This window comes from Oryza glaberrima, chromosome 7, assembly GCF_000147395.1.
Source record: "Oryza glaberrima chromosome 7, OglaRS2, whole genome shotgun sequence".
Classification (NCBI taxonomy): Eukaryota; Viridiplantae; Streptophyta; class Magnoliopsida; order Poales; family Poaceae; genus Oryza; species Oryza glaberrima.
In genome coordinates, this window is record NC_068332.1 from 6409728 (window position 1) to 6470675 (window position 60948).

The 60948-nt window shown below is 39.8% G+C and overlaps 1 protein-coding gene across 1 annotated transcript; it reads right to left on the reverse strand.

Annotated features, from left to right (window-relative positions):
• Positions 1-45731: 45731 nt before the first annotated feature.
• On the reverse strand, positions 45732-46386 carry LOC127778242 (17kDa alpha-amylase/trypsin inhibitor 2). The gene has a single exon (XM_052304814.1). The coding sequence runs from the start codon at positions 46288-46290 to the stop codon at positions 45811-45813; it is 480 nt and encodes a 159-aa protein (XP_052160774.1). The 5' UTR covers positions 46291-46386; the 3' UTR covers positions 45732-45810.
• Positions 46387-60948: the final 14562 nt, after the last annotated feature.

Here is a 60948-nt window from a genome sequence, read left to right on the forward strand (position 1 = left end):
GAAAAATCATAAATTTATGCTAGTGATAAAACACCTAAAAATCATATGTGAGGAAAAATCTAGAGAAAATATCACATGAGTTCTAGAGGCTTCCAAAACTATCTTCCCTTTCCAACCACACGAACTTCTACTCCATTGCCTTCTATAAATATACCACGTTTATTCGGTACTACTCATATAACTCTAAAATATATATAGTAAACCCAAAATTATTCAGCAAAAAACAAATCTAAGACAACAAATTTATATTCATTATCCTTTTTTAAATATCCTACGCCTACTTGATACTACTCATACAACTTCTAGAATATATAGTACACCCAAAATTATTATGTAAAAAATAAATCAAAAATAAAGATAAAAGACAACTTTGTTTCCTTATATCACGGAATATGATCATTAATATCTCATCAGTTAAAAAATTGATTCTGTTTTTTTTACACAGGATCTGTTAAAAAAACTTTGAATATACTAAACGATTGATCTTTCAAAAATTTAAATCCACAAGCAAATACATTTGAACCAATTAATTTTGATGAATCTCAAAATTTATTTTACTTGTTTCGATTTCATCAAAATTTATGTATAAAATGACACATTAAATTTGATACTTTTCCTTGACACGACATACAAGTTCTAAATTTTTTATGGCATATATGTTTTTCTTTTCTACACATAATAAATATATCATTTACATATACGTCCATAAATATTTTTTTAATATCATACATCCAATTGTTAAAACTAAAATAGTGGTTCACAATTTTCTTTTTAAAATATTTTATGTAAACTTTAAAATTTCAAATAAAAAAAGAAGTATATACATATTTTAAATTAGTGCTTTAACATGGTGTTATCCAAAGTGCGGTGGCAACTCTCAATGTCATCCTATAGGCGCACCGCTTGAACATGTCTGTTCTTCTCTTCAACTTCATACTTGAACGTGCGCACCGCTTTCTCAAACAAAGTGCTCGTTGTGTATGTGTAGTAGCTGACCATTTCTTCTGCATACTGGAGGAGGCGGTCTTCCCAGATTCAGAGATGGCAGGCACCATTCTAGTGGAAGAAAAAGGGTAGACAAAAATCAGAACAGATATCTCAGGTAACAAAAATCATGAAATGTATGTTAGGACTAACCTTGTTCCATTTGCCACTGGTGTGGAAACGACGATCTAAGTTTCTATCTATGTGGGAGATCTGCAACGTGGTGCGAGGTTGCATGCACACCTAAGCTCTGAGATGGTGGGGTGTTCCATGAAGAAGAACTGCTTGCCATGGGATGGAGGAACAAGAGGATGAGAACTTGAGAAGGAAGGGAGAGAGTTGGGGTGTTGCGTGCTGAAGTCCGCCATGTCCATCAGCCTATATATAAAATACAACACCCCCTGTGCTAAAGCGTGGGACCACATGACTTATATTTTCTCTATTTGGCTCGATGAGCGATGGACGGTGATAGCTGTGGGTGGACATCCTCCTCCTAAGTTTCCCGTGTGAGGTGGGCGAAACTAACGGTAGTATGAGCAGACCGGCTGCCCAGGTTAGGTAGCCTGCGCATCCTCTGAGGCTCTACAACCAAGTACTCACAGTTACCGTGATAATACCGTGGGCGGGCACAAGAGTAAATAAAGATGCAACCGGCTACTCACAGTTACCATGGTAAATTTCGTGGACAGAAGAGGAAAATATCATTTGTAGTAGCTTAGCATGTGGACAACCAATAGCATGCGGACAAGCAACTTACTTTTACGGTGTTTGCAGCTCCTGAATAACAGGTACCATATAAAAAGTATTTGAGTATTGGTATAAGTATTTTAGGTATCAAGGGTAAAATAATAAAATTGCTAGCAGAAAGAACATGGCATGTTTGTCCTTAGGTACTAGTTAAGTCGTTTTTTCCTATTAGCGGTCTGTAGGTTCTCATTTGCGTGTTTTTCTCTAGATTTACGTACGTTGTGTTTCTTTCAAGTTCTTGTTTGTGTGCTTTCTTAATTTTAGATTTACTTTCTGTTCTAAATAACACGTTTACTAGCATAAAGTTCTCGTTCACGTGGTTTTACATGTTTTACCTAGTTTCAAGAAGAGATTTATCAATGTGTTTGAAGAACCTGACTGGTTAAATATCACCAAAGGTTTGAATCGATTTAAGTTATATACTAGAAAATCGGCGCGCCTGTTGGCGCACCTGATTTATTCGCCCATATACATCTATAAATAAAAATATATGTTAATAATAATATTTTTAATTCCTAATTTTTGGTGTTGCCAAATAGTACATGTAGTGTTTTTCTGAAGATTTATAATAGCATAGGTTCAATATTGCTTATTTTCATTAATCCTTTTTCTAAGTTAATCTTATAAGTTATACAAAAGTATACCAATATCTATAACAATAAATAAATACACTATGTAGACATATTTCATGATGAATCTAATTCAATTAGTTTGGTGTTGTAGTTTTATTATTCTTTTTATGAAGATCAGCCAAAGCTATAGAAGTTTAACTTGAGATAAATTTAAATAGTTTACAATGTGAACATGAAATGCTAACAACTTTCTATTTCCTATGTATATTGTTTAGGCCACATTTATCTTTTATCCTTGTGTACTTAATCTTTTCTGAAACACCAAATATGGTAAAATCTGTTATTGGATTTCGCTACTTCATGGTTTAGCTGTAGCGTAAAAGTAAATATTTAGAGAAACACACTGTTAAAATGTGGCTCCTTGCTACTGGACATCGTTCCACTGATGTTCTACGAAAACAAATATCATGTGAAAACAAATAAGTGCTAAAAACTCGTCAAAATCTTGCACCAACTGATGTTCTACGAACGCGGACGGCAACCCTGCCAAACCAACAATAATGCTTTCCCGATGCCACTAATTCTCCAAAACTGTCTCTTGTTATGGAACGTCGCCATTGCATGGACATCCTACATATCACGACAAAGCTGATCAGGGATGGCAATACGAAGAGAGGAGGGGGTTCTCACCATATATGGTGCTGGTGAATGTTGAGTACGTACATCACTACTGGAGAGATGCACATCTCTCCCTATTCATAATCCCTTTTATACCCGGGTAATGTACCGGAAGAAAGAATCCGGGACTAAAGATCGTCATCTTTAGTCCCGGTTGAAATACCTAGGACTAAAATGGATTTTTAATCTCGGTAGGAGTCACCAACCAGGAGTAAAATTAAAAGCGCTTTTATATTGATTTCACATGGAACTCAACAAATTCATCCACAGATTTATTTGCAACTTCATTCTAAAAATCATCCACAAATTTACATCACAAAATCATCCACAAATTCACAAAAACATCTAAAAATCACGCACAAATTTACATCACAAAATTATCCCCAAAATCATCCCACAATCATCACAAAGTTGTCGCCTCCGGATTGCTCGTTGCCTGCCACCTCTCCTCCTTGTACGCCACTGCCGGCCGCCTCCCATCCACGCCGCCTCCTCCGGGGTCACCGCCGCCCGCCACGGCCGCCGCCTGCCGCTGCTCGCCACTTGAGTGCCTGCGGCCGCTCGCCCTGCCGGCCGCCGCTGCACGCGGCCTTGCTGTCGTTGGCCGCCTACCTGCCGCCGCCGGCTGCCAGATGGGAGGGGAGGAGGGGGAGAAGGAAGGGGAGGAGGGGGGAGGAGGAGAGGGAGGGGAGGAGAAGGAAGGGATCTGAGGAGGATGGGGAGGACGGGGAGGAGGAGGAAGGGATATGAGGGGTTGGAGGGCTCTCAGATCCAATCTTATCTAAATATCTCAGTGAGGAGAAAAGTTTAGTTCTGGGACTTAACCGTTTGAGATGAGAGAAAAATATTAACTCCCGGTTAGAGTTACCAACCGAGACTAAAGATGGATTTAATCTTTAATCCCGGTTGACAGTACCAACCGAGACTAAAGTGGTGATCTTTATAGCAACCGAGACTAAAGATCCTCGGCCCCTCGATATGTCTCTGACAAGGGATGAGACTAAAGATCAACAAAATTTTAACGGAACTAAAAACAATCTTTAGTCCCGGTTCTTATTAGAACCAGGACTATTGTGGAAACCAGCCGACCAAGCAAAGATCATTTCTCGAGTAGTGCATGTATTCATGGTTACTCCTTGGTACTACCAACTAAATGAAACTGATGGCAATAAAAGTGACTGACTTAAAAATACCTGTACTCCTTAATTAAACATGTTGGAGAGGAGAGACGGGTAGAGGATGAAAAAATTGAAGTGTGATTTTCTCAACAAAAAATGATGAGTAAGGTTTCCAATTAAAATGCTATACGTAGTCATCATCTGACACCACATAGTATTAGTCTGCTCATTTTTAAAATACATCCACTGCACACAACACTATGGGAAGCTTGCAATTAAACCTTTGCATCAGTGATATCGAATTGCAACATAATGGCCTGTCTGACTCTGATAACACCCAGAGTACCATAGCACGATTAATAGACTGGGAAGTCTCATAAATCAAGTATGTATCCATTTATTTGTCCATCCATATGGTCCATATATGTCCCCGGCCATCGTATGTACAAGGACAAACACCAGTCTGTGTCATGTTTTAGTGCCTAATTTTAATGTCAGTGATGATTGAAACTAATTAAGTTCATGCAACAATCTGCTCAAAATTTATGCATATGTTAGGGTTAGGATGAATCGGGATTGAAGCTCCCAATCTAGCCTAGCATGCATCACAGTGGTCAGTACTGCCAGAACATGCTAATGAGTACTTAACTAGTAACCCGATCTGGATGGCCAGTGATTTTCTACAAGAACTTAATTCGCAGTAGTTAATTAGCTAGAATATTCGTCTCATAATATAACTAATAGAATCTTCATGCAACTATCTTATTTAACTACTCCAAATGTTTAGTGGAGCTTGTATGTAAACACTGAAGGGAGGTAAGTTATTTCTTTTTATAAATTTGTGAAGATTAGAGCGTCCTCAAATTGATGCAGCATTTTTTTCTGACTGTGATCATGGCAAAGAAATCTGTCTCAGATGCTATCCAATAGTTCAATGTTTTTACTGGAACTCAAAATTAAATATATAGCAGCCACATTTGGTTGCATGAAAATTTAATTATTGATATATTTTGAAATAAATTAATAACAGAGGATGATTGTAAATCCAGGCTAGGCATCCATTGTAAAATCAGGGTGGGTCTGGCTTTTCGTAACTGGCCAAAATGCCACATGGCGGGGCACGTTCAAAAATTTAGAGTATGTTTGGCACAGCTCCAGCTCCAGCTCCACCTCTCCTATAGCTGGAGCTCAGCCAAACAGTTTTAGCTCCACCTAATACAGGAGTGGAGTTGGGTGGAGCTTTTTCATAAAATAAACTAGTGAGGTGAAGCTGGATTTAGGCAGCTCCACAACTCCACTCCAGACCCAACTCCTAGATCTAAATTCTGGAGTTGAGCTCTACCAAACAGGCCGTTAGGTGGGTCAAACGCGCAGTCGCACAAATTAGCAACTAAACATTGTTTGCATCATGTAATTCACGCTAAACATTTCATTCATGGAGATATATAGCAACGGAGTGGTTCAGGCATTATATTTAACCAAACAGCGTTTGTGCATTGCAGCAAGTAAAATTTCCATTAATTAAGCGCCACCCATGCCCAGAAAAAAAAAGAAGAAAGAAAGATGGGAAGAGAGCAAGCAAACGCGTGGAGGAAAAGAACAAGGGTAAACCTATCAGTACTATTTGGCAATAACCGGCTGATTAGGAGCCGGGATGCTGCTCCGCCTTAACTTCTCTATCTTGTTCTCCCTCAGTCCCTCTTCCTCCTCCATGGAAGGCGCAGCGGCGCTAGCGCTCTCGGTACGTACCTTGTGAGTTCGAGGAGAAAGAGACGAGAAGATTGGAAAGATACGTAAAACGAGGTGAGCTATTAATGCATGATTAATTGAGTATTAATTATTTTAAATTTTAAAAATAGATTAATATAATTTTTTTAAAGCAACTTTCCTTTCCTACAGATCTGAGCCATCCTTTTACTTGTTTGGCTGAGATCACATTTTCTAATTAATAACCCTTATTATAATCAGTTTTGATCGCAGTGATCACCGGCACCAGTGGCATCACCGCCATGATAATCATGTTCGTGCACTGACATGCATACACGTACGCGCCACGGCTGTGTTGCTCCAGAGAACTGCATGTCCAAAAATGCAGTAACTTTGTCGGCCGCCGTGTACACCCCCCTCTCCTTTCTTTCCTCCCTTCCTATCCTCCATCCAGCCGGTTGTCCATTCCACCCGGCGGCTGAGCCGCTTGTCATGCAAATAGATACGTCAGATTGGTGTGTCTTCCTCCTCGAGCAAATAGATACACCGGCACACCACGCCGAGCGCTCGCTCATGTTCTGCTAGTCAGTGGCGGAGTCAGAAAATTTACACGACTAGGGCTGAACTAATGAGATCTCAAATATTTTCGTAAATTACATAGCATTTTTCAAGATTATAATGGGTATTATGGAGCTAGGCAGGGAACCTAAGCCCTAGCTGCCCCATGCGTGATTCCGCCCCTGCTGCTAGTAGAGCTTAGTTCCCGCTCCCGTGCTCCACTACCACTGCATGGGTGATCCGAGGACCGTGTCTTCTCCACTTTGTAATTGGCCCTAATTGCTGATCGATGGCCTGATGTGTGCTCGAGCTTGATGCGTTGGTTCTTGTTAACAAATCGGGACAGTGTAGCAAATGAGGAAGGTACTACAGAATAGAGACTAAGGAAGAAGAACCCTGAATTAATCTTGACCCTATAAAAAGACAAACGGTTCAGATTAGGTGAAATCCACTCGGTGGAGTTGAGTCCAACTCCAGGGGATCCGCACCCGGTCAGTCGTTGTTTGTTCCCATAAAATCGTGTAACAACCTCCTATACAGAGATGAATAAAGGGAAGAAAATCTCTGGAAAGCTGGAAACAATCCGTAACACCAATTGTCTCTTTGGTTCTGTTCTTTGGTGTCTTTTCTCTGATATTTTTTTGCAAGGTTCAGACTTAGCTAGATAGCGTGTGAGCGCGGGATCCTGAGAATTTCTCATATAGAAAATCAATATAATTTGAGTCCTAATTTTAATCTGGGGGCCTATTATTAGCAGTACTGTATTACCAAAAGAGATTAGAACAAAAGGCAGATTATTCGCTTATGCTTATACTTATCATCCAAAATTTAAATTTTCAACCTTAAATTTGGAGTTGATTTTAAGGTGTTTTTCATCAAAGTTTATTTTCCAGCCTTTGCTAGCTTTTAGATCACTAAGAGAACACGTATATAAAAATTTTATTCACAAATTATTTTTCGTTTGCAAATATGCCATTTGGCTTATTTCGCGAATAAGCGAAATGATGGGTCTTTAGTGTATATATTAATTTCATTGTTTCCAGATGTAGGTTGAATTACGAATCAAACCATTTAATCTTCTAAACAAAAGAAAACTCTGTTTATTTCGCAACCTCACTATATGCAGCAAGATAGGCATATAGACAAGTGGTTAATGCTTGGGGTAACCCCGGGTAATAGCGGACTCCATCGCTGCCGTTGGGGATGAACTAGTTTGTAGACCGCCGGTAAGTGCACGCCAAGGCCTCCATGTTCCCTCCCACTGCCAGGAAACACCAATGTTTGCAGCTGGAAATCTAGCCCAGCCAGTGGCAAAATCCAGCTGGAGCTGTTTGGTTGGATTTGTGGTTATCTAGCAAGTAGTTGAACTTTTTCGAATCCCAACTCTGTAGCTTTTGATGCCATATGTAGTTCTACTTACATAGATATACAAGGTAACAAATTTGTAAACAAACAAAAAATATGTTGATATTTATTTGCTTGGCTTGTATATGCGTCCAATTCGACAAACAAGAAAATTTGCTGACAAGAAATGATCAGGCAGTAAATTCGGAATAATTTATAGAAATGCGATTGCAACACTAGATTAACTCTTAAAAAAGAGAGAAATGGCAACTCTTTTTCCATGGAGTACTTCACCCGATCCTTTTTAGGACACTAATGCCTCACTAAGATGAGGGCCTAGGGATGCAAGCGGGGCTAGCAAGTGGGCTTTTTTAGTCCGCTTATTTCACTTCTAGTTTATTTTTTCTTCTAAATTTTATACTATCATATAAGAAATAAACTAACAATCGGGTCTTTATATGGGTAGCGGTACTATCCACTTGCATCCCGGGCCCCATATGTGCGTTGTGCACTTGCTTGAGCATATAAATTTCTGAAACAGAATTTTCATATGGCTTTGACTACTTTCAGTTAGTGTGTGTTGGTAATATCTCGTAACGATAGTAGTCCATGTGAGCTCCCTGGACAATGGTGGCTCCATCATGATGATTTCTTTTATATTATTTCTATCTGTTTCTGAGAGCTTTTAGATTGTTGTATTAGACTCTCACCATCAAAAACTGAAGTTGATTACTGTTTTGGCGTACATTGAATTTACAAGTTAGGGGTCGCCACCAAACCGATCATCACATCTTATGATATACTCCCAACGGAGCAACTAAAGTCTTACATAGTGAAGCTCGCATTAAAGTCAGACAAGGAACTTAAAGGTGTCCATGTCCATATATATGAACATCACAGTATAAACATGTAGTCATCCTATGTTCAGAACACATTCAGTTGTCTCACATACAACAACTAGAACCAAATGGAGAGCAAGTTGTTTTTGTGAGATCATAGGCTTAGGAGACACCGGAAACCGAGCTTACGCATACCTTAAGTGGGTGCCAGGTGCTATTGCTTCTGTCTCTACCGATGAGTGCTGATCCACGACAGTTGTGTGTCACACCTTTTCTATTTTTTGAACTAGGGCTTGAAAGCCCCCATTTCTATTATCAGAAATGCAACAGTATTAGTCTGCTAAGACAAAAGAGGATATCAAAAAAGAAATTACAGCACGCAGGTTGTGAAGTTTTTTACAGACCATAGCACTGTGTTTTATAAGCAAAATGAGAGGAGCTCCCACAACTTCAACCCAGCTAGATCTGGTGACACAGCAAGCATGATGGAAATACCTTCCTCAGGGACTGCTAACTATGAGAGCTTATACTATGCCAAGCAGGAAACAAAAGATCACAGGGATGATTCTCCAGCAGCATCACGCATCAGTTGGTTGTGTGTCACACTGGCATTGCCATCGGATATAGTTGTGATGTTCTGGCGTCAGTGCACCTCTTGTTAACAAGATACAGTCACAACGGCCTTAGCCGCACATGGAAACTCCTCCTTGTCATTTTGGCATTAGGCCATTCTTGGCTGAGTTCGTTTCGAGGAGATGGGAACCAATCTCCTACGCACGAAAAACGGAGCAATCCATTAGCATGTAATTAATTAAGTATTAGCTAATTTATTTTTCAAAAATAGATCAATATGATTCTTTTAAACAACTTTCTTATAGAAACATTTTGCAAAGCGTGCGCGTGGAAGACGAGAGAGAGGAGTTGGGAACATGTGGTGCTGAACACAGCCTTAGACTATCCAATTAAAGGTTTGTAGAAAAAGGGTTAGCTAGTGGGTAATATAAAAATAACCTTGCTAGTATAGGGTAGCAAGAAACCCACCTTTGGTCGCATATACAATTAAATGTCACTCTTATGTTGCTCGGAGTTTATTTAAGATTTCATTTTTTTTAGCTTGTTTGGAATGCATGGAGCGTGCAATGAAAACCAATATATGTATGGATCGAACAAGTACTGACCTGATCAAGTTTGGATATTGGTCCAAAGGTGAATTCGAATTATCTCTGTATAAGCAAGTCTGATCTGGGAGTGGAAAAAAATGACATATGGGCATTGCTGGTCCTACTGTCACTTTTAAGAGAATTGTAACTTAAGATTCTCATATTCATTTCACTCCTTTCAACATGTATACATATAGCAAGCATTCCACTCATTAATGTGGTCTTAGTTAATCTGCTCATCGATTTCAGGAAAATATTAATTCCCAGTAAAAAAATATATAAGAGTAACCTATTGCCTATAATATAAAAATAAGTTAGACATTTCCATTCACCACTTAATGCTACTGTATTTGTTTAGAAAATACTCCCTCCGTATTTTAATGTATGACGCCGTTGACTTTTTGACAAACGTTTGACCTTTCGTCTTATTCAAAAACTTTATATAATTATCATTTATTTTATTGTGACTTGATTTATCATCAAATATTTTTTAAGAGTGACATAAGTATTTTTATATTTACATAAAAAATTTAAATAAGACGAATAGTCAAACGTTGATTAAAAAGTCAACGGCGTCATATATTAAAATACTGAAGGAGTACCACTGAGAAATGTTTACTGAAATATTTACTGGACATAATGCTTAATTACACAAAGCTTGGTACGGGGAGGGGGCATATATGTAAAAAGTTAATTAATAAGGCATTATTCAAATCACCTTTTTTTGCTAGTTAATATATGGATCGATGAGGCGTAAAGAATATGCATTTCCACAAAGGGAGACGGCTTGGGTATAAGGCCAAGTTTAACTGTTACTACAAATAACTCTCCCGCTCCAAGATTATTTGTCCTCTCTTGTGCCGATATAGTTGATGATTAGTGAAGAGTCTACACATCCACATCAGCTCTGAGTTATGGGCGTGTGTATTTATTGCTGTTGTACATATCTTAATATATACTCCTTCCGTCTCAATCAAAAAAAAAAAAGAAAAAAACTAACCTTGGTAAGGATGGGTCCCAACCTTGGTGAGGATGGAGGTTGGGTTTTTTTTGGACGGAGGAAGTAGTTATAGGCATAAAATTTATAAACGATTGATGCATGTTAAATATTGTTCCCTCCATCTACTTTTAACTTTGATAGTCATATTTTATCTTGGCACAATAACTAAGGATAAGTAATTCTACTAACCATCTATTTAAACATGCTACTAGTTATTTCTCATAAACAAACGATTCATTAATATTTACATTTCTCCATGCCCATGTAGCAAATCTTGTGTTGAAGAATGGAGAATCGTGCGTTAAATCCTAGAAAGTGATTAATAGGATAGGTGGTTGGATTGAAATATGCTTATCAAAAGTAAATTTTTCATATTTGGAAATATGTCTACCAAAAGTAGTTAGAATTCGGCTTTTATGCATATTCCTCGCATCTTATATATATATATATATTAAATTTGTATGTATGGATATATACCTAATAAAAAAAAGTAAGGCTTCCGGTTTTTTCTTTTCGTCCGTTTTTCCTTTTTTTTTCTTCGGTCTTCTTTTTTCTCCTTTTTTCCGTCGCCTTTTTTTTCCTTTTTTTCATCCATTTATTTTTTTTGCTAATTTTTAAGTCATGTATTTTTCACGTAGAAGGGTGTGCGCATGCGGTAAGAATTCTTTTTTTATCTGCCCGGTTTTTTCATCGCTGAGCCAGTAAGGATTCGTTTCTTTATATGCCCAGTTTTTTCGTCGTCGGGCCTAACCCTAACGTAGTTGCCACGTCGATATGCCACCCTATGCGTCCCCTCCTCCAATTAATTGCAAAAATCAAATCCCCACTACTCCCTCATCATTTTCCCCATAAATTTCCCATTCAACTCCGCTTTAATTCACTGGATTTAATCACCATTTAAAGTCATTTTTTTTATCCCGCGGCTCTACTTGTGAGACAAGCCAAGCAGAGGGAGGCAGCGGGCTGGACTGAACTGAAAAGTGTATAGCGGTCAAAAATATTTTTACCCGTTACAAAGCACGGGCATGCATTTTTTCTAGTGTGTCTATGTATATATACACACTAGCAAACATGCCCGTGTGTTGCAACGGGTGAAAAAAACGTAATGATAATATACATTTTTCATGCATAACCATGTCGATGACAATCAGAAAATTAGAAAATTGGAACATCTTAAATGTAATAGCCCAACCTCGATGATGACAACCTTACGATGTTTTCTTTATCTAAAATAATTGGATTATTCATATGACAACATGCATATAATCTAAAATATTCTTTTAATCTCATTTTTGCAACCAATCAAATCTTACATTGCCTCGTATGACCAAGTCTACACAAAATAGAGTCACTGTCCACTCTTCTCTGTATAACAATTAAAATATGTTTATTTTCTAAGATTATTTCATATAATATATTATCAAGAATAGTAGCTATACTTTACAAAAATAGTATGATAATTGCCTACGAAAATGTGCAGGGTCTCCAATACAGGAGAATAGATAACGAAATAAAAGTCGTGTAGGAGATGGAAAAAAAGTAGATGGATCCTATCCGACCAAGTGTCCATCAATTTAGCGCTATTTAATAGTTTTATCCACGTATGCTTTTTTTTTTGCTTTTTTTATAGACGATGGAAATATTTTTTTCTCGTGTGTTTTTTACGGACTACGGAACAATTTTCTAGCGTGTTTTCTTTTGCGCTTTTTTCTGACATTTTTTCCTCACGCATTTTTTAAACCGTTTTTATTTTCTCAGGCATTTATTTCTTTTTTAATATGCGGTAGAAACTTCTCTTTTTAAATAGTTAGATTAGATTAGATTAGAGATAAAGAAGAGATACAAACGGACTACTAAAACGACGAATAGAAATTACACTTTTTTCCACTTTTTATTTTGTAGTGCATTTTTTTTACGAACAGTTTTTTCGTCACTTTCTTATAGTGTCGGACCTTTCTAGATATAAATAAGATTCTTTTTTTTACCGCGTCACATATAATTTCTTTTTATTTGGAATCGGATTTTTTTATATTTTTTTCACCCTTTTGTTACCGAGTTGACGGAGTCAGATTCGTGTGGATTTTTTCCCCTTGCTTTTTTTTATCGTACATATTTGTTTTCCCCCTTTTTTTATTGGACTTTTTTTTATTTTTTTCGTCCGGTTCTTTTTCACCGGTTGATTTTTTTACCGTGTCACATATAATTCCTTTTTGTTTGGAATCGGACAGTTTTTTTAATTTTTTTCGCCCTTTTATTTTACCGATCGTTTCGTTTTTTCTGTTTTTGTGCCCCGTATTTTTTTTGATCGGACAAATTTGTTCTTTTGTTCCGGTTTTTTTGGGATCGGATATTTTTTTCTGCCGGTTTTATTGTTCATTTTTTTTTTGGATCGGACTCTTTTTTCCCTCGGTTTTTTTCCGCTCCATTTTTTTTTGGATCTGGCATTTTTTTCTCCTGGTTTTTTTCTCTTTTTTTGGATCGGACTCCTTTTTTGGCCCAGTTTTTTCGCTCGGTTTTATTTGCCTGGATTTTTTTACTGATGATGGAACCACCTGGATCGGACATTTTTTTCTCCTTTTTTTTTTGATCGGACTCTTTTTTTCGCCCGGTTTTTCTCGCTTGGTTTTTTCGCCTGTTTTTTTTTTACGGACGATGGAAGCACCTCTTATTTTTTTAAAGTATTATATATATAATATATATATATATATATATGACACTCATATGTCATATGGGGCACCATGGTATGAAACACATAAATTCATTCAAAATTTTTAAATTGTGAATATATACCTAGTTATAAGTATTCAATTCATACTTATACCTAGCAACAAAACAACTCAAATTTAAGTTTATTTCACAATCCAATATTACATACCTAACTTAGTATGTTTGGATGCAATATACCTACAATTAAATTCTAATAAAAACATGTTTAAATTCAATTCAAACTTGTTTTGTTTTGAACTAGTTAGTAAAGTAGTTAATATTAATACCTACACATTTAAAAAAATTTCATACTCATTTGAATTGAGTATAGGCCCAGACACCATGGAGCACCAAACAAATTTACTATATATAGGCTTCTCTTCTCTCTCTCTACGCTCAAGCTTCTCTTCTTTTGAGAAAAAGCATGGAGAAATTGACTACCAATAGGCTTCTCCCGATCTCTCTCTCTCTGTTATCTTTGTTCTCTGTCTTTTTTCTTCAGAGAAAAAAAAAGAAAAATTGACAACCAATAGGATTTAAACACTATAACTTTAACTACAATCACCAAAAGTATGGACTACACCTCCCATTTAAGCTCTATGTGTTGGAACCACGACCACATATTCCCTATTGTTTATAAAACTCGTAAATTAATTATTACACCCGCACATCTATCTATATCTATTATATACTAAAAGTCCATTAAACTTCCTACAAACGCTCTTAAGCCGCCACGTGGCACTCCTACAAACTCTCCTAAGTCGTCACATGGCACTATCTAATCTCACCGTCGATTTTCACTTAAATTTATGGACCCGTTATTTTACACCGTTAGATTAGATCTATTATTAAAAAATAATAATATAACATACAAACTGTACTGTTCAGCCATAGAGTTTATATACGATACAAACGTTTCTACTGTTCTTCCCGTACGTACGTATGTATTAAAAATAAAACAATAAAAAGCTTTCCTAATGTTACGGTCTTTTTAAAATATGATTTTCTACAATATAAAGATAAATATATTTACTTCACAAATATAAATATATTTAGTTAAATTAAGATCTATAATAAATATCCAATCTATGTTCTTTAAAACATCTTATAATTATATCTATTATCTATCACTTATATATACTAAAAATACGTTAAATTTACTACGAACGCTCTTATGCCGCTACATGTCTCTCTAATAAAGAAATCCTAGAAATTTATTATATACTAAAAGTACATTAAACGTCCTACATATATTCTTACGCTGTCACGCCGTACCATAATAAATTAGAGAAATCCTAGAAATTCAGAGAAAAAAAGAAAAACATCTTACCCTTTAATTTTTACTTAAATTGGTGGGCCCGTTATTTTAATTATTAGTTTAGATCTATTAAAAATCCTATGATGCTAATCTCTATCTGGAAAAAAAAATAACATGAGTACGTCATACGATTGTCTCCATCCTTAAAAAAATAAAACTTAAATACCTACAACATATACGATAAATAAAAAAGATAAAGCCAAATAAATAAAAGAAAACATGCACACATACATAGAATCGGAAAGAAATACTAATCGTGAGAAACCACAGTGATGTCACTACTGGGGAACCCATCTTTAACGCCAGTTGGGAACCCCCTGTTGTCCCGGTCATGCAACCGGGACGGCGAATCCGGGACTAAATATGAGGTTGGTGTTATCAAACGGGACTAAAGATCAAATCTTCCCGTTAAACTTATAAACCGGGACTAAAAATTGTTTTTAGTCCCGGTTTTTTGGTGAACCAGAACAATTGTGGTTTTCCCCTACTCGGCAAAGATCACTTCTCCAGTAGTGTGTTGTCAACATCCTTTAAACTATGATTTTGTTAAAAATAACACTACATAGATATGCACATTAAACTTAATCTTTGATAGATAAAATGTCAAAGCAACCGTCTAACACAACCTAGCATTGTGTTTTAGGTACATCTGTTTTGGGTTATTTAATTTTTGGAGAAATTGAGATTCTCAAAATATTTGGAATTGTTCAAAACTTTTTTATTCTTATTTGAGGAGCGAGAAGCACAAATAATAGATAGATGAGAAAAAATAAATTAAATTTTAGACAGTCGTTTTGTGATAATAAAACTACAGAATTTAGCTTTGGTTTTTAAATGGGTCATTTTAGGTTTATTTTGGGTGAAATTGAGATTTTAAGTATCTGATTTTTTTTTTCAAAATTTTTTGATTGCTATTTGAGGAGAGAGAAGCATAGATGATAGACAGATGTGAATAAACAAACAAACAAATAAATAAGAATTAGGCAGTTATTTTGCTACAATACAATCACTTAATTCATCATAAGAATTATGATTATTCATGTATGTAATTTCTTTGCCAAGTAGTATTGGCAAACATGAACAATCCAGTAAAACACACATATAACTACTTATGTTATATTTCTGTAGTTGATAGAAATTCTATATATGGGATATAATTGATGGACGAATGTTATACACCACTGACCCAATTTTGTCTATTCTTTATCACAAATCAACTCAAAACTTAAAAATAATATTTTTTTCGTCACCTCCTCCTTTCTGTATCTCTCCGACCTTCAATGTTGGGTGTAGTACTTGCTATGCCAGCCTAAATATACTACAGGGACATGTACATGGTTGAGTTAGGTGGTGTCCAAAAAGGCAATGTAATCATTTGTGAGTGTGCCAATAGTAAATTAAGTGTTAAAATTGGCTACATCGATGCAAGACCTGTGTTTCAAGGCATTACGTAAGAAAACCTTGGTTGGCAGCAACGGTTGACTTCATCTGTTTGAAAATCATTCATGAATATTTTTAAGAGTGTTGTCGCATTATCTGGTAGATATGGTATTTTTAGATTATTTATACATAGATATGAAAATAAGTTATGCACACCAGGTTATGTAGTGTAGATGATATTTTTAGTATACTAATAATGTATTATTTATTTTAGTGGTACAAATACAATTTCCTTTATTAAAAGTGCACCTAACTTTCAAAAACAATGATAATAAATAGTGGTGACAAAAGACAAGTATATATATGACCAGGACAAAGGGATTTATACTTAAATCTGAGAGACATTCTTATCATATTTATCATATTTAGTAATCTATACCGTCTATTTTACAACAAATATATTTCTTTTTTTATTTAGGATAATCTACATCCCCTTACAATGTCTATGTATTAATGTATTAATGTATATACTGATGTATGATTTATTTTAGCATTCATTTTCTTGAAAAACAAAAAAGAAGCCCGTGCATATGTGCGGGCTTCCTTTCCGATTTATATTCCGAAAATATCCTCCAGTTTATATTTTGCCCTTATAGTGTTTAAAACATAGCCTATGTTACATGCATGCCCGCGCATTCGCGTGGGCTACCTTCCTAGTTACTACCAATTCTACTATGCATTACTGCATACCCATAGTAACACTGCGAAACAAATATAGTAAAAATAAATCTATTGCAGTAATAGAGTAAATACATCAACAATAAACCTATTGCACAATAAATCAATTTGCTTATATCCATATTACTGCATGGTTCTTGTGTTACTACAATTCGCAAAGGGTGTTACTTAGTAACAAACTATAGTAATATGAGTGAATATTGTCTTACTACAAAACATAATGCATGTCACTTCATGTACTATTTTTTAAAACCATTTGCACAATGATGCTATGTTCCAGTAGAAACATTATGATATAAGTATAGTAACACTTCCAGCTACTGCAAAAACACATAGGACGCTACTGCACTTTTAACAGTAACATTATGGTGAAATTGTAGTAAACTAGGAAGCAAAACAAAAATATATGGGTTAATGTCTCACATGCTAAATATATTTGTTACTACACAAAAGTGGAGTGTTAGTGCAAGGCTGGTACACGTTACCACATGTTTATGCAGTAACACTATCCAAAAAATTCAGTAAAACATAGTTACTGCAAAAAAATATAATTTTTACTGTACTCTTACAGTAATAGTGCATTGGGACTGTAGTAACGTACAACTGACAGTAGTAACAAGTAATGCTATAGCATTACTACTTGTGGACAGTCAGATTCCAAAAAAGCCAAGATTTGACGAACAATATCTCTCACGTGATGTACTATTTTTTTAAATTGTTTGCACCATGATGCTAGAAAAAAACCGCTTGTCAAAAGTAGATCCATCGTAACTATATTTTAACAATATTTAAGCGTTATTACTATACATAAGATATAGTGTTACTGCACGTTGACCGTCGCGTTACTGCACCGTTCCACGAGACAGAGCTGAGAAGAGGTGGGTGTGGTGGGAGGAGTTAGCAGGTGGTTTGACCGCGGTTTGACTGACGTGGGATGTCTTTGACCGACCTTTGACTGAGGTAGGAGGTAGGTTTTGACTTTTGAGCCCTTAGAAGGGAGGGGAGATGGGTTTGGCCCTTGGAAGAGGGGGACCCTGGGTGTAGAATAGTTTTTCTATATATATATGTGTGTGTGTGTATGTATGTGTGTATAGTGAATCTATTCTACACCCCTCCCCTAGAATAACTATGCTACACCCCCCTCCCATGGGCCAATCCCACCTCCCCCACCCTTCCTAGGGCCCAAATCCCCCCTCCCACCTCAGTCAAAGTCTGGTCAAAGCCCCATCCCGCCGGTCAGACCTCGGTCAAAACCGCCCATTGACTCCCTCCCCCGCCCACCACTTTGATGTTCACGTCTCGCAGGAATTCCGCAGTAACATAACAGTCATCGTGTAGTAACAGGACAACTTTCTCGCAGTAACAACGTCGAAAAATAGTCATGATGGATCTAGTTTTGTTAAGCACTTTTTTACGAACATCATGGTGCAGATGGATTAGAAAAATACTATATAAGGCGAGAGATATTGCTCTCTAAAGATTGGGATTTACTTTTTTTAAGTTCTCGTGTCGCTGGAACGGCGTAGTAACGCGACGATCAATGTGCAGTAATACGACTAATTTCTACAGTAACAACGTTATAAAAGCATTTTTGTGTCGATCATCGTGTAGTAACTTTTAGAACCGTTCTCACAACGCTGTAAAACAACGTTACAACGAGACAATAAAACGGTTCTAAAAAATAATATGCGATGTGAGAGATATTATTGTTTAAAGATTAGAATTCTAAAAGTTTACTTCTACTAAGCTTGCTACTACGTATCTTTGTATGGACAAAGAAAAGTACTTTTAGCACTTGTGTTAACTTGTGACCATGCAGATGCACTTTTTTAGCACTTGTATTTTGCACAAGATGGATATTTTAAATTTAGCTATGGACAAGCAGTGGTACTGTTACTACCATATGTTCTCTGTTACTATAATTTCGTCATGATGTTACTGCAATAAGTGCAGTAACGACCTATACATTGCGCAGTAACGGCCTATAAATTTCGCAGTAACATATCGTGTTACTACAGTTCTGCGATAATGTTACTACCGAATCATAGTAACAACATATGACTTCCTATAGTAATATAACGGGTTTGTGTTTATAAAATTTGAACAGATATATACAGAAAGAAAACAATGATCTCAAATCAAAACGTGTCATAAGATAGATTGGTTAGGGGAGTTTGTTATGAACCATGAGATCATGGGTTATAGTCTTGAATTCACCAATTTATTTTTAATTTTTCTAGAAAATAGAAATGAAAATGAGAGATTGGAGAGAAAAAACGAAGAAAAGAGAAAAAACGAAGAAAAGAAAGAAAAAGAAGGGGGAGAGAGAGAGATCAGGATGGGGAGGAGGAGGAGAAAAGGCGAAAGAAAAAAAGGAGAGAGAGAGAGATCGGGATGGGGAGGAGGAGAAAAAGCGAAGAAAAAAAGGAGAGATATCGCGCTGGGGAGGAGGAGGCGGGGCCGGGCGCACGGGCGCACGATCGCTCGCGCTGGGAGGAGGAGGAGGGGGGCGGGCGCTGGGGAGGCGGGGCCGACGCGGATCAGGAGTGAGGTGGAGCCGCGCGTGATCGGGGGAGGGAGGGATGGGCTTAGGTAGTTGGGCTGATGGGGGGAGGGGGGTGTAGAATAGTTATTCTATGGGAGGGGTGTATATATATATATATATATATACCAGATTTTTAGTTGCACTTTTAATTAGGAGACTTAAACGGACGGTACCTGTTTCAACAACCATTATTGTACATGAACCCTAATTAACTAGTTGAAATTTAATGCAGCATACTTGTACGATTGCGAGTAACTAGCATCATGTGTGGAGCAGTTAATATATACACTGGAAATTAATTAGAATCAGCTAATTAAACTGCTTAAAACTATATATAGGACTAAAGAGCATGAAATTAATGTAGTGTGAAGAGCGTCGTCTTTATAGGTACAAGAACACGGATATAGCACGACACGTTCATGATCCTCCCGAAATCTCTTTGTAGACCGACGTCCTGTCTACAGTACGTAGGATTAGGATGCGTCGGGAATGAACCTCCCACCTTCTGCATTTTCCATTCAGACTCACTACTTTGCTTCGAAACTGTCTGTATCTGTTTTAGTTTATCACAGTGAGTGGAGTGAACGATCAGGTTGAGTACGACGACCATGCAGTGTGCAAAGCAAGTCTAGTGAACTTGTATTTTGGTTTGTTTGATTGCTGGAGCTATGTAAATGAAACTATACTAGATACACGTACATCAACATGATGGAGCGAGGGATGTCGTTATGGGCAAACCGGCCAATTAATTATAGTTTGGGCTCTGAAGGTTTTGATTATGAGTCAATGTTGAGAATCAGTATAATTTGAGTTACCATTTTAATCTGGTGGTCTATTATTATTTGTAGTTTTAGGATCAAAACACAACAACCAAACTTATCAGAGCGGTAAGGATAGGAATACCAAAAACCAAAACTTTTAGAGGAATTAAAAGTTACTATGAAATTCGATGAAGTACCTGACGAAGTCCGATGTGATCGCCAGATGTACACTTGTTAGACTGCACCTATACTACCGGTCTGACCGGGGTGATGTCGTTGGTCCAACTGTCCTCTGAGCCACTATTGTCTGAAGCCGCCACCAGTCTGACTGTCGCTACCTCGCCAATCTAACCGTCGAGATCATGAAAAACATAGATCGAAGAACTCTAAGTGCCACAATAGCACTCGTCTCTCAACTTTTGACTAAACTCGAAATCCAGGCTAAACCCTAACTTTTCTTTCAACTAATCTCTTACAAAATCTATACCTAGAGGCATCAACCCCCTCTTCTATTCATACCCTAATCTCTTACAAAATCCCGCGGCGGCTGCTTGCCGGAGTCCAGGCGGCCCCCGGCAACGGCGCACCACCGCGTGATGTAGTTCCGGCATGACGGGACCGGGTTCTGGGACACAGTCTTCCCCACGCGGCAGTACTCGCCGAGGTCGCCGTAGCCCGCCGCCGACACGGCGGCGAGGACGGCCAGCACGATGGCCGAGAGGACCAGCTTGTCTGATGCCAATGCCATGACTAGTTGATTAGTACCTTGATGAGCTTTGATTTTTGCTAAGTAAATTTTCTTGTTGAACGCTTGGTACTGAAACGTATTTGAAGCAAGAGAAAAGGACGTGAAGACAAACTCTCGATCGATCACTTGCACCATTTTTATTTAATTACCTTGTTTTTCTTGCAAGCTTTGTTATAAATTAAAGCTGGATTGCAATGATCTTTTATCTAAAAATGACTTTTCTTTTTGTCTGGCTCGCACTGGTGACATATATTGTAGAGTTTTGTGAACAAACAGAATTTGGAATAGCCGAAGGATGTGTTTGCTTCTGGTTTATATATTGGATAGTTTTATACGTGGACATATTGTAGTGTTGTGAAATGGCTAGAGTCTAGATCTACTTATTTAATATCGTATTGGAAAAAAAAGGTCCTGAAAAGGTGAAAAGTTACATGATTGTTGCTTGCTAGTCAGGTCAGCTAGTTCATTGGAACCGAATAAATCGTTCACTTAATACCATCAAATCACAGGATATTTAGTTTGATACCACCAATATATTTTTGGATTCACGGCTCGCCCTATTACGATTGAATTGCCCCAAGTTTCAGGTGCATACTACTGCATTCAATTTCACATTTCTTCATTATTTTTTTGCATGTTCACGTCGTTTCAAAAGATATATCAGACACATTAATTGTTCATGGAAAATACGTATGAAAGCTTGGAGTTTATACCCCTCACTATCAGACTTTAGAGCAAACCCTGTGGACTATGATGTTTTCTGACGTACGGGAAAAATGAATTTTTTGTGATGGTTTTTAATAAATGCACAGAGAAATGATATTTCGCAACCTCATATACATATTTTTAGAATTTAAACAGAATTTATTTTTATATCTGATCATAATCTATATACGGCTTCATATGCGGTTTTTATTAGTTTTATAAAGGAAAATAAACTTATGCAAAAAAAGATTTTTTAAAGGTAAGTTGAACTAATAAACCATGTATGGAAGTTCTTAAATGGAACAAAAGTCACGCAAAAGCATGACTATGTGGCTAGTTATATTTGGTGGCTGGAATATATTTTCAACATCATGAGAATCCCAATTGTGCAATGATGTTTTGATAATACAGATCTTACAATTCATGAGAAAGAAGTACGTTATGTATAAAATTTTGGTACCTCATCAAGGACTATAAAATTTCTCATCATAATAACCTCACTGTCACTGATGACCACATTGAAGTTATCAGTGTAGATTGATATTGGCCAGCCATATCAAATAATTGCAATGAAAGATGTACGTAGTTCAAGTCTTCACATATTTGAACAATCAGAAGGTTGGGTGATCAAAGGTAGCCACCAAACAACATAAGTTACATATATATTTCACATGGGAGGAAATAATGCTCCCAAACAAGCAACCTAGCTAAATATTGAAGTGCAGATTCAAGGCAATTAAATGACTTAAAGTGTATATGTCTATATAAATACAAACCACAGAGTGTTTAACCAAGGCTCCTATTTCCAGAATACACTCAAGAGGTCCCTCATAAGTCACAACAAGACGACCAAGAGATAATGCGCTGGCCTATTTAGTGAACGTAACCTGTAGGATTGGAAGGCACTGGGAACCCAGCTTATACAGCACAAGTATCAACCCTATGGGCATATGGATCCTTTGCTAGATGATAATGTCAGTGAACTGCAGACGGATCTTCTCCATGAGTATACCGTGCCAGGTTTACATGCTGCCTGGGTTGTCCTGGATTGGGTAGCTTGCGACAACATCGATTGGGAGGGCTTACTTGTGCTCTAACACAGCAGAAAGTGTAAGGTGGCAGATGATGAATCTCCTGCTCGTTCTCATGCTCATGTAAATGTCCAATGAAGAATCTCTATATGCGTGCAAGTTGGTGGGTTTCCAAAAGAAATATTTAGAGGACCAAGCGTGTTTTGATTCAATAGCTTGCATACAAGGTTGGCTTTTCGGGTACTGTGAAACTGAAATTCGGGGGACGTACATGTATGATGATGTTAAAAGTAATCACTAAATAAGATGATTGGTTGCTATACCAAACAGTTATAGTTCATAGGAAACTGCCATATATATCAATAGTTCATGGTGCACAAAATAAATCAGGTACATACTGCGAATTCAGAGCACCGGAGCGTGACGACACTTCAAGATGTACTGAAGTAAGCATTCTATCCATTTTTAGAATCTTCATTTGTAAGTTATTTTAATCCGCTGGACTTTAATTCCTAGAGAAGCCAGATTAGCACATGGAGCGGGATGAGGTAATATTTAACCCTGCTTGTACTTCACTAGTACAGATCTGGGCATTCTTGATGAGCCATCTGTGTCGGGCTAATGCGACTCCTTTCGGATGACTCATCTCCAACGGTTCAAAAAGTAGCTCATTTAAGATATGACCACAAAGGATGACCTGCCACCAATATAAGGTCATCTTTACCGGGTCGTAGTTCTAACACGTCATGGATGAGCTATAACAGGTCACAACCATGCCCCGCCATGGATAACATGTCATCTGTGGCGAGTGTAATGAGATGACCTGTCAAAGATGAGTGCACTCATCCGTAACCTATCTCTTAATTACCACACTTCACGGATAACGTTATCCGTGAAGGGTGGTAGTTACAAACCATCACAGATGGGGAAAAAATTAAATTTTTAAATTTTTCAAACAATCTCAGATAGAGACATGTCCTATATGAAAGTTATAGATCTCGATGAGATCTACAACTTTAAAACTGTCAAGATTTGAATTTGAGACAGTATACATGCTCAAATATGCATTCTAATTGGTGAGATCTATTTTAAATAACGTAATTTTGAATTTTTCAAATGATCTTGGATGGAGACATGGGATATACCAAAGTCAAAGGGTTTGATGAGATTTACAACTTTCTAATTAACAATATTTTTCATTTAAGGTTGTTTTCATCCCTGGATATGCGTTATAAGTGATGTGATATATTTAATATTTTTTGAATTTTTCAAATGACCTTAGATGGGGACATACCTTACACTAAAAGTTGTAGAGCTCTATGAGTTTGCAATTTTGTAGTTGAAAGTATTCTCATTTGAAGTCATCTATAGTTTCAAATTTATGTTTCATATTTGGACAAGAATAGTTAAGAGAATAACATCTGATGACATATCAACATGTGGTCTACAGCTAAGATGGTAAGAATTGTTTGCATGTGTTGAGAGATCTTCGATTCTAATCCCACGTATGACATGGATGCATATATCACTTGAAATTCACGATTTTTCAAACAACTATCACGGATGATTCATATGTGACAGGTTGCAACTAGCATCCGTCACGTCTTTTATTTAGGCCCGACAAAGATGACTGCTATCGGAGATTGTTGCCAACCCGAGATAGATGAGTTTTCACATCACTGACCAATAATCCGTGACCAAGTTGCTCGTCAATACAGATGAGAGTTCCCACCCGACACAGATAACTAGATCCGCACTAGTGTCTTGTCCGACATGAGTTAAAAATTCTAAGAGAGATACATTGTTGCAGTGGTTAAATTTGTTGTAATTTTCTCCCTTTATTAATATAAAATCTTAACGGTGGGGGCTTCCCCTACCGTGGTTCTTTCAAAAAAATAAAAATAAATATAACCTGGTGTACAAGGCTAGAACACCAAGCCTTGCCATTATAAGATGATCTTCACCAATCTAAACTTCTAAGGTGGTATTGAACCAGCAACTACAACCAATTCGAGGCCACATATACCAGAATTACACCACTACTACATGTTGTGCTATAGGATTGGGTGATACAATCTTCTTCTGTAAGTGGAGGACTAGTACTAGGAGTTCTTTGACTGATAATAAAGGGCTAGCCAGACCAGACCATCCCAAATATGGACAATTCCCATATGAGCTATAACTGACATCAGACTATCATCAGAGTGCAAGTAGATTGAACAACCACCATAGCGGGAGATCGAGTAGACTGTTTAAGTGAGCGTACATATATAGGATTAGGAGGCATTGGAAACCAAAAATACACACATTGTGAAGTGATGGAAATCTGATTGAATTCACATAGGATCAAATTGCATATCCCCATGACCACCCCTCCTCTCCATGCGGCGACGGCGGCAGGGGTGGAGAAGGATGCTGGCTGCCATCGTGTTTTGGATGTTCTAGATGTTACTTGTAGTTCATGTGTTCATGGATGTTCTTGATGTTTACGTGTTCATGTGTTCTTTGATCTTGCATGTGTTCTTTGATTTTTGTCGGGATGAAGTAGAGCTGCTCGATTGATCGGCTCAAATCGAGCCAATACATTGAGCTGCTTTTTTATTTTTGGGTTCCTAGGTAGAACCTCAAAGGTGTCGGCTGCTAAAATGGCACCTTTCAAAACATGTCAAAGGTGCCGACCAATGGGTGCCGGTTGGAAAAACCACACGGGATCTGGCGGAGGGGAGGGCGTGGCTGCCGCCGTTGCCGCCTCCACCGGGCTGCTGCCGCGACAGAGAGAAGCAAGAGAGATAGACAGAGAGAGCCAAGAGAGAGAGAGAGAGACATTGAGATGTGAGATCGAGAGAGATAGTGTGGGAGAGAAGAGAGAGGGCCGTAAGTGCGCGCGGAGTGGATAAGGCTGGCGCTCAGCTCGATTTGTTATAGGTGACGGTTTTTTTAAATAACTGTGTCGGTTTTGAATTAACCAACACCTATAACATATTAAAGGTACTGGTTTCTTTAAAAAGACACCTATAGTATACGTGCATATTTTTCTTTAGAATCGGCATCTATAGTTGCTTGAAGGTGCCTGTTTTATATGTATTTAGCCATTAAGGGTGGTAGTTACGAACCATCACAGATGTGGAAAATTTTAAATTTTTGAATTTTTTCAAACAATCTCAGATAGAGACATACCCTATATGAAAGTTGTAGATCTCGATGAGATCTACAACTTTAAAACTGTCAAAATTTGAATTTGAGACAGTGTGCATGCTCGAATATGCATTATAAGTCAAAGGGTTTGATGGAATTTGAGACGTAATTTTGAAACTTTCAAATGATCTTGGATGGAGACATGGCTTATATCAAAGTCAAAGGGTTTGATGAGATTTACAACTTTCTAATTGACAATATGTATCATTTAAGGCTGTTTTCATCCCCGGATATGTGTTATAAGTTATGTGATCTATTTAATATTTTTTTGAATTTTTCAAATGACCTTTGATGGAGACATACCTTACACTAAAAGTTGTAGAGCTCTATGAATCTGCAACTTTGTAGTTGAAAGTATTCTCATTTGAAGTCATCTAGAGTTTCAAATTTATGTTTCATATTTGGACAAGAATAGTTAAGAGAAAAAGTAACATCTGATGACCTATCAACATGTGGTCTAGAGCTGAGATGGTAAGAATTGTTTGCATGAGTTGAGAGATCTTGGATTCGATTCCCACATATGACATGCATGCATATATCACTTCAAATTCAAGATTTTTCAAACAACTATCACGGATGACTCATATGTGACAGGTCGTAACTAGCATCCGTCACGTCTTTTATTTAGGACTAATAAAGATGACTACTATCGGAGGCGGCTGCTAACCTGACATAGATGAGTTTTCACATCATTGACCAATAATCCGTGACCAAGTTGCTCGTCAGTACAGATGAGAGTTCCCCACCCGACACAGATATCTAGATCCGTACTAGTGCTTTGTCCCTCTGTGAGTAAAATATAAGCTGTTGTACATGGCTAGAACACCAAGCCTTGCCATTATAGGATGATCTTCACTAATTGAAACTTCTAAGGTGGTATTGAACCAGCAACTACAACCAATTCGAGGCCGCATATACCAGAATTACACCACTACTACATGTTGTGCTAAAGGATTGGGTGTTACAATCTTCTTCTATAAGTGGAGGACTAGTACTAGGAGTTCTTTGACTGATAATAAATAGCTAGCCAGACCAGACCATCACAAACATGGACAATTCCCACATGAGCTAACTGACATCAGACTATCAGAGTGCAAGTAAATTGAACAGCCACCATAGCGGGAGATCGAGTAGATAGCTGTTTAAGTGAGCGTACATATATAGGATTAGGAGGCATTGGAAACCAAAAATACACACATTGTGAAGTGATGGAAATCTGATTGAATTCACATAGGATCAAATTACATATCCCCATGACCACCCCTCCTCTCCATGCGGCGACGGTGGCAGGGGTGGAGAAGGACGCTAGCTGCCATCGTGTTTTGGATGTTCTAGATGTTACTTGTAGTTCATGTGTTCATGGATGTTCTTGATGTTTACGTGTTCATGTGTTCTTTGATTTTGCATGTGTTCTTTGATTTTTGTCGGGATGAAGTAGAGCTACTCGATTGATCAGCTCAAATCGAGCCAATACATTGAGATGCTTTTTCTATTTTTGGGTTCCTGGAACCTCAAAGGTGTCGGCTGCTAAATCGGTACTTTTCAGAACACGTCAAAGGTGCCGACTTATGGGTGCCGGTTGAGAAAACCCCGTCGGATCTGGCGGAGGGGAGGGTGTGGCCACTGCCATTGCCGCCTCTGCCGGGCTGCCGCCGCGACAGAGAGAAGCGAGAGAGAGAGAGACTGAGAGAGGAGAGAGAGAGAGAGATTGAGATGTGAGATCGAGAGAGATAGTGTCGGAGAGAAGAGAGAGGGCCGTAAGTGCACGCGAAGTGGATAAGGAAGGCGCTCAACTCGATTTGGTATAGGTGACGGTTTTTTTAAAAAAAACTGTGTCGGTTTTTAATTAACCAACACCTATAATATATTAAAGGTACCGATTTCTTTAAAAAGACACCTATAGTATACGTGCATATTTTTCTTTAGAATCGGCATCTATAGTTGCTTAAAGGTGCTTGTTTTATATGTATTTAGCCCGTGAGGGAGGGAAAAGCACTATATGTGTTGGTTTTAGCTGTTCCGGCACCAATAGTTCTGAACTCTTTGCGCTTTTCCATAGCAGTGATAAGTTAAATGTTTGGCTATAATTATTCCTTAGAATATAGGTTTTCGGCATATCAAATCAACATTATAATATTATATATATAACTCCTTTTTGATTTTTTTTTTGAAATTAAGTGCTCAAAGTTATGTTCTTATATATTAATCTCGTGTAAAAGTCTCAATCGATATTCCTTAGTGAACAGGTTGGGGGTAAAATTGTAATCTATTGAAACTAGAAATTGATAGGAACAAATTACTATGTTATGAATCGACCTTAAGGTTCATGGTTGCAACTTACTTGTTTTGTAAGACATAAGTACCGATTAAGACTGTGTTTAGTTACCTTCAAACTTCCAACTTTTTCGTCACATCAAATATTTGGACATATGCATGGAGCATTAAATATAGACGAAAAAAACCAATTGCACAGTTTGCATGTAAATAGCGAAACGAATCTTTTGAGCCTAATTACGCGATGATTTGACAATGTGGTGCTACAGTAAACATTTACTAATGATAAATTAATTAGTCTTAATAGATTCGTCTCGCAGTTTACTGGTGGAATCTATAATTAGTTATTAGGCTACGTTTAATATTTCAAATTTGTATCGGTATACGTCAAATTTTTTTTTCCTAAGACAACTAAACACGGCCTAGCTATACAGCCGCCACAACTATATACAAATGGCCATTGAATCCGACCCATCATGAATTGCTTCTACCTTTTAGAGCCTGCACTGATGATACTGCATGGATGGTTTCAGACCATGTCACTAGCGGTTTTCTCAAGGAATCATCTGTGAAAAATATATTTTACATGTGGAGGATATAATGTACCTTGAGGCCACCCAGGGCTTAGTCACAGCAGGGTGCATCTTTTATTAATCTACATAAAAGAATAACTCGGGCCTGTAAAAGTAATTGATGTAGTAAAGCTTGTATGTCTAATTAATTTAATTTGGACCATCTTCTTATGATTGAAGCAAGCAGAAAATTAATTAGATTTTGCCTGATATTTAAGCTATCAAGTTCCGTAAATTTTAAACTACATTTTGACTTTGGTCCATTTACAATGTTATGAGAAATTACTGTTTGACTTTTATCAAACTTTTTATATAGATATGTGATTTGTGTTATTATAAAAACTCGCACTGCAAAGCTGGCACAGCCGACGAGAATTTTCTGGCAACACGGTGATTGACACCTTAGGTCAAAACATGGCTCATAACTAATTAAAATGAATTTTCAAAAAGGAAACTCACGTTCTTTTATTTCTTTTATTATTATCATCGCATTCATGGAGAGAGCAGCATCCAAACTTGATAGATGCTACTAGCAAATATCGATAATTACTTATCCAGTAACCAGGATAACTAACTAATTAATTAATTAATTACTACTCCCTACGTATTTTAATGTATGACGCCGTTAACTTTTTTACAAACGTTTGACCTTTTGTCTTATTCAAAATATTTATGTAATTATAATTTATTTTATTGTGACTTGATTTATCATCAAATGTTCTTTAAGCATGACATAAGTATTTTTATATTTCCATAAAATTTTTGAATAAGACAAGTAGTCAAACGTTGGTTAAAAAGTCAACGACGTCATACATTAAAATTTAATATGGAGGGAGTAATAAGGAGGTTAGCTAGTCCATGCACCCCCAAACATGGGGCAGGCAAAGAAACCAGTGTGCTGCAGGTTGCGCCGGGCATAGTCCGTCAGCGCGCTCGCCATCCCGGCGATCGTCGCGGCGTCGCACCCGGGCGCCGCGTGCTGGGAGATCATCCCGGCGACACGGTCGCCCTCCTCCGTGACCACGCCGCGCACCAGCACGCTCAGCGCGTCGCACCGGCACTGCATCGGCACGGCGGCGAGCTCCCGGCAGCACGGCTGCAGGAACTCCCGCGGCGGCTGCTTGCCGGAGTCCAGGCGGCCCCCGGCGACGGCGCACCACCGCGCGATGTAGTTCCGGCACGACGGGACCGGTTTCCGGGACACCGGCCTTCCCCACGCGGCAGTACTCGCCGACGTCGCCGTAGCCCGTCGTCGCCGCCGCCGCCACGGCGGCGAGGACGGCCAGCACGATGGCGGAGAGGACGAGCTTGTCTGAAGCTATGAGTATGAGCTTTGATTTTTGCTAAGTTAATTTTCTTGTTGAACGCTTGGTACTGAAACGTATTTGAAGCAAGAGAAAAGGACGTGAAGACAAACTCTCGATTAAGCCTGCCAGTGGGCTGAGATCCAATTTGAATCCACCCCAGCCCACCTCCTCATGGAATGGCATGCCAAACCAACCCACCCCATTTCCTCTCCTCCAAAATCCAAACCAACCCACCCCGCATCAGATTTCAGTCCAACCCACCCCAAACCATTACACTAAAATGGGTTCAGCCCACTTCACTGGAATGGATTCAATCCATGGATCCCAGCTACACTACAGAGAGCTTGGAGCCAGGAGGCCTCGTTACTTCTTTAGCCATGGATCTCAGCTACAGTATAGAGAGCAGCAGTGTAGACACACGTGCAGACAATTAATTCAAAACAGAAATATTAATCTGAACCCTTTTGAGTACAAAACAAAACATTTGGCCTGAGCAGCCTCATCAAGAGGAGAAATTGAGCGGATTGATCTGAGCTGAGCACATCAAACAGAAAGAAAAGATTCAGAGACAGAGAGTTAGAGCTGAAGATGTTACCTGGCAGAGGATGACAGAGTCCTGGTTGGGGCCTTTTTTGCCCCTCTGGGAGAAGAGAGAGGCCACCTTCCTTGCTTATCCTTCACATACACAATGCTCTCATCTATCTCCTGAACATGCTCTAGCTGCTCAAATAAGAATATATACAAGTAAGGATACAACTAATAGATATAAAAGGCATTGCAAAGTGTTACAAATTCCGCCTAACATTTCACCAACTGATGAACAAAAAACAACATTAAGTTACTGAGCACAGGGACCCCACCATTGTAAAAAAAAACAGCCATCATACCAAACCTTCTTCACAAAACATCATATGGTCAGTACTCAGTACGAACCTAGATCAAAGAAAATTTGGCACAAATATTAGTAATACTGGTGGGCACTCAGACAAATTAATCTAGATTTTGTGACTAATCAAACAATATAAAATGAAAACACATCTACAATTACTATTTGTATGGCACAGACCACAAAGTCTGAGATGAAATACAAGGCGTGAGATATTATACCTTTAATCCCCTTGTTTTTTGGCTCTATGTAGCCAATCTTTTGCACAAACAAGTGCCTCGAGCATCTCTGGTGTCAATGAGCTTCTTGTGTCTCCAAGAATCCTTCCTCCACTGCTGAAAGCGGACTCTGAGGGCACGGTGCTAAGTGGAATTGCAAGAAAGTCTCGAGCCATAATTGCCAACACAGGAAACTTTTTGGAATTTTTCTTCCACCATGCCAAAACATCAAAATCCTCGCTATCATCCTCACATACTTCTTCTAAATATGTATCAATCTCTGACTTCTGAGTACGTGCAACCTTCCGGTTTGACTTGAAGAGGGTGAATTCATGCTCTAGCTTTCTTTTTCCCAAAACAGGTGAGCCTACAACACTAACTCTCTCACTAGACTGTGACATGTAGGATACACCCCTTCTTCTTGCAATTCCTTCATATACATGAAAGTATGATTTCATCTCCTCTATAATAGAGTCCACTTTACTTTCAACATTAGAACCATGGGGAGACACCTTCTCATAAAAGAAATCCAAATAGTCTCTTTTCCTTCTTGGATCTAACACAGTGGTAATGACAAGTGCCAAATTGAAGTTGTTTGCCAATTTTTCATCCCAATATTTTGCAAACTTGGTGTGCATAGGAGCAGCCAATCGTTTTAAAAGATCGCTGGTTTGCCAATCAGGATCACTCAAAGCATGACGGATACAAAGCACATGGGGCAAGAATGTGTGTGCAGTTGGTGTCCTATGAGCTGATACACCTCTAGTAGCCTCTTCAAAAGCCTTAAGAAATTCACAAATTGATTCAGCATGCAACCATTCTTCATCAATTGGTAGAAGTTCACAATTTTCAGAGGCATAGCTATTGAGGACAGCCTTGTAAGGCAATATTTCTCTAATCATCTTGAAGGTCGAGTTCCAACGGGTTGGTACATCAAGAGTGAAACCAGATTTTGGAGGAAGACTTTTACTAGAAGCAATTGAATTAAACGCTTGAATGCGTGAGGGTGAATGCTCAATGTACTTTAGGATCTCACGGATCTTATCTATTGCTGCACGAATCACCCTCATCCCATCTTGAACCAACAAATTGAGGATGTGTGCACAACACCTCACATGAAAATGTTTGCCTTCCAAAACCAACTCATCCTTGAGAGTTTTCACTAATTCTTGACAAGCAGCGGTGTTGTTACTAGCATTGTCTAAAGTTAAGGTGAACAGTTTGCTACTAAAGCCCCACTCAGTCAAACACCTCATCATGGCTTCTTCAATTGCAAAGCTAGTGTGTGGATACTTCACAGGCTTCAAACTTATAATTTTCTTTTTCATTTTGAATTCAGCATCAACATAGTGGGCTGTGACAACCATGTATCCTAGGTTTTGATTTGAGGTCCACATGTCCGATGTTAGGCATACACGCGAATCAAGATTCTCTAATTCAGCATGCAATTCTTGTTTCAGCCTATTGTAATAGTTGTAAATCTTGTCGCGGATTGATTGACGACCCACAAGTTTAAAAGTTGGCTGCATGGATGCCATCCAATCATCCAAGTAGGGATCCTCAATTTTATGGAATGGTATCTCAGCATGGATGAAATATTTTATCATCAACTCTTCAGTCTTTTTAGGATCAAACACAAAATTTTCCACGGGTTGTTTCCTAACTGTTGATATAAACCTATTTCTAACTTCACCATCAACTAGTGGACAAGATTCGCAAATATGGTTTATGAGATGGCTAGTTCCTGATTTTCTAGTCGCTGACAACATTAAGCCACAATATTTGCATTGTGCTTTTGGAAGACCATCTATCATGACAAGCTCCTGCTCAAAATGTTCCCACACTTTTGCTCTCTTACGTGTTTGTGAAGGCAGCTCATGACTAGAACTATTGGCAGATGAACTTTCAGAATTTTGCATAGACATGTTTAATAAACCTGTGTTTGACAAGAATAGAAAATTAATATCTACATTTGCTACTTGTGCAGAATTAATATTTACATTTACTACTTGTGCTAAAAACTAGTGAAATGATAAGCATACCCAACAGCAACCTGTTATACACCGTAATCATGCATCTAGCATTTGGGGGCTGGACATGTTTCTTTTCAAAGAACCGTGCATAAATATTCTTGTGCACTTTTTTTTTCACCTTTTGAAACTCCACTAATAACATAATGAATATCAAATCACATCTTTGAACAAGAAAGACAGGCCTCATGTCATGTCAACATATAAAATAGTTAGCTACTTAATACTACAGTGAAAGACAGCCACCTAAATCAACAGATTAGTAGTTATATGGAACTGAATGAACTGACATTCAAAATGTTTTATCCTTTGACCAACAGCTTAAAAGTTTAAGTGCTGGATTTTCTAGATGTGCTCAACAGTCACCATTAAGCAGCAAAAAAGCTGCATGCTTAATAAACATGACTTAGAGGTTGGGACTTGGGAAAGGGTGCAATTGCACTGATATATTATAAACAACCATCTGACAGAATTAATTGCGAATAACAGAACATTGCTGGCAATCAATTTGTGTAATTCCAATTTGTTCAAATCTCCAACATCTTTTTTTTTTCTTTTTCAGTAGCATTGCAGTATACCAGAGATCTAGATGACTTCTCAAGGTTAGATGAGACATTGGTACTGCTAATTTGGCAATAGCTTCATAAGTCTTTACCTTTCAAGAGTTAAGACCTAATTATTGTGACTAATCCTGATGTCTGATGGCACACATACTACAATCCAGCAGAGTATGTATCACATGAGACAACTAAGATGGGACACCAGCTGCGGCATTAAACCCAACAGAAACCCACCACTCTTCAGCATCTCCAATCGAACCAACCCACATTATCTAAAAATCGAAACAAAGAAAAAGCACAAAAATAGCCAAGGTACCATACCAGGATGCTCCCAAGAACCACTTCCAAGAACAGTCCCCCCAGCTCACCGAGATCCAAGATGGAGGTCACGCAACCGCAGATCTGCCACCTCCCTACCCACAGCAAGAACATATATCAGCGGAGCTCGACCAAGCAGAGAGAGAACGCCACTTCAAGAAACATGAAAGATGAGTCACCTTCTTGAGTGAGTCCGGCGACTGTGGCGGCGAACGGCGGTGACGGCGCTCGGCGGTGGCAGCGAACGGCGGTGACGGCACGCGGCGGTGACGGCGCGCGGTTGTGGCGGCGGCGGCGGCAGTGCGCGGCGGCGCACTGCGCACAGGCGCGTGCGGGGAGTGTAGGGTTTGGAGTGAAGTGGGGATAGTTCGGCTTGTTTTGGAGGCTAACCCATGGGCTGAATCCATGGATAGTCTTCACAGGCCAACCCGCATCCACTCCAGCCCAAACCGCAATTCTTCACAGGCCAACCCGCTCCAATCCAAAATTAATATCAGCCCATTTGAATCCAACCACCACCATCCAAATCAACATCCAATCCATTTCGCCCAATAAAATCCAGCCCACTGGCAGGCTTACTCTCGATCGATCACTTGCACCATTTTTAGTTAATTACCTTGTTTTTCTTGCAAGCTTTGTTATAAATTAAAGCTGGATTGCAATGATCTTTTATCTAAAAATGACTTTTCTTTTTGTCTGGCTCGCACTGGTGACATATATTGTAGAGTTTTGTGAACAAACAGAATTTGGAATAGCCGAAGGATGTGTTTGCTTCTGGTTTATATATTGGATAGTTTTATACGTGGACATATTGTAGTGTTGTGAAATGGCTAGAGTCTAGAGGACTTATTTTATATCGTGTTGGAAAATAAAAAGGTCCTGAAAAGGTGAAAAGTTACACTATTATGTTCCTTGCTAGTCTGGTCAGCAAGTTCAGTGGAAACGAATAAATCGTTCACTTAATACCATCAAATTATAGGATGTTTAGTTTGATATAGGGTTAATTTGATCCATGCCACTGCAAATATGGCATATTAGAAAAAATACCACTACTATTCGCGATATCGGCTAGGTGCCACTATAATTTGTGGAAATTGGATCCATGCCACTCCCATCCAATTTCTCTCAACCTCTGTCTCATCCCACTTGTGAAATGTCACTTTTGCCCCCTACTCCTTCCAGCTCTCTTCTTCCTCTCTCCCGTGGAGAGACGATGGCGGCTGCGGTGGGCGGCGGCGGCGGCGATGTGGTGGATTGGTGGAGCTCGGGTGCGTGGCCATCCATCCTACAGCGGCAAAGCTCGGGTGCGGGGCACGGCGGCGAGTCGCGCGGGCACGAGGAGGATGGATCTCACCGCCGTCGTCGTCTTCGAGTCTTCACCACCACCGGGCATCCTCGCTCTGCTCCATGCCAATCCACGGTTGGACCCGGCGTCCATCGCAAAGACGAGCTCGCCACGGCCTCGCTGCCACCGCCAGATGTGCTCGATTGCCAGACCTGCCACTAGTGGCGGATTTGCTTGAGCCGCCACCGCCGAAACCGTCGCCTCCTGCCGGCCGCCACCACCACACTTCGCGCCCACCTCTCCACCACACCGCCTCCCTCTCCCGCTTCCTCCCCCAAATCACCCCGCTCCGCTTCTCCCACCTCATCCGCCGCCGCCGACACGCGAGCTGCCACTGCCGAATCAAATAATTGCAATTAAAGATTTGCGTAGTTCAAGTCTTCACATATTGGAACAATCCGAAGGTTGGATGATCAAGGTAGCCACCAAACAACATAAGTTACATATATATTTCACATATTGGAAATAATGCTCCCAAACGAGCAACCTAAATATTGAAGTGCAGATTCAAGGCAATTAAATGTCTTAAAGTGTACATGTCCATATACATACGAACCACGTAGTATTTAACCAAGGCATCCTATTAATTTCCAGAATACACTCAAGACGTCCCTCACAACAAGACGACCAAGAGATAAAGCGCATGCTTATTTTAGTGAACGTAACATGTAGAGTTGGGAGGCAGTGGGAACCCAGGTTATACAGCACAATTAGTATCAACCCTATGAGCATATGGATCCTTTGCTAGGTGGTAATATCAGTGAACTGCATCCGGATCTTATCCATGAGTATGCCGTGGCAGGATGACATGCTGCCTAGGGTTGTCCTGGATTGGGTAGCTTGCGACAAGATCGATTGGGGTAGCTTACTAGCCTGGGGCTGGATTCATACTCGTGCTCTGCCACAGCTGAAAGTGTAAGGTGGTAGATGAAGAACCTCGTGCTTGTGCTCATGCTCATGTAAATGTCTGTAATGAAGATTCTCTATATGCGTGCAAGTTGGTAGTTTTCAGTAGAAATATTTAGAGGGCTACAGCATGTTTCGTTTCAATAGCCTGCATACAAGGTCGGCTTTTGGGGTATTGGGAAACTGAAATTCTGGGGACGTACATGTTTGATGATGTTGAAAGTAAGCAAACAACTATAGTTTATTGGAAACTGCCATATATTATTTATACTAGCCGTCAACCCGTGCATTACACAGGTTATTGTGAATGACAAAATATTAAAATTTCACTGGATAATGATAAAATATGTTGTTAAACTCATAAGTAAATTTTGTTTAAAAGAAGTTGATACAAGACACTTTCATTTAAATTATAATGGCCAAAAACATAATTAGTAATTTCTTATATAACCCATTCTAATATTTCTTCTATTACTTTATGTTTTTTTTGAAATTACATAATTTCAAAATTTAGTATTAGAGATATAGATTTATACTCGTTTTGCTGTCTCTTGTGAGCATTTTGCTATAAAATAGTTTAGCAATTTTGAATTAATATGTACAGAAACAAACTTGGTTTGGATTTAACCTTTTTCATGATTTGATGATTCCTATATTCGTAGTTATTAAATATCAAGTTGTATTCCATGTGGAGTAGTCTCAAATATATATAGCATCTTCATAATTTAGTTTTAAAATTCCTAATTAAAAAATATTACACTTGGTTTGAAGTCTTAATTATTGTTTTATCGTGATTAAAAATTATTCCAAATTTTGGAATCAACAATGGTTCTTTCATGATTTGAAAATAAAAAAATTCGAAAGTAATATATATCGTCACACATCTGAAGTATAAGTCATTTCCATGTTTTAATAATTTTGAATTTTGGAATTAATCACTACCTATATTGTCCTTGTGTTGGTCTCCTAATTTGGTACTATGCTCCTGTTTTTAGATACGCGATTTTAATTAGCACTTTTACATCACACATTAAATTAGTATGCTAAATTAAAATTTCGAGAAATCATAGATTCACTTAAACAAATGTATTTGGATGAAGCATGGAGCAGATTTGTTAGCGATATATGTTTAACTTATCTGGAAAAAGGAAATGTCCACTTAAAACTTGTTATTAATTTATAGTGAACTTTCTCATTAGCAATAAAAAAAGATCAGCAACATAATTAATTCTTTATTTCAATTAAAATAAAAAAATCAAGAATATCATATTACATGATGTGGGAGTTTAATTAACAGGATACCTTTGTGCATTGTAGATGTAATGATGAATCATCTTATATGCATCAGTCGATTGTAGATGCGATGGTCACCGATGGATAACCTAGATACAAACAGAACTTTGGATTTATGGATGAATATGTAAACACCTGAATTTAATTATAGGGTCAAATACTCAAATCGCGACATACCCGAGTCAAGATTTATGTTTCAGATGGACACACAATTTACAAACAAAAATTAAGTATAGCACATATGTAGAAGTCCATGATCACGCGCATCATTTACAGATTTCCAGGTAGCTTGAGCTGCTAATTAACTGCTGAGATCATCTGCAGATTTCCAGGTAGCTTGCGTTTCTAATTAAGCGCTAATCTTAAATTAATTTATAGTTAGTTTAGATGAGAAACATGTAAGAAACAACTGAATGAAACCCTAAAAAGATTGAATCAAATCTTGCTCACTTGAGTATTTTAAATAGCCATCGTACCTGCAGAGATCAATATCTTGGATCGATAAAACACTTCCTCGCCAATGCGTCCGGTCGACGGAGTTCCTCGGCTGCAGGGTCAAGTAGATCGACGTAGCCTGCCGTGTTGTGATCTCGTCGCGTGCAGAGTCGAGTCCGACTGATAAGACCGATATGGGCACAATTTGTAGACCTTGAAGGAAGCCCGTATAGATTGAATGGTGGCCCAGACACGTGTTCGGCTTTAATTAAAGGTCCATGGTTATAATATTTAATCTACGGTCATGATTTTACGATCTAGTTAATCAATGGTCAGATTAATCTGATTAACGTGAGAGCTCTGGAAAAGTGCCCAATTAGTGTATATATATATATATATATATATAATATATATTAAATTTGTTTGGTGCTCCATGGTGTCCGGGCACCATTGTTGAAATTGAGTATATACCCAATTCAAATAAGTAATGAAACTTTTTCAATTACTTAGGTATTAACATTAACTACTTTACTAACTAGTTCAAAGCAAGTTTAAACTGAATTTGAACTTGTTTTTGTTAGATTTTGATTGTAGGTATATAGTATCCATACATATAATTAGTTAGGTATGTAATCATGGATTGTGAAATAAAGTTAAATTTGAGTTGTTTTGTTGATAGGTATAGGTATGAATCGAATTATTATAACTAGGTATATACTCACAATTTGAAAATTTTGAAAAATTTGAGTGATTTTGTGTATTTGATACTATGGTGCCCCATATGAGTGTTATATATATAATTTACTCTCTCTCTCTCTCTCTATATATATATATAACTACCTTTTATATATAAATATATATATATATATATATATATATATATATATATGCCCATGTCCCCCTGCTAACACGTACTTTTTTGGATTAGAGCTGATGGATCGCTGAGGTAGTAAATGTACCTACTGCATTCTTGTCTCTTATAGGCATCGAAGGGATAGGTACACAGTGGTAGTGTAGCATTCCTAAAGTGCCCTTCCATCCACACCGATCGTCTTGCTCCATTATTGCTCCCATCCCTTTCCTCTCTCGTGCTTCTGCGCTTAGTCCGTAAGCGCTTCTCCATATTTCCTTCACTCCATGCCGTGCAGAAAAATCATGGCTGAGGCGTCGCCGGCGCAGAGGACTGACGGCTCAAGTAGGTCAGCGCCAGCACGTCGTCAGGAGTGGATAGGTTGACGCCAATGGAAGTCCTGCCATCAGATCCGTATTGCGCAGCCCCAGTTGTCCCCACCGCCGAATCCATCCCCTACATCTCTATACAAATCCGGCGGACGTTTGCTGCTCCCTGGCCGAGCTCCGGCGGAGAAGGTATTTCCCCGGATCTGACGCGCTTGCCCGTGACCCTCCCGAAGCTGCGCTTGCAGGTGATGCATCTCGGCTCGCGATATTTTGCTTCTACGACGCCTGTCAGCCGATGTCAATCTGCATCGCTCGGTGATGCACCTGGCAGCCCATGGCGCCAAAATTTGTCATGCCCCTGCATCTGCAACCTGCTGCTATGTAGTGATTTTTCAGCCTTTCTTAGCTTTATCTGCTTCTGTACCCTCCGCCATGGATTTTGATCTTTCTTTTTTTTCCCCAGTTTTAGCGAGCGTTGAGCATAAATCTGGATTCGAGTAGCAGAGAAATCGTGATATGATTGTGGATTCTTAATTTGCGATTGATGATTTGTGATACTCGCTCTGATAAATGGATAGACATCATAAAGAGGAAGACACATATGTGGCTGCAGGTTCAATAGCTCTAAAAATTAATTCTTGATACTTGATTTCTACTGATTTTGAGCTCCGTTTCTGTTTCAGTTTTTACGCATGGTCCAAAATACAGCAGTATATGTCCATTCTTAATTCGCTGCAAGCACGATTGTTTTTTTCAATTTGTCTAGTCCAGTTCCGATATGAATACCATGATTATCGCCGTTGTTTTTTTGTTTGAATAATCCCAATATGGATATTAGACTTTTCTTCTATGAACAGCTGGGAATATTTTTGTGCATCTTGTAGTCAACATTTCTTTTTTTTTTTTTGGCTTGCGATATTTATGATCTGAATGTCACCTGGGTTATGGGTTTTTTTTCCGGAGATATACAATTTACAGTGAATGGCCTTTCGTACAATTTACAGTGAATGCCGTTTTGCAATATATTATTATCTGAATGTTGTTTAGTGATATATCATTTTCCAAACATGTCATTTTAAGATATATCAAACTCTGCTCTTTTTAAAATAAATAAACATGCCACAAGATATATAATTTGCAAATGTCATTGTAAAAATGTTATTGTGTTCCATGGATAGGTCCAGCGGTTATCATTTGCCTTGGATTTTCAATATAATTTACAGGATGGTGAACAAAGGAAGACCTAATATCACGTTGAGTACTCAACTTTTCCCAGCAAGCAGAACTATAGAATGCAAACATGTATTTGCCGCCAGCGGAACTTTTCCCAGCAAAGCGTGAGCTTCAACAAGGGTATTTTTGGTAACTTTAGAACCCGTGTGATGTCCTTGCCTGGTCAAAGAGGCAACAGTGAACACTATAATGGGACCCACCCACACTTCACTCATAGGAAGCAATTATACATATGCGCGAATCTTGCAGCATTTCAACGGCTTAGATTGTGGGTGCAGGTGCACACGGTGCAGATTTGCTTTTCCATATATATATATATATATATATATATATATATATATATATATATATATATATATATATATGAATAGTTCATGGTGCACAAAAATAAATCAGGTATATTACGAATTCAGAGCACTGGAGCGTGACTCTTCACGATGTACTGAAGTAAGCATTCTATCCATTCTTATAATCTTCATTTGCAGGTTATTTTAATCCGTTGATCTTTAATTCCTAGAGAAGCCCAGCTTAAACTGGATGACAACGTTTAACCCCGCGCGCTTATACTTCACTAGTACAGATCCGAGCATTCCTGACGAACTATCTGTGTCGGGCTAATGCGACTCGTTTCGGATGACTTATCTCCAACGGTTTAAAAAGTAGCCCATTTAAGATATGACTACCAAGGATGATCCGTCACCGATATAAGGCCATATTTATCGGGTCGTATTTATAAGACATCACAAATGACCTATAACGGGTTACAACCATGCCCTGCCACGGATAATATATCATCCGTGGCGGGTGTAATGAGGTGACTCATCAAAGATGAGAGCACTCATCCGTGACCTATATCTTAATTACCACACTTCACGGATAACATTATCCGTGAAGGGTGGTAGTTACGAACCATCACAGATGTGAAAATTTTAAATGCTTGAATTTTTCAAACAATCTCAGATAGAGACATACCCTATATAAAAGTTGTAGATCTCGATGAGATATATAACTTTAAAACTGACATGATTTGAATTTGAGGCAGTTGACATGCTCAAATATGCATTATAAGTGGTGAGATCTATTTTGTATAACGTAATTTTGAATTTTTCAAATGATCTTGGATGGAGACATGGTCTATATCAAAGTCAAATGGTTTGATGAGATCTACAACTTTCTAATTGACAATATTTTTCATTTAAGATTGTTTTCATCCCCGAATATGTGTTATAAGTGATGTGATCTATTTCCAAAATAGTTTTTGAATTTTTCAAATGACCTTGGATGGAGACATACCTTGCACTAAAGTTGTAGAGTTCTATGGGTCTGCAACTTTGTAGTTGAAAGCATTCTCATTTGAAGATATCTAGAGTTTTAAATTTATGTTTCATATTTGGACAAGAATAGTTAAAAGAATAACATCTGATGACCTATCAACATGTGGTCTACAGGTGAAATGGTAAGATTGGTTTGCATGTGTTGAGAGATCTTAGGTTCAAATCTCACGTATGACATGCATGCATATATCACTTGAAATTCATGATTTTTGAAACAACTGTCACCGATAACTCTCATCTGACAACTGTCACAGATGACTCTCTGTTAACAGTGAAATTTGGTAATCGGTTTAGAGTCATTATTGGCTGCAGCATCTGGGAATCAGCCGATGGGAGTTATCAAGTCGCCAATAGTCGGATTCCTGCTATATTCGGCTAAGGAAATCAATTTACTAAAGGAAGCTTATCCATAAGTAACCGAGTTCAAAGAGATTGCGACATGGCAGGTTATCTATTAATTAGGAATAGTTTATTAGTTTCCTTTTATCTTTAGGAAAGTGTGTTTAGTGTCCTATAAGGACTTTATCTTTTCCTTTTATCTTTAGGAAAGTTTCTTTCTTGTCCGACAAGGACTTGTATAAACCCATGGGTATAAATATGTACACCCGGGGTCTATGTAGTCTATCGCTACGATCAATACAATTCGGCGCATTGCCACCCTTTTTACCTTTTCTACTTTATTTTATCGTCCGGCGGGACTTGGCACCCGACGTGGGGCTGCATCGGTGTTCGATCTCCGACGAAGGGGTAAGTCCAATGTTACGTCGGCCCAGGCAATTGTATCGTCTACGTCGGCGTCGTTCAAGGCTGCATCAGTACATTCAACCTCTTGGATTGCTCTGGTTTGGATGATATACTTGCCTACCTATTTATCATATGTCTCTGTTAATCTAGTCTTAGCATATCAATTTAGCTCTATCGGCTGCTTCTCGTTTTAGAGTTTCTGCCGGTATCGGCTAAATCGCGTTGCTAGATTAGATTAGTTTAGACATCTACCACCCTGAAAACTCAGTCAACGGCTTGATTGTCTAGATATTATGTTTCTTTTCATACTTAGTGCTGCATCAGTTAAGTTTGATCTACTAAGTCGTGCTTAGAACCATATTCTCTAGCCTGCTTCTTGATTGCCAATAAGGGTTTCATCGGGGTTTCAGCCGGTGAGTTATCTGGACGTTGCATCGGCTCATAAGGACTGCATATACATATAAGTTGGATTTAGCCGATGACAACAAAGGCTTCACTGTTTAATCTAATCTTTTGGATTTCATGACATCGGACCTCCAGCCGATTTGCAGGATCAAACTGTCTGGCACGCCCGCATCTCATCAATCTTTGGACCTGCACAGGAGTTAAGCAGATCTCCCAGGCCGATGTGTTTGATTTTTTCGTCGTAACTAGCATCCGTCACGTCTTTTATTTAGGCCTGACAAAGATGACTGCTATCGGAGATGGCTGCCGTCCCGACATAGATAAGTTTTCACATCATTGACCAATAATCCGTGACCAAGCTGCTCGTAAACACCGCCAGGCACAGATAACTAGATCCGCACTAGTGCTTTGTCCCTCCGTGAGTAAAATACAAGGTTAGAACACCAAGTCTTGCCATTATAAGATGAACTTCACCAATCTAAACTTCTGAGTGGGTATTGAACCACCAACTACAACCAATTTGAGGCCACATATACCAGAATTAATTACACCACTACTACATGTTGTTAAAGGATCGGGAGTTACAATCTTCTTCTATAAGTGGAGGACTAGTACTGGAGGAGTTATTTGACTGATATTAAAAGGCTAGCCTGACCAAACCATCCCAAACATGGACAATTCACATATGAGCTAACTTACATCAGACTATCAGAGTGCATGTAAATGGAACAGAAACCAGAGCAGGAGAACAAACTGTTTGAGTGAGCGTACATAGGATTAGGAGGCATTGGAAACCAAACATATACACATTGTGAAATGATGAAGAGCTGATTGAACTCACATAGGTTCAAAATACATATCCCCATGACCACATAGTAGTCTAGCTAGGAAGCTCATCATCATGTCGCATATCATTGCCACGGTGAATTAGCAAAGTATCCATCACCATCACCCCTTACGCTTGCACTGATACCTCTCATGGGCCTTGCACCGCCTTTTACTGAATCTCTTTAGCGAGGATGCCGTCAATTGGTAATTAATGCTGATCTCCTTGGTGCACATGAAGTGCTACCCTTCATGTTTTTTTGCAGATGGAGGAACAAGGCGCTGGAAAAAAAACATTTTATTGGGTGCCGATGAAAATACATACTCACCTCTTTCTTTTTAGTCAACCACATAACAAGCTTTTTTCAACATAAGTTAAATTTTGGTAGTCAAAGACTGTGCAGCTTTTACAATATCTTTGGCCAACATACACAAGTACATAAACAGCTAAAGGTGTCAGTTGAAAAACCCCCACAGGTGCCGGTGGGGAAAAGCGGCTCAATGCATTGGCTTGATTTGAGCCGATCTATCGAGCAGCTCCACTTCATCTCAACGAGATTAAAGAACACATAAAAATCAAGAATATGCATGAACACATGAACATCTAGAACATCAAAAACACGACGGCACTCGGCGTCCTTCTCCACCCCTGCCGCCGGCGTCCTTCTCCACACCTGCCGCCGTCGCTGCATGGAGAGGAGGGGCGAGCCTCGTTTTGCCCTCTTGCTATATCCTTGTAGCCCACTGCAGCCGCCGCGGCCTCCCCGCCCACCAGATCTAGCGGAGGGGAGGGTGTGGTCGCCGCCGCTGCCTCCCATCCCGCCGCCTCCCCTTTGGCTGGATCTAGCGGAGGGAAGGGTGTGACCGCGGCCACTTCCGCCTTCGTCGGGTCGCCGCGATAGAGGGAAGCGAGGGAGAGACAGAGACAGAGAGACGCGAGAGATAGATAAAGACGCAAGAGAGAGAAAGTTTGGGAGAAAAGAGAGAGGGCCACAGGTGCGCACGGAGTGGATAACGCCAGCGCTTGGCTCGCCTGCTCGGCTCGATTTGGTGTAGGTGCCGGTTTTATATGTTTTCGCGTGGAGGAGGGAAATTAAAGCACTATATGTGCTTGTTTTAGCTTATTGTAACTATTTTATGAATGAGCTATTAGATTGACTATAGATGATTTGGAGCTAGTAGTTGGCTATATTATTAAACTTGCTCTAAAAAGAATTACTCGGGCCTATAAAAATAATTTATGTAGTAATGCTTGTATGTCTAATTAGTTTTGGACCTTATTCTTATGATTGAAGCAGGCAGAAAATTAATTAGATTTTGCCTCATATTTAAGATATCAAGTTCCGTAAATTTTAACCTACATTTTGACTTTGGTCCACTTACAATGTTATGATCAGAAATTACTGTTTTATTTTTATGAGTGAATTACACATTGGGTCACATCTTATTACTAGAGTTGCAAGTTGGACTAGGGGTAAGCTAATATTACCACTTTGGACTAGGTATTTTTTGCACGAGTTTCATATTGGACTGGTGTTTTCTAATTGCTTCATTGAGTTGAGGCCGATGTATATTAGCTTGAGCGTGGTGCACCAATGCCACTGATATTATCCTATGCTCGAGAGTGATTAGATAGCATTAGTGAGGGTTGTTTGATTTGGGGAAAGGCGAGATGGTGGTGTAAGGTGAAACAAATGGCAATATTATATGGTCCAAAGTGAAAACCTTGGATAAGACTTAATCCAACCCGCAACAAGGATCAAAATATATGGGTTAAATTGCAATTTACTCTATTTTTATCAAACTTTTTACATAGATATGTGATTTGTGTTATTATAAAAACTCGCACTGCAAAGCTGGCACAGCCGACGAGAATTTTCTGGCAACACCACTGATGGGTGATTGACACCTTGGGTCAAAACATGGCTCATAACAAAAATGAATTTTCAAAAAGGAAACTCACGTTCCTCTTTTTATTTCTTTTTATTATTATCATCGCATTCATGGAGAAAGCAGCATCCAAACATGATAGATGCTACTAGCAAATATCGATAATTAATTATCCACAGTAACCCGGATAACTAATTAATTAATTCATTAGTAATAAGGAATCTAGTCCATGCCACCCCCAAACATTGGGCAGGCAAAGAAACCGGTGTGCTGCAGGTTGCACCGCCCGTAGTCCGTCAGCGCGCTCGCCATCCCAGCGATCGTCGGGGCGTCGCACCCGGGCGCCGCGTGCTGGGAGATCATCCCGGCGACGCGGTCGCCCTCCTCCGTGACCACGCCGCGCACTAGCACGCTCAGCGCGTCGCACCGGCACTGCATCGGCACGGCGGCGAGCTCCCGGCAGCACGGCTCCAGGAGCTGCCGCGGCGGCTGCTTGCCGGAGTCCAGGCGGCCCCCGGCGACGGCGCACCACTGCGCGATGTAGTTCCGGCACGACGGGACTGGGTTCCGGGACACCGCCTTCCCCACGCGGCAGTACTCGCCGACGTCGCCGTAGCCGCCGTAGCCCGCCGCCGCTGCCGCGACGGTGAGGACGGCCAGCACGATGGCCGAGAGGACGAGCTTGTCTGATGCCAATGCCATAGCTGTACTTCGATGAGCTTTGATTTCTTGTAATTTAGAAAATCTAATTTTGTTCTTGATCTCTTGGGATTGGGAGTGCAAACGTATTTGAAGTATGAGAAAGGACGTGAAGACAAACTCTCGATCGATCACTTGTACCATTTGAATTGATTACCTTGGTTTTCTTGCAAGCATTCTGATAAATTAAAGGTGGATTGTGATGATCTTTTATCTGAAAGTTACTTTTCTTTTTCTCTGGTTCGCACTGGTGACACAGATCGAGCTCAAGAGGTATTGTGGAGTTTTGTGAGCTTTGAAGAAACAGAATTTGGAAAAGCCGATGGATGTTTTTGCTTCTGGTTTACACATAGGATAATTTGATACTTTCACATTTATGATTGTAGAGACTCATTTGATATCGTGTTAGAAAAAAAAAGTTCCGAAAAGATACAAAGTGGTTGTTGCTTGCAAGTCAGGTTAGTTAGTTCATTGGAAAGGAAAAAAGAATCGTTCAACTAATGCCATAAAAATACAGGAAGTTTAGTTTATACCACCCAATATTTGTTGAGTTGTGATCCAAATTCATTTGCAGCTTATACCACCCAATTGCCGTACGGATCATCATCCCTTTTAGGGTTCCACTATATATATACCTCTTGTAAGCCGCCGTGCAGTGATGTAACCTCACCTCAGATATAGTGAAGATATTTTGCTGGCTGGCGCCCGTGGTTTTTTTCTCTCCTATTTTGGGAGGGTTTTCCACGTTAAATCTCGTGTCTTTTGTGATTGATCTATTGTTCTTTATCGTTTGTTCGCCTATCGTTTCCTAACAATATTTTGGCTTCACTCCTCATTTTATTACCGTCGAATTTCTCCATGGTTCAAGAACATACCACTGCCTTCAATTTCTCCATTGTTTTGTCCTATTTCACCCTTCTCTTAGGAACTGAATTGCATCATAATACCCCTACTCTGCTAGCATACGAAGTATATATATATCCTACCACAATTGTATAATAGTCCCCCAAAAGAACACCTATATGCGAATATTGTCCATTTATCTATATATGAACAAGACCTTGCCTCTTCGTCTCATGCTCATCTAATTCAGTTTCTGCACGATAGGTTAATCTAAGTTATGTTCATGGACAACTACCTCACACTACATGTTAGGGTTAGGATGCATCGGAAACGAACATAGATGTTCGTCCAGTGTTTGCGCATTAAGCAAGATAAACTTCATTTGCAGCATCACAAGGAGGTAGAGATGAGGATATAGCCAGAGCCGTTGCACGACACACAAACCATCAGTGTCTGAGTATGTAGCCAATGTAAGAGGTCGGTCATGATTCTTGAAGCTCTGTGGTACTTCCTACTGAAAGAGATGGAGGCGATGTTGATCCGTTTGTTGCCAGCAAACTTCTCTTTATACCCCTCGACTCTTCAAACACCTTTGATAAGGTCTTTGCTAGAAGACTCGAACACTAAACAAAATAACAATGAGATTCACGTGTTCTTGGTAGTTTGGCCAATTTGTTATCTTCTCGGCATAGCATGGGCGACCTTCGGCATTGAAAATACTTTCTTGGTGCTTGCAGCAGAAGAGGATCCGTGCATGTAGCTGGTAGTGTTGGACGTTTCCACCGCGCTGCGGAGCATTCGCATGGGCAGAATCAGAACTGCTTAACTAGGTGGCAAGCTCGGCAGCAATAACCATCTACTTATGCTCTGGCAGCATGGTTTCATGTGGCTGGAGAAGCGGTGTAGTTCGGCTCTTTGTTGCTGTGTCATTTTGAGTGGGAGTTGTTTTGCCATGTGGTGAGTCACACCCAAATTTTTTTCCATTTTTCAGACCAAATTATGTATTAAATACTTGTTTAGGAACCAAGACAAGGTACATCAAATGACATGTTATTGTACAGATCCAAACATAAATAAAGCATAAATATTTATAAAAGTGACACTTAGTCCTCATACTGAAAAAAAGCAACAGCGAAAAAGGATGATCCTAGTGGAATACTCAACTGGGGTATAACGCTTGATATTTTAACTCCGTCTAGAGCACAGAGGCACTAAAAATGTGAGAACGGAAAATTAGGCAAGGCTAAGTACCAACCTCTGTACTCAGCAAGCAACACCAATGATGTACTTTTTGCCTTTCCATATAGGAAGGAGTAGTTACTATTATTTACTAAGAATAATAAATATTTACCAGTCTTGCAAGCTTTAAATAATTATTTTTTTGCCTAAAAATTTATTTTGAACCATGGGAAGTGTCTTAAATGTATATGTGAATTAACTCATTTTTTACTTGTAGGTGATGTTGAAATTATAAGCAGATAATGATTTAATTTATTCCATAAATAAATCATGATACATGGCAGATGTAAACTAGATTGAACGCATCATTAGATCTAAACATGTAAACTAAGCAGTAAAACATGAACAGATCAAATATGCGCAACATGTCGAACACGTACCGAGGTGGCGGAAAGACCGGTTGCTCGGCAGGAACTACTCGCGGTTGAACCGCGAGCGTCGACGAAGTCGCGAAGCACGCGAGCGGAGAGGAAGGCGAGCCATCGCGGACGAACAGGGAGTAGTCGCGCGAAGCGCTTTCCAAAAACCTTATTGCCGCCTTCTCCCGGTGCAGGACATCGAAGGCAGAGGTTCCGGAGACCTGCTCTCCCGATCGTTGGTGCACGCCGGCGAGCGGGATGGAGTAGTCTACGAGCGACGGCGCAGTACAGAGTAGGAGGCAAACCCTAGATTGATTTCTCGTGTATTGCGTGAATGCGGCGGCTCGGTTTATATAGAGATAGATCGCCCTGATCAGGGCGCCCGCGTAAACCGAACCGGATAAGTCGCGCGTAACCAATCCGGACTCCATGCCGTTTTCACATACCGGATTTTTCGGAATGTTTCCAAAACAAAACAAATCCGAATCCAATCCCGCAGCAAAACAAAACTTCAAAAGGAGGCCGCGCGCCGCCTGCCAGGCCAGGCCAGGCCAGGCGAGGCGAGCGAGCGCGCGTGTGTTTCCCCTCTTCTCTCCACCACACATGCTTCAAGTGGCTAGGAGGGCATCCTCCCTTTTAAGGAGGTCCCCCTCTCCTAGAATAAGTAAGGTGGTACTAAACTCCACATGCATGCCATCCCATCTGGTACTAGACCGTCTGTAGACTACCCCTCAGGTGGAGCGTATAAGTCATACTCCTAGGTCTTTAGTAAGCTTCCTAGAAGATTCACCAAAAATCTCCATAGACTGCGACTAACAGTCAAGCTTACAAAGGTGAGTTCTTTCAAGACTGCTCTGCAGGACAGCATCTTCGCTAATTAAAGCCAACAGAACTCATTAAGGCATAGCCAACCTGCCTTGCAGCTCACGAGAGTACATGCATCTTCACTTAGAGAGGGTATAGATTGGTACTCTCCTCTAGTTTACTAATGGTTTATTCTTCCCAGGTTCATTAATAATAGGCAGATCCATTAATAGATCACGCAACCATTCTGCCTCAACAGTAGCAGTATCCAGTGCCGTCAGTTCTGCTTCTATGGTTGACCTCGTCAAAATGGTCTGTTTGCAAGACCTCCACGAAACAGCACCACCACCCAGTGTGTAGACATATCCACTAGTGGCTTTGATCTCATCCACATCAGAGATCCAGTTAGAATCACTATAACCCTCCAGTACCGCAGGATACCCAGTATAGTGAAGCCCCAATTCCATAGTACCTTTCAGATAGCGCATTACTCGCTCAAGCGCATGCCAGTGATCATCTCCCGGATTAGAGGTAAACCGGCTCAACTTGCTCACAGCAAAGGAGATATCAGGCCTAGTTGCACTAGCCAGGTACATCAGCGAGCCAATGATTTGGGAGTATTCTAGTTGATTCCTAGCAATTCTTTTGTTCTTGCGAAGCAACAAGCTAGGATCATAAGGTGTTGGAGAAGGCTTACTATCAATGTAGCCAAAGCGATTCAAGATCTTCTCCACATAATGGGACTGCAAGAGTGTAATCCCATTCTCACCTCTAATTAGCTTAATGTTTAAGATAACATCAGCTACTCCCAAATCCTTCATATCAAAATTTTGAGACAAGAATGATTTAACCTCATTTATCACCTCATGGTTTGTCCCAAATATCAGTATGTCGTCAACATATAAGCACAGAATAACTCCCTCACCCTCACCATGGCGATAGTACACACATTTATCTGTCTCATTGACTGCAAAACCTGCAGATGTCAATGTTTTGTCAAATTTCTCATGCCATTGCTTAGGAGCTTGTTTCAGACCATACAAAGACTTCAACAATTTGCACACTTTGCCTTCTTGATCTTCAACTACAAACCCATCAGGTTGATCCATATAGATCTCCTCATCCAGCTCTCCATTAAGAAAAGCTGTCTTAACATCCATTTGAGGAACGAGAAGACCATGTGAGGCTGCTAGGGAAAGTAGCACACGAATTGTGGTCAATCTAGCAATAGGTGAGTAAGTGTCAAAGAAATCTTCGCCTTCTTTCTGAGTATAGCCCTTAGCAACAAGCCGAGCCTTGTACTTTTCAATAGTACTGTCAGGCCTAAGCTTCTTCTTAAACACCCACTTGCACCCCACAAGTTTACACCCATAGGGTCCTCTGTCACCTCCCAAGTCCCATTAGCGATAATGGAATCCATTTCACTACGGACAGCCTCCTTCCAGTAGTCTTCATCAGGAGATGCATATGCTTCTGAAATTGACTTAGAAGTGTCATCCATGAGGTACACAGTGAAATTATCACTAAAGGACTTAGTCGTCCTTTGTCTCTTACTCCTTTGAGGAGCTTCACTGACATCCTCCTCAGAGACATGTTCATGTGTATGTTCAGTTTGTTCTGATGGTGTGAATGAACTGGGAATTATTTCAGAGGGTTGGCTCGAACCACTATGTGTATCCTTCATCGGGAAAAAGCTCTCAAAGAAGGTAGCATCACGAGACTCCATAATTGTACCAACATGCATGTCAGGTACCTCGGATTTAACTATTAAAAATCTATAGGCAATGCTATGATGAGCATATCCCAGAAAGACACAGTCCACAGTCTTAGGTCCAAGTTTGCGCTTCTTCGTTATTGGTACATTGACTTTCGCCAAGCACCCCCATGTGCGCAAATAAGAAAGTGATGGTTTTCTCCCAATCCATATCTCATATGGTGTTTTGTCCTTATTTCTGTTAGGAACTCTGTTTAACACATGATTTGAGGTCAACAATGCCTCCCCCCACCATGCCTTAGGTAGTCCCGCGGTGTCCAACATGGCATTCACCAAGTCAGTCCGTGTGCGGTTCTTCCTTTCAGCAATCCCATTAGACTCGGGAGAATAGGGAGGCGTCCTCTCATGTATGATGCCATATTCCTTACAGAATAAGTCAAACTCGTTCGAGAAAAACTCTCCACCACGATCAAACCTAAGCCTTTTTATCTTTCTGTCAAGTTGATTTTCAACTTTTGCCTTATAAATTTTAAAATAGTCTAGAGCCTCGTCTTTCGTTTTCAACAATTACATAAAGATCTGAATGTAGGAGTTCTAGTGGTGCCAAGTTTCTCTCCTCGGCAGCCTTGTGAGGCTTGCGAGGTTGCTTCGATTGCACACAACTATGGCACTTGGAACCATTGACAATGGAAAACTTAGGAATTAAACACATGCTGGAAAGCCGAGACATCAAGCCAAAATTAATATGACATAAACGTGAGTGCCATACTTTAGCCTCATCATCCACACTGTCACAAATATGGTTCACAGACTTATTGCAGAAATCAGAAAGGGAAAAGCGGAGCAGGCCTCCGCACTCATAACCTTTACCAATAAAATATCCATGTTTAGACACGACTACTTTATTAGACTCAAAAACAAACTTAAATCTGTCTCTAGTCAGACGGGAGCCACTAACAAGATTCCTGTCGATAGAAGGGACATGCTGCATGTTCTTCAGCTGCACGATCTTTCCCGAAGTAAACTTCAGATCTACCGTGCCAACACCATGAACAGAAGCATGTGACCCATTCCCTATTAGGACGGTGGAACCCCATGCGACCTGATAAGAAGAAAACAATGAGATGTCAGCACAAACATGTACATAGGCCCTAGTATCAACCCACCAATTAGTAGACTGATTAACTGAAAACAGTAGGTAAATTACTATACCCGCTTCCATCTCCAGTGTTGCCAATGGTCACATTAGCAGACTTAGAAATCTGCCCTGCAGGTGCCTTCATCCCCTTGCGCTGTGGACACTTCCTAACCAGATGACTGGTTGCCCACACACAAAGCAAGTCCTCTCATCCTGGTTAGGATTGTTGTTGTTCTTCTTCTGCTTCTTGAAGTTGGTGGTCTGTTGAGCTTTATATTTCCCCTTGCTCTTATTCTGGGCCTTGTGCACAACATTGGCACTGGACTGCCCACCATCGCCCTTAGACGCGACGTCTTTTTCCCGAGCTTTCTCCTCAACATCAAGAGACGCTATCAACCCCTCAATGGAGTATTCCTGTCTCTTGTGTTTGAGTGCAGTACCAAAACTTCTCCATGATGGAGGTAGTTTCGCAATAATGCACCCGGCCACAAATTTGTTGGGTAAGACACACTTAAGGAGTTCGAGTTCCTTAGCCATGATTTGTATCTCATGGGCCTGTTCGACTACAGAACGATTGTCAGCCATCTTGTAGTCATGAAACTGCTCCATGATATACAGATCATTGCTAGCATCAGTAGCACCGAATTTAGTATTCAGTGCATCCCACAACTCCTTAGCGTCGGTCATATGCATATACACCTCGACCAGACGATCGCCAAGAACGCTAAGAATGCATCCCACAAAGAGAGTAGTGGCTTCCTCGAATTGCTTCCGCTAATCAGCAGTAAGAATTCCTTCAGGTTTGCCAGTACTCACCCAGAAGCATTTCATAGCCGTCAACCACAGAGTGAGCCTGATCTGCCATCTCTTAAAGTGCACAACGGTGAATTTATCCGGCCTCAGTGCATCGGCAAAACCAGCCATAGTAAAATCACAGCGCCTATAATAAGGTTTTTGGATTGTTGAAATTATAAGCACATAATGATTTAATTTATTCCATAAATAAATCATGACATTGCAGATGTAAACTAGATTGAACGCATGATCAGATCTACACATGTAAACTAAGCAGTAAAACATGAACAGATCAAATATGCGCAACATGTCGAACACGTACCGAGGTGGCGGAAAGAACGGTTGCTCGGCAGAAACTACTCGCGGTTGCGAGCGTCGACGAAGTCGCGAAGCACGCGAGCGGAAAGGAAGGCGAGTCGTCGCGGACGAACAGGGAGTAGTCACGTGAAGCGCTTCCCAAAAACCTTATTGCCGCCTTCTCCCGGTGCAGGACGACGAAGGCAGAGGTTCCGGAGAACTGCTCTCCCGATCGCCGGTGCACGCCGGCGAGCGGGATGGAGTAGTCTACGAGCGACGGCGCAGTACAGAGTAGGAGGCAAACCCTAGATTGATTTCTCGTGTGTTGCGTGAAGGCGACGGCTCGGTTTATATAAAGATAGATCGCCCGATCATTGCGCCCGCGTAAACCGAACCAAAACAAATCCGAATCCAATCCCGCAGCAAAACAAAATTACAAAAGGAGGCTGCATCTGTGCAAGGGTGAGGAGCCAATTTTGCAGACCATTAGATGCGGACGTCGTGCACACGCGCCGCCTGCGAGGCGAGGCGAGCGAGCGCGCGCGTGTGTTTCCCCTCTTCTCTCTACCACACATGCTTCAGGTGGATAGGAGGACATCCTCCTTTTTAAGGAGGTCCCCCTCTCCTAGAATAAGCAAGGTGGTACTAAACTCCACATGCATGCCATCCCATGAGGTGGGATTTTGTGATTTTCCAAAGTATTAATCTTCGAATGGCCCTTAGCCCATCTATTAATTCCAACAGGTGAGACCTGAAACAAACTTGTGTGGGTATTCTTGTTGGTCACCGTGACAAAAGAAAAATAACAGAAGTGTTGGCTTGCTCACTGTATCTGATACATTGTTCATTTCTGGATATACGTTTGACGTTTTGTTGTATTAATGTGTTGTGATTTGTTTTATCGTAAAGATATTTTAATTATGACTTATATTTTTCATATATTTAATAACCGGAAGGAGTAGAAAGACAATCCTGTTAAGAAAGCTTCCGAAAAATTATTGTCTTCCTGGTTACTTTTTTTGAATTAAAGGATAACTTCTGCCCAGACGCATGCTGCTCCCCGAGTTACAATGACCCATGGCCGGACACTGCCGGCAGCCGCTCGCTGTCGCTATGCTATGTCGCTATACAGTTACAACAGGCACGCCTCTCTATTTATGAGAGATCTTAGGACAGAGTCCGACTCTTACTATAGTCCTATACCTATTACACCTCTAAGTCCTAAACTGTAACCGACTGTGTACATATATTCGACACAAACTCTAACAATGTCATCCTCTTGCAGCCTAAAAGCTCCTGCCCTTACCCACGCACCAGCTTCTTCTTTGACTTTGGCTAGGATTGTGGCCGGCATTGATGCCGTTTGACGGAAGATTTTTGCATTGCGCTCGCACCAATTTCCCAAGATATTAGTATCACCAGGGTTCAGAATGGGCGTCGGGGGTTGTTAGGGGATTCCCACTTATCCAATCATGGCCGTCGGGGGTTGTTAGGGGATTCCCACTTATCCAATCATAGGTCTGTATTGGCCTACCTTTGAATTTCTACCCAAATTCTCTTTGTGACCCCTACATTTTGCCATCAAGTGAATTGCGGATTCGTCGATCGTGCAACACAGTGGGCAAATTTTTTGATTCTGCCAGCCTCTTCGCTCCAGCCTGTCCGCTGTCCAAACTCTATTTTGGATGACAAGCCATGAGAAGAATTTACAATTTGAAGGCGCCCACACCTTCCAGATGGATTGGTTAAACGATGTTCTCGTGGCCCCCTGGATTTGTAATCTGTATGCCGATTTTGTCAAGTACTCCCCATTTGTTGTGAGGTTCCAGCGGATGCTGTCTCGCTTCTCACTCAGATGATTCATTCTTCGGATCATGGACCAGAGTCGGACGAATTGTTGTAGGTGCGCCCCGTCAGTGATACATAGGATGTCGATGTCTCGGATTACATAAAAGATATTGGATATGTATATATCGAACATCAAGCATTCACTATTTTTTTCATGTGTGTTTTTTGGTGCTGTAATAAATCCTTCCTGAAATATATATTCATAGTCAAGTTCAAATGTTTGTACAATATTTATAGTCGGCGCATTTGGATAAAAGAACATTTGAGTTGATATCAATATAATTCAAGAATAGAATATAATGTATTGCATTAGGCACTGCAGAAAAAAATTGTTAAACTACGTCAAAACAACTAAAGAAACCACAATCACAGAACATATTAAAATTATTTTCCTAAGATCCGCAAGGTAGCTGCTGAGTGCTAGGTTTTGTGAAATTATGCCAATAGTTCATAGAATCATTTGGCTAGATATAATACAAACACAACCACGAAAACCATCTTTCGTGGCGGTCCACTTAATATGTCCGCATGGGAAAATCGATTTTTCCATATGAAAATGCCACTCGATTTTTCCAGATATGGCAAGTTAATTATGGTCCGTTTGTAAAAATTATAGGGTCTCATACACAAGAAAAGAAATGATAGGGTCTCATACACAAGAAATGGTTTATGTAAATTCTAAAAATCCCGCGTCAGTCACTAATTAAAGCAAGCATTCCATCCATTTGGAGTCCTGATTTGCACAGTTTTGTCCCAGTCTCTAGATAAACCTCTTCCACGCATTTTCAATCCAGATGTGGTATTGCCGTATTGGTGCATTATATATATATTTGTGGCTTGTTTGGATGGAGTGGAACACGAGAATCTTTCCACTATTAGTGAAAGATCCAAGGGAGTTCCATTAATTTTTCGTGATCAAGGCTAGCGGACACCAAACCTTCCCAAACCAATGTGTAAATTAAAATTCCCATATGGGCATATGATAAGCGAAACATGTACACTGAAGTGCAGATAAATGGAACAACAAACTCCAACAATAGAGCAGCCAGTACTCTAGCTGGGCGCATATGTGTAGGATTAGAAGGCATTGGGAAGCAAACCTACGCACATTGTGTAGTGGTAGAAATGCGAGTGAACTCCCATAGGCCAAAGTCCACAACTCTTTCATCACGACATGTTCATTATAGTGCAAAGCTAGTCTTCAAGGCATTGCCACTGGGGATTGGCAAGGTTCCAGCACCGTCACCCCTCCATCGACATATCAGCATATCTTGTTGTGATCGTCATGGGCAATGCATCTATCAGTTCCTGCTGGCGATAGACCTCCTCACCTGATCTTGCTGGGCGAAGGAGATATCTTGTTGCGATGTCATGTTCGATTCGTTATAAATGTTAATTAATTTCCATTGTGATGTTCTAAGTTCATGCAGAAATCTCTTGTAAACCTGCGAATGATAGGAGTGAGATGCATCAGGAACAAAAGCTCCGTTTCCAGTATATATTTTGCTGGGCATGCAAGCTACCTGTTCTCCCTTTGAAAAAAGTGCAATCACCGGGTATATGGATGCAACGTGTGGTTTCTTTAGGCAGTTGACTGTACGATGTGTCTTCATATTAAAGGGATAAAATCAACATATTAGTAACAAGCATACTGTCTTTATAGAGATTCTGAAGTCCCAGCATGGAATTCTTTGTTCCAAGGTCACTCTGAGGATAAACAGAAAAGATGGATTGCATTTTGGCGAGACAAACAATTTCAGAAATCTTCCTAGAAAATATTCTTGTCATTTTGGTTGATGATGCTGTGATATCTTTATAATTGATATCGAGTTGTCATGAACCATAAATTGATGTTGAGCTTCCGTGATCATCGATGAGCCAGCATAGTTCTCTTTGTTGAGCCTGAAAACGTACCTCCTCTGTTTCCGATTGAGTACTGGCTGGTCTGTGAAATGTCAAAACCCAAACCCAAAGTACTAGTATATGGTACATTTGTGAATTGTGATCCATCCATAAAACGATGACACTAATGTCAACAACCTGAAGAGCAGCGATTTAAAACATTGGAAATATGTATACCTGTCATATATACTAGTAACTCATATTGTCACCTCGAGTTATTCTTTTCAGTTCCTTTCTCTGTTGACTATTTTCTTTGGCGCATTTTCACATCTCTCGTGTACAGACCAGTGCACGATAAGGATAGGAGACATCAGGAACGAGTCTTCTATTACATGTAAGGATACAACAAACTGCCAATCTCATGCCTCATCTCTTCTATTCTCGATTGCAAGGACAGCGACCTCTTCTCCTTGAATTGTACTTCTTCCGTCCTTCGAACGGCCATCATCATAACCTTTGTGATGCTCAAAATGAAATCATGTAGTCCTCTCCTCCTTTTTCGACTATAATGATGTCGACAATGAAGCCTGGCAAATGTAATAATACAGTTCAGTGAACCTAATGTCTAGCAAAATGCCTTCTGTTTACGTTAATACCCCTGCATTTCCATCTTGAAGAACTTGACTACTACCATAAAATAAAGTAAAAAAATCTAATTAACAAAGGAAAGAAGCACATGAGTCATGGGGTGACAATAAATCTCCCAACCAGCTAGCTAATACTCCCTCATCCAAAAATGTAAGCATTTTTTTTATCTCATGTTCGATTCCTGATAAATGTTAATTAATTTCCACTGTGATTTCCGATTGATTACTGGTCTCTAAAATGTCAAAACCCAAACCGAAAGTTCTAGTATATGGTACATTTGTGATGCATCCATAAAACGGAGATATTGAACTATATGCCACTTTTAGATGTGGCAATTAACTATTTGCCACTAGACCCACATGTCATAGACACATGTGAACCTACATGTCATTGAGATAGGTGTGTCAAATAGTCAACAATCAGAAGAGCAGCAATTTAAAACATTGGAAAAATGTATACCAGTCATTGTCATCTCAAGTTATTCTTTTCAGCTCCTTTCTTTGTTGACTATTTTCTTTTGCACATTTTCACATCTCTCGGGTACAGACCAGTGGTGGCACATTTTCACATCTCTCTGGCTTGGGCCATCAATTAATAAGGGAAGGATAGGGAAGGACGAAAGGAAGATGATGGGCTAGGATTGGGCCTAGAAAGATAGGAGGAGATTTTAATTTGGTTTTTCAATTAAAATAAATGCTGAAATACTCTTTGTATTATTGAAACTACTTTTTTAGCTCCGAAAAATCTGAGAAAGTTTTTAAAAATGTAAATCTAGCTATGTTTTGTCTCCTACATTAACTTAAGTTGATAATTAATTGAACTTTAATATAAATTTTATAAATAATTTATTAAATAAAGTATAAATTCCTTGTATGAAAATCATGATTTGACAATAAACATTACAAACGAGGGGTCAAAGATGATAAAGGGTAGCCGCCAAACGAACAAATAGGAGGAAATAGGGAAATAAGGACCTTAAGTTGATTGTTCCATAATCCCATATGTCTATTGTGTACACAAAATTATTTCTTTGCGGACGCCTCCTGATTCCCCTCTTTTGTGCCAAACCGTAGTGTCCGTTGGAGAACAGGCACTAATGATCCCCTCCTATAACATGCATTGAAGATATTTTAATTTCTGTAGTATTCTAAGCTAGATAGATGCGCTAGTAGGACGACAAGCCTTTTATGTCCCACTAATTAATGTTTGGACCGAAAACTAGGGTTTAGTTCAACGCAAAGTTTAGATTTTGGTTGAAATTGGAGATGATGTGACTGAAAAATTGTGTGTATGACAGGTTAATGTGATGAAAAAGTACTGAAGTTTAAACAAAGCCTAGGAATTGAATGACAGATAAGCACAACTAGAATACACGTTTATATCTTTAATTGACAGGACAAATATACGAAGTACAACAACCACATTATTTAACAGGATGTAGTTCTATGGTGCACCTAGTATATATATCTTATACTAAGCATGCGTACATATAAGTTCGCTATGCTTTTCAACATAGGTACATAGGTAGGATCCTGTCACGCCCCGAACTAGCCCCGAACGGAACTAGCCCGTGACGCTCCAAATTAACCTGTTAATTGATACCAGTCCCAGTAAACATCGCTGGTATCACAGGAAGACAGATTATCACAGCAACAGAGGTCTCTTTATAACAGAGTAGGAGTACAGTCATATTGGGCTACGGACAGATCCCGAGCTCTCAACTGCATTACAAAAGGGAAAGCAGAAGCCAAGACTTGGACCATTCATCACAGGCGCGACTTGGGAACTAGGCCGAAACCCTAAAACTCATCGTAGCCGACTTGCTCCTGGAAGAACTCCTCGTCAGTGGGATCCACTTCATCTTCTTCAGCAACTGGGGGGATTATTTACATAGAGTAAGGGTGAGTACATGAGTACTCAGCAAGCCATGGGAATTAACTGTTTAATGTTGTTTTTGCAACTCCTTTTTTGAACAACTAAGTGAGTGCTTCTCAAACGACACGGATGAGACAGTGCGTCTCGTCCAGTTGGAGTATGTGCAATGTATCAGTCTTTGACTTGATTCAAGGTTGGCACCCGGCCAACAGCTTACAAATGGCCACCCGGGCCTGGCTGATCCCATCAGCCGCAGATTTTTCCAAACATCGAACACATTCCACAACAGTAATTTCACAAGCAGTAGTCAAACAAAACTACGCTAGGAATCACCTCACATCCGCCCATGACCGTGGGCACGGCTGTTCGAACAGTTTAATAACCTCTGCAGGGGGTACACTTTACCCACACGACATTACTAACCCGAATCACCCAGCCCGTGTAGAATGGCCACGTCTGGAGACCTTGAGGTTTTCATGACAAGGTATTTCAAAAGCCGACACAGGTTCACCATATGCCAACGAGAGGGGTCCCAGACCAACACCAGGTTAGGTCCCAGACTATACTGTGCCAGGAAACCCGGGGGTTCTCCCCGGCACCACCCCGTTGAATCCACATGTCTCTTGGCATCATGGCTCCCCCGATTAGCTAATTACTCAGCCAACAGTGTCCCATTACACCCATGTGGTCGCACTTGTCTTATGTTCGGATGAAATTCCAAGGAAACGGTCCTTAAGTGCAAGAGCGGGAAACCGTACTCCCGGTACGTCCCCCAGTTTGCGGTTTTGGAAATTCATTTAGTTTGCAAACACCGACCCAGGTGTCGGGTTTTTCCAAGTCTTTTGTAAAACCCTAAGTTTTACCCATCGTTAGATATTTTAAATTTGAGGGGAGGTGTTCCAATGCGCGTGCCCGATGGCCCGTGCATTGAAGCACAACAGTTGACAAGGGGGTTTAAGTATTCAATAATTCATGGAGGGTAATTGCAGCAATTTAGGATTTGGAGCTAGCAGGCTATCTCGCAAGCCACGGCCGAATTACTTGTGTTAAACCTATCCATGCAATATTTGCAGAAAAGAAATACTTGCCTTGCTCGAGATCTTGAGCTTGATCCTCGAAATCCTCGCACTGCGGGTCTTCGGGCTCCGAAACTACACGCGAAACGGGACAACTCAACAAACGGCAAAATTAAAGCCCTATTATTGACCTCTAAGCATGCCATTAGATAGATCTCGAGATTTAAGGATTTTTGGAAGTTG

Excerpts from the sequence above, each read along its gene's own strand:
- LOC127778242 (XM_052304814.1), bottom strand. The coding sequence starts at position 46,290 with ATGGCATTGGCATCAGACAAGCTCGTCCTCTCGGCCATCGTGCTGGCC.